Source organism: Panthera pardus, unplaced genomic scaffold, assembly GCF_024362965.1.
Source record: "Panthera pardus isolate Hobbes unplaced genomic scaffold, ASM2436296v1 HiC_scaffold_17, whole genome shotgun sequence".
NCBI classification, from domain to species: Eukaryota; Metazoa; Chordata; class Mammalia; order Carnivora; family Felidae; genus Panthera; species Panthera pardus.
Window position 1 is genome coordinate 72,387,822 of NW_026526732.1, and position 72,089 is coordinate 72,459,910.

Consider the following 72,089-nt stretch of genomic DNA (forward strand, 5'->3'; position numbering starts at 1 on the left):
GAAAGCCTTCCTCAAAAAGGTGACAGGAGAGAATATTTCAGACCACTGGAGGCATGGTCTTGACATTGGGATTCTCCTCGTAACAGATTATGACAGAAAATTTGAGAACTGAAGTTATTAAACATTTTTTTTTTAATTTTAGAAAGAGAGTGTGTGAGTGAGTGGGGGAGAGGGGCTGTGCAGCGGGGGGGGGGGGGGGGGGGGGGGAAGAGAAAGAGAAAGAGAGAGAGAGAGAGAGAGAGAGAGAGAGAGAATCCCAAGCAGGCTCCATGCTCAACTCAAAGCCTGACATGGGGATCAATCCCACAACCCTGGGATCATGACCTGAGCCAAAATCAAGAGTCGGATGCTCAACTGACTGAACCATCCAGGTGCCCCAGAACTGAAGTTGTTTTAATATTAGTATATGTGCTGCCGAAGCGAGCACAGAAGTTGTTTTAAAATGACATTTACTGATGATTCATTTCCTCCCTATATATTCTTTAATAATTTTGACACTACAAAGTTGTCACATGATTTCTTTTTCTAGACTATTGTGCTGAGTTGACACATGAGATCACATGTGACAAATAACAGCTCCTCAATGAGCTTCTAGAATGATATTTCTACCCTTACAGTCGTTCCTCTGACACTTGAGAACCATACACGACACAGAGATGAAGTCCGCCTTATTTTATGTAATACCTACTGTACGGAAAATAGGAGTTGTTCAGTCTTAACACTCAGCAACATTTTGAGGGAAATGATATATTTTTTTAGTTTTTTTAAAAAAATTTTTTAATGTTTATTTATGAGAGACAGAGAGAGAGAGAGAGACAGAGTGCAAGTGGGGGAGGGGCAGAGAGAGAGGGAGACACAGAATCCAAAGCAGGCTCCAGGCTCCGAGCTGTCAGCACAGAGCCTGACATGGGGCTTGAACCCACGAACTACGAGATCGTGACCTGAGCTGACGTCAGATGCTTAACCAACATAGCCACCGACACAGGTTTAGTTGTTTTTTTTGTTGTTGTTGTTTTTTAGCATTTATTTATTTTTGAGAGACAGAGAGAGACAGAGTGTGAGTGGAGAAGAGGCAGAGGGAGAGGGAGACACAGAATCCCAAGCAGTGTCCAGGCTCTGAGCTGTCAGCACAGAGCCCGACGCGGGGCTCAAACTGCTTAGCCATGAGATCATGACCTGAGCCAAAGTCGGACGCTCAACCGACTGAGCCACCCAGGTGCCCCGAGACAAATGATATTTTTAAAGAAAAAATAAATAGCACGTTTTCCAGATTTTTATGTATAGGGAAACGGTCTTCTTGAGTTGCAAAAGTAACCCCCAGTGGGCAAGAATTTGTAGCATGCAGTAGCAAGAAACACAGGTGGATCAGCCAATCTACCATCTCAGGGAGACATACCATCAGGTCACAGACTGAAATTCCTTTATCTACATAGTCATCTATTACATACATCCAGTATTCTTGCTTAGGAGCCTTCAGCTTGGTGATTAGCATACTACATGCTCTTTCCTGGGCCTTGGATAGAAAGTCAACGCTTTCGAAGCTCGAAGATTCATAACTTATTTTACTTTTTATTTTTTATTTTATTTTCTCTCTTGAAATGAGCAGAATAATTAAAATATTCTATGTAATTTGATACAACTGAGAAATCAGTGGACCATTACATTGGATAAATTATTAATGGTAATAAAATCCTTCATCGAATTTTTCTTAAAGTTTTTTCCAATGTGTTTCTACTTTTACTATCTTATTAGACATTCTCAAAGACTGTATAAAAAACAGTTAGGGGCGCCTGGGTGGCTCAGTCGGTAAAGCATCCAACTTCAGGCTCAGGTCATGATCTCACAGTTTGTGAGTTTGCCTTTCCCCCCCCCCCGCCACGAGTTCTGTGCTGACACCTTGGAGCCTGGAGCCTGCTTCCGATTCTGTGTCTCTGTCTCTCTCTGCCCCTGCCCCACTCCTACTCTCTCTTTTTCTCAAAAACAAATAAACATTAACAACAACAACAACAACACAACAAAAAACGTTAGACAAACTGGTGTTTTTCCCATATCACAAAACAGAAAAGTAAGGTCTAGAAATGGTAAGTTACGTCCTGGGTCATCAGTGCCAGAGTTGCAGTTACAATCAATATCCCCAGATGTTCTGCTCCCAAGTCTCACCTATATTCTGTGTAAATTGATAGTTCTTTAAACAGGAATTTGAAAACAATATGATACTTTCAACTCTTCAGTGCTGTTGAAACCATAAAGTCTGAGCTCTACCTGTTTCCCTAACATGTTTTGGATACAGCAGACAAGGCAAGGAAGCCACAGACTAATCATATACCCCATTGGCTTTTGCCAATTCTCATTTTTACTGGCAGCTGCATTTCAAGGGAAAGCTAGTGAACTGCAGGGAGTAGATAATGGGGCTGTCTCAAGGTATCAGTACATCCAGGCCACTGTGTAAAGCAGATAATCGGCAGCATCTGTTTAGAATGGGAGCCACAGCAAAGAAGTCACAGCTGAGCCCCAAGAAACCCTCAGAATGTGAGCGCTCTGTTTACAAATCAGCGGCCCACCCACTGGTTTAAGAATGAAAGATCCTGTAGCCATACTGTGGTCCTGTCTAGATATTTGATACAGATGTAGCTACAGTGTAGCAGTAGGAGAAATAAAAACAACTCTCAATTATTGAAAGCCTAAATTCCAGGCACCAGGCTGGGAGTTTTGTGTTTATTATTTCACTTAATCTTTATAACCCAAGACAGGTAGACATTTCCCTTGTTAAGTTCCTACCCGAATTTGCGAAAACCATGAAGAACACCAGGAAGAGAGTTTGCTCAGAAGGCAGGCCCAGTGACCATTTAAGAAGTACCTCTCTTATTAGCAACATTTTTTTCATTATTCACCATATTTTGATATTATAACACTGCTGCTTGCCCTATTTTTTTTTAATGAAACATTTAGACATAGAATGTTGGTAGCCTTTTCAATTACAGAGTTTTGATGACTATTTTGCAAGAGTTAAATCAAGGGGAACAAAAGCTGAATTAACCTGTTTCCTCACTCCCCTTATTTGCACTACGTGCTTGTTTATTGTCTGTTAGGATATACTCCTCACATGGTTGGAAATGAAAGGATGATCCATCTCCTCATTACTGATCCTCTGCTTGGTGATGAAAAACAAAACAAAACATATGAACAAAGGAAAAACGCCTTCCTGTCATTTCTCAGCCTCCTTGGCTGCTGCTCAGCTGGGATGTTAAAGAGTGGGGTTTAATGAAAGAAGGTGAGAAGGTGAAAAAAACTGCCCTAATGAGCATGTGTTTAGTTACATGGGAAGATCACTGAGAAGCGGCAGTGAGTTTCTTTGTGCCCGACATAAGGCAGTGGCCCCCAAGGTCAAGGAAGCCCATCATCCTTCCTTCCCCATCCATTCATTCCCTACCCTGGCAACCAGCTTCTCCACCTAGACCAGATTTCATTTTTGATGGTAGAGTAAAAAAGAACGTTATTTTTCTTCTCCAGCTTGTAGCTCTTGAGAAACATGCAGAAGTGGTGCAGGAGGTTCTTTAGGCTCCTTGCATCACTGCTAGAGCATCTCGTGAGCAAGCACTTCAGATCTCAAGCGTGGGATGACAGAGCCCCAGCCCGGTCTGCGGACTTGCTGACACTTACCCTTTAGAGCGGGCAGGGGGAAGCTAAGTTCCCATCTAGCAATGCGGAGCCACAGAAAAACAAAATGCTTTAATGCTTCAAAGGACAGCCAATAATAGCTGTCGAAACTCTAAAGCAATGCTCCGAATTAGAATGAAATCGTGCAGTCATAATATCATTCCAAAAATGTCTTTAATCAGTGAGCGTTCCAGCCCTGTGGTGTGAGCGTCACACTGAAAATACCAAAGAAAACATGAGGGTCAAACTTGGACAGAACTCTCAAAACTCTAAGAGAGAGTGATGTTTTTGCTTTGCCAGTTCCCAAACCAGGAAATCATTACTCATCAGTCCCAACAGACCACTCTGTGGGGAGTGGGAGAGAGGCACGACCAACCGGAAGTTAAAAAAAGAAACCTCAAAGTATGGCTTCTTTAGGATCAACAGCTATCTCAGGGAAGCAGGACATGCTTCTCTAATGTTCCACGTCCAGTGAAACTATTAACATTTTGGCAGAAATAAATTGAGAGCTTTCTTTGAAGTTGAAATATGCAGTCTTAACTGTGTTCTCATCCTCTACATTTCACTGAGTGAATAACCTAAATTACACAGAACGGCAGTAAATTGGCTCATCATAGCCCTGTTCTAATTTTAAAAGGATAAAGAACTAAAAAAATGAGACAGGCTCACATGTAGCAGTGCAGGGACCGGTGAACTCTGTTAAAGGGCTGCCAGAGTCTTTCCCCAGGAGGTCATGGGTTCAAATTCAACCTGGGTTTGTGGTGACCAGAACCATTCAATGTCTTGCGTTGAATGTATGCGTGTCCTCAACATAATATTCCTAATAGGGGTGCTGACAGTTTGCCTTTGCCACTCTTGCTGACTTTCTCAGGAGTATAGAGGCTGGCCAACCACATGTGGAAACTGAGTCATTTCCTCCCATTTAAAGGTGATCCTTGCAAAAGGTGAACTTTGAGGCATGAAAAACCATCTTCCTTTCATGCTGTTTCCTGTCTGCTCCTCTTCTAGCTCTGAGGAAAAAAGATAGCTGCTCTTTGACTGGCGGGGGTGGGGAGGGTGTCTAATATCCTGATGGGCCCAGGACAGATTGTAAATTTGAAAGGCATACAGGCATGCCCACAAACACTGCATTTTTCAAGCAACAAAATAACTCTCAGTTTCCACAAAGCATTCAGTTGTAGTGATAAAATGCCAGGTCACAAGTCAAATTTTGACTCCATTACTGAGCATTATCCTTGAGCTCTAAATGGAAAGTCAGTACAATTCACCAGCTGTCAGGCTGAAGCCTTCCCCCTCACCCTGAACAACAACAGAATAACAGGCAAAATAGTCATAGCTGTTGGAATCACTACTTGATTAGATTCTTAATGACTGGCTCTGTCCACAGGTCACTTCAGCCAGCCACTCAACAAATAGACTTCAAGCTATTTGGATCCCAGGTTTCTGCTTGGAATTTCATAGAATTCAGTGGAAAAAAAAATCCACCCTCAATCAAAAGAGAGTCAGGATGACTCAGAGACCCTTAAGGTAATTAGATTGTTCCTCTTTATGAAAAAGCAAAATTCTGTGTGAATGAATTGAGACATTTCCAGGGAGTACCTTTCATAGGTTGTAAATGGTTTCCATCTGCAGATTTGATGTTGAACGCCAAGGGGTAGGTTGATGAACAGGAGAATATCCCATAAGAGGTACTCCCGGGGATGTGTCAGAATTGTGTGTGTGAGGGATCGTAAAATCTGGGCTGCCCCAAGAGCACAGATCAGCAGTCTGCAGGGCAGAGTGGCAGCACCCTGTGCAAGCCTTCCATGAGTTCTCCAGTTCTGTAGATGTGCTCATCACAGCAAGAAGATCTACCTAGATCCTTTCTTTTAAGGGCTGGCAATCATTTGAACGCGGGCTGCCTGGAAGTGGCAACACTTTGAAGCTGGTGTCAAGTCACCAACTCACTTGGGAAATTAGAGGCTGGGAGTCACAAAATGGGGAAAACTGTGAATATTTCCTCCTGCCAAGGGTGTAGGTGAATATAAAAAACAACCGTGACCCCTAAAAGAAAAAGAAAAAGCAACAGATGCTGAAGCCTCCTTCCTTGCCTCTTACAGCTGTCTCCCCAGTGGAGGTAGGCTGAAGACATTTCCTCTGCTGTGGGTAAGGCCTCACCAGGCATCAAGGTTGATGCCCACAGATCATCTCACATCTACCCACATATCAGTTATTCCTACATCTGTTGATCTTTGTTGATAACCTATTCCATCTACCTACCTAGTAGAAATGGATAGTTTCAGCTGTGGACTTTTAAATGGCCATTTCCCTGATGGAGAAATGGGAAATACTCTTTCTAACCTAAAGCAGTCTGGGGGAATTTTCAAAGACTGAACTAGCACTCTGCAGGAAACCTGTCTAAGATTGGCCTGATGTCTCCAAAAGGCACTTACTTGCCTCCAGGGTTCTGAGCCACCAACCTTGGGCTTCCTCCCCACCAATTTCCCTTCTTCCTTGCCACATAGTCCAATTATGGGGCCCAGATGTTACGACTGCTATTGGGCTCTGGCCTGGGGCTAGAGGAAAGTGGAAGTTGCCACCAGAGGGCTTGCGGGATGAGGACTGGGGCAGAATTTGCTGGATCTCTGGCGAGTGTCACAAAATGAACGCTGAGGCAGCCACCGAGAGAAGGGCTGGGAATCGAACCAAGTGCCTTCGGTGGGGCTCTTGGGAAGCAGAGTGACGTGGCTCCCTCCATCAGGTGGAAACCGTGCAGTTCTCCCTCGACCCAACTCACGAGAGATAAAGATGTCTAAATAACCACCAGCGCCGCCGCCACAACTCTGCCTGGGCCCCGGAGGGAGGAGGAGCGCCTTTTCTGCTGAAGCAGCGACTAGGGCTTGTTTGTAGGTTCGCAATTCACCATGATAAATGTAAAGACCAATTAAGGTTTGATCCGTGCACACGGGAGGCAGACGGCGGCTGATAGTGGAACCAATTAACGAGCATGTACCCTAATTCCTGTCGCGGCCACCGGGCGCACCGCGGATCCCCAGGCGCCTGCGGCGGCTGCCCCCGAACCCCGCGCGCCCCCCCCGCCCGGCCCTGGAGGGGGGCGTCCTCCTAGTGCGGGAAGGTGCGAGGAGCGGGGTCCCCAAGGGGCTGGGGAGGGGGCGCGCCGGGCGGGGATGCGGAGAGCCAGCCGCCTACGGAGCCCAACTGTTTGTAGCCGGGGCGTGCGGGTGGGGCGCGCCGGAGTGGTCCTCGCGGGGCGGGGGCGGCGGGGGCTGGACAAGGCGACTAGCGCGAAGCCAGCCGGTGCCCCGAGGGCGGAGGACAGGTGGCCGCGCAGCCGCCGCCAGGTAGCAAACTGCTCCGGGGCTGCGCGGCGCGGTCCCAAGGCTTCGTTAGCCCCCGGGCCTGGCTCTCAGTGGCCCGCCGCGGGGGCGACCTGGGGAAGGCGGAACGGGCGGGTGGCCGCACCCCCGGCCGGGCGCGCCTCGGCCTCTCCCCTCCTGCCCCCCTCTCCCTTCTGGCTCGGCCCGCTGCCCCAGACGTGACCCCCGAGCAAGGTGTTGGCGCTGCGCGCAATCGGGGCGCGCGTGATTAATGGCCCCGAGGTCGGGGGCGGCGCAGGCACGAGCCCCTTCTTGGCTCGGCCGGAGTGTGAGGGTATCTGGGAGGAGAGCCAGGTCCTGGCCGTGGGAGCCCCCTGGACCGCGGCGGCGGCGGCGGCGCAGGAGAAGGAGGAGGAGGAGAAGTAGGTGACGCGGGCTGGAGAGGCTTGTCCCCTCTGGCCCTGGGGCCGGCGCCACCGCAGGTCCCCCGCGCCAGGAAAGTTTGGAGCCACGGGCGCCGCGCTGGGCGGCGCGCGGGTCCCTCCCCGCGCAGTTCCCTCGGTGGGGTCTGTGCCGCCGCCGCTGCCAGGGCAGGACAAAGGCTCATTAACACGTGATGGGACCGCGCTTCATAAATGGGACTGGAGCGAGAGGGAGCCAGAGCCAGAGCGCCAGCGGAGGCAGAGGCAGGGACCGCACGAGTGTGGCGAGGCGACGGGCGCCCGGGCTGGCGGAGACCTGCGGCCCCACGCCGAGCCAGGCGGGGCGAGCGGGAGGACCCATTGAAGAGCCCGAGGAAGGGGCGAGGCTAGCGGGCGGCGGGAGCGGAGGGGTCGCCAGTCCCGGTCGTTGTCGCGGGCGGGCGCTGGAGGCAGGGGACGCCGGCGCGCGGGCAGTGTGGACCGACTGACTTACTGACCGACCGACGGAGGCACACCCCGCTCCACCCCACCCCACCCCACCCAGCCTCGCCCGCATCCCCGCGCCGGCGCCGCCTCCCTCGGCCACCCCTTCCTTCTGCACTTCTTTTCCGCCTCCGCCTCTTCTTGGCTCCCGCGGCGCCAGTGCCTTCCCCTGGCCCGGGCGGGGCGCCTCGGCTCCCGGCAGAGCTCCGTGGAGTCGGGCGGAACGTTCCGTTCTAGCAGAGAAGCAGCCCCAGCGCTGGGCGAGAGGTGCCGAGGGAGCTTCTCCCCGAGGACCGGGGGATGCGAAGGGTAAGACCTGGCAGGGTTGCGTTTGGAAATACTTTTTTCCGCCTCCCGCCCCTTCGGGTACTGACCGGTGTGGTCCCCAAGTGTCCTTCGTGGAGTTCTCATTCCGTGTGAGCGAATCGTGCGTCGATGTTTACTTAGCTGTGTAGCCCCAGCTTGCAAACTGTGGTCTGTGCTACTTCTGGAGGTTTCTTCCATTTACTAGTTATTGAATGTGTGTGCACTAACGTGTTTGTAGAAAACGTGTAATTGTGCATGTTTGAGAAATAGGCGCTTGAGTTGGTGCTGAATGTCTGTAAACCATACCAGCAACTAAGTCCTCCCAGAGAAATCCATCGATCTCTGCACCAAACCTAAAAACTGTCTAAAATATTAAATGCCATATGAAGAAATGTATGTCAAATAATAAACTTTTGGTATAGAAAATATAGCTGCAGGAGCCACTCTGCTTTGAGGAAAACTAAATGTACATTTAATATCTAGATTTGAATGTTGATGGAACCATTTAACTCCGAACTAGCCATTAGATGAAAAAAGTTGCTGTGTTTTTTGAAGACATTTCTTGGTAAGGCTCACAATCATAAACGGCTCACCTCTCCAATGCAAATGTTTGCAGTGATAAACACCAGAAGCCGTCATTTGGTCATTTGAAAGTTTGAAAGCAACATGCATGTTTCTAATTTTAGTTTTAGATTAAACAAATGAGAAAAAAATTAGTAATCTATTAATCATTTTGCCTCCCACCTTTTTTATTTCCCTTTAAATTAAATGCGATTATTGTCTTCGTTGTTGCTTTCATGATATATTAAGCATCCTTGGACATTTAATAAGAGATTAGAACAGATTTACTGTTTTTAAAGGTGTTGAAAGATCTCTATGGGTCCCATAACTTCTCCTCATTTTTTATTACCAAGTTAATATCTTTTCAACAAAGGGGGAAATGCAATTTCTTAGCAGAAACTCAGTGGACGTTGAGTATCAGTGGGGTGACCACTGCCATCAATCTATTTTGCAGAATATTGAGAAGCTCAGAGCAACTAACCTTTAAGGTTCCCATAGGACTTTATCTGATTTAAAGTGTTGCTTTTCTAATCCCACCCTACTGACAGTTTGCAAGGGAAGATACACTGATTGATTTTTCTCTGTCCCTTTTTTTCCCCTTGGTAGTCCTTCTAGCTCCCCCCATCTCTAACCCAGTTACAAGCAATTTTATCAAAATAAAAGGCCATGCATAGTTTCTTAAGTGAGACCAATAATTTTCTGATTATATCCATACATGAACAGAATCCACGCACCTTCAGAATTTTAAATGTTGCCTGCTGCAAGCGGTTACTTATGGGCACAATAGCAGTGGCTGTAGTTGGGCAAGAGGCAAGAGGATGGACATGGTTTTCAAAAAACTAATCCATATGAGGTTATCAAGAGAACTTACTGTAAACAGACTCTTTTTGTTCCAAAGATGTCTCCCACTCCAGGCAAGGAGCAATCCTGGCTGAGGTAAGTATCAAGTGTCTGATGGGGAGAGGTCTCATTGTGTTCCTAAGTCTCTGTGGGGGTAAAGTGATACCACAGGGCGGAAATGCTCAGCACTGACCTTTCTAAAATAAAATTACTATGCTTGCATACTCCTTGTCAGGAAGGCAGATTAGATATTCATGCCCCCCCCAATTTAATAGGTAGCCTCCACATATACGCATACAAAAAGAATGTTGTGGCTAGTCCCTTCAATAAACCATAGGTGATATTATTTAATTTGGTGTGTAAAGTTTTACATTTTGGTGAAAATCCGATTTTACGTTGGAGTAGTGCTGGGCTTTGTTTGTTATCCACTGTTTTCTGTCTTTTTCTGTTACCCTTTTCCCAGTGGACTGTGTGCCTCCCTGTCGCCTGTGAGATCGTTCTTCTCTAATAAGCCTAGCTGCAGGATCAGTGTGTTCTTTTTGGCATTTCAAAATGTTAAAATAGTGAAATTGTTAAATGTTACCAAGATGAAACTGCTGGGAATGAAATTCTCTGGGAGAACCACTCTATCTGTGGCATATTATAGTCTATTCCAAAAGAAAACTCCTCGCATCGGTTTACCTATTTTTTCAAGAAAGAAGCAGCCCCATTGATTGTGTTGATAAGTGTTTAGTATGCAGTGTCAGCTTATTAATTACTAAGGCAAAGCCTGAAAAACTCTTTCAAAACAATCTTGTGACATTCTTCTTTGCTTTGACTCAGAATTAACATGAACCACCAGGAAATTTAGACAGGCTCCTGGGTTGCCTTGCATATTAGTGTTTGGAATTAGAATTGGAATACTTGGCTGTTTAAGACTAAAACTATTATGAAATGGAACTTATAATAGCAGTTTATAGTTCACCACGCTTACCAAATGTTTCTTCCCAGAAAACAGTTGGCCTAATAAGAAAAGGGATTATTTCCCATAATTAGCTCTCCAGGAATGCTGCAAAAAAAAAAAAAAAAAAAAAAAAGAGTAATACATTGAATTTGGAGATACCTAACAACACATGATGAGTAAAATGAGATTTGGTTAGAGCATCTTGAATTTGGTTAGGAAGATGGAGCCTGTCCTTGAGGTAGCTGCCTGTTCTTCTTGGGGTAATTACATTAGCTCAGTTGCCTAAAGGACACAGAGTAGAGCTTTCTTTCCTGCAAAGAAAGAAAGAAAGAAAGAGAAAGAAAAAGAAAGAAAAGGATGCTGTGTCTTCACCAGTGTGATCTGTCTCTTCTGTTTTTGTATTCATCATTTTCTAATTGAACTGACAAATTAGTTAGAGGGAATCCAGCCTTTGGGTTTAAATTATTTATAATTCTGCTTTTGCCTCTGAAAAGACCTGGTCCCAACATTGTTTGAAAAACCGCTGGGGCTGAGTTTATATATTGCACGTCTTTATTTTGAGGGACTGCAAGGTCTGCTCGTTTTTCTTTTCTTGACCAAAGAGTGATAGAGAAGTTAAAGAATAAGAGGAAATCAAAACCAATTGATGTACTTCATATTGGCAAAATTTTAACTTCATCCCCCTCCCCCATCTTTGACTCTTTCTCAATCCTGTCCTCATAACAATATTAACTTTCTGTTACATCTGCATAAATGCTGTTTCTGAGGGGTTGGGAGATAGGACACTTTGCCACTGAATTATTGTCTAGTGTTCTGATAATCATTTAATTCACTAATCTGTATCTTCTTAGATTACATTGGGTGAACTGTAGAGCATAGATCAACTCCAATTTCTTCCAAGATATTTTCTGGACTAAAAGAAGCAATAAATGTCATCCAGAATATATATAACATGAAATTATATACTACATAATTAAAAAAATTTTTTTAATGTTTATTTATTTTTGAGAGAGAGACAAAGTTTGAGTGGGGGAGGGGCAGAGAGAGAGAGGGAGACACAGAATCTGATGCAGGCTCCAGGCTCCGAGCTGTCAGCACAGAGCCTGACGCAGGGCTGGAACTCATGCACCCGGGAGATCATGACCTGAGCTGAAATCAGATGCTTAACTGACTGAGCCATCCAGGCACCCCTGTACTGCATAATTTTATATGATTGGGATGTATAATTACACTTGTATACATATATGTGAACAAACTTTTTCATAGATGTGTATCATGACCAACACAAAAGTTCAGACCCATTGCCTTTATATATTTGAATGTATAATTCAGATTTTAAATAAATACCACAAATTTGGGTGAAATGTCCAAAATTAAGGCAGCTGTGCAGATGGACACAGAAGACTCAGGCAAAAGGAGTATCCACCTTGAATCTAAACAAGGAAGGCTGTTCTGATTTTCCAGGATAGTGGAAATCTGCTCCAATCTCACGTGATCTAAGAATCTTGTAAAGGTGCCAGGATGGGCATAACTGCCTTTGATTATGGTTTTCTCATCAACACTGACTGATGTGTTTAATACAGTTTTCACCAGTCTTGCTAGTTGTTTATTATTTTTAGAAAATGAAGTTGGGAGAAAAAGTACAAGGTTATTACTCTGTCACAAAATGCACATCAATATCGTTATATTTGTAACATACAGCACGTTGTCGTGCTATCACAAAAACGTTAAAACTATAGGAAATATTAGAGGGGGCGGGAAGGGAAGGTTGTTTTTAGTGGTTTTCCAGGGCCTCTCTTGGTCCTACTCAAAGAGTTTGATGTTAGAAGAACTTCTATCTTAAACGGGCCTGAATGGATAATAGGTATGTTTATGACCTATCAGTGATAATAGATCACAGCCATTACATAAAGTAATCAGTGCGATTACCTCTAGTTCTTAACAGAAAATATTGAGTAAAAGGTTTCCTGGGTCATATATCTTCACTGAACAGGGTGCCTCGTGGAAAATAAAGCACATGTCATTATAATAGTTTTTCTAGTACATTTGCCATTGCAAATACATTCTTGAGCTAGTTTTCATTGATATTTTCCATATATTTGAGGCATTTTTCCATATGGCATACTGACGAACCACTTCAGCATATCCTTTAATTTAAAGTTTCATTTGGCCAGGTTAATGTCATAATTTAGTGAGCATGAGGTTCATAGTTGTGTTTGGATGGGTTTTCGAAGGAAGAATTGTTTACTAGCCAGACCTGAGCAAATGGGCCTGGCGGAGTCATAGCAGTCGTTCTGGAATACTACAAATTCTGTTTTAGCCCCCGCTGGAGAAATTTTCACACCTGCACTTAAGGAAAGCTTTCAAAGTTTTTCTTTGTTTGTTTGTTTTCTTTTCTTTTGTTTTTGAATATATGAGTTGAGACTGGTTAGTGGGAATCAGTGGCTCCTAGCCAACTCTTTTTTTAACCTATGGTGCTGTTGCATTATATCCTGTATTTTTGAATAAGCTTATTAAGGTAGGTTTTGCATTTTGTTAATGCAACAAGGGATTTAAGTTCCCATTTCTCCTAACCTAGATGGCAAATAGTTTTTCCCTACAAGCACAATATTTTATTATCTGACTCTTATCCTTCCACTGGAGTTTGGATTCTTAATTGCGTAGAGTTTGGATTCATTGAGTAGAAATTTGATATCTTTGGCTTGATTCTTTACCATCATTATCAACTCTGAAAAGCATTTAAAATTTGTTTTTGACTTCAGGAGATAAAGTGCGGTATAGTTTCCTAAATCTGACAATGTAATATCTATTTTTTTATTCCTACTAGCAAATTCCATGCTATTGCTTTTTAAGGAAAGGCAGAGGCATTTTTCAAAGATGTGCCAGGCAATCTGTTGTGGTAGTTGAATATACTGGCAAATGCTTTCACAAACTGTGTATGTCAGTAGTATATTTAAATATAATTAAAATAAAATATAATTAGGAAATAATGTTTTTCAAAGTTTATGTTTAAATGGGAGGGTTCCCTTCTTCCCTCATTATTTCTTCATCTGTTCTTTTAGACCATATATTCAGAGAAGAATGTTGGAATATGAGTTCTATAAATTGAGTTAAGTTACAAGGAGCTTTACATTTAAATTGGTGATAAATTCCAGTGTGCTTTTTAAAAAACAAATTTCTCCTTGCACATATGGACATTCATACTATAGGAAATTTTAGAGCACTGACTTCTGTTGGTCAAGAGGCTAAACAAGATGTTTGTAATATAGCAAGTAAACTGATATCATGTGTAGTGTGCCTTTGTCACTCATTTCCTTTTAACTCAGCTATATTTAAAAATCATCAACTTGATTTATCCTTTAGAAAAGAGACTTAATTTAATGCCACTATGATCTGTGTATGTTGGTTTATTCCAGTGTGGCTTGTTCAGTGGACCAGATTTTCAACTCATTTCGATGCACTGCTACCAGAATTTGTAAATGTTTTCTCTAGCATTTGTACAAGTTGTGGTGAGCAAGTGATATGCATGTGGAGAAGGAAAGCTGAAGAATTTAATACAGAACCAAAGTAAGCAAAAGATTGTCCCAAGAGTCCTGTGTCTTTGCATACATGGGGATTTGACTTCAGAAGATAGACAACTACTTTTGGAAATTATATCAAACTTCTTACAAACAACAGCCAGAAAAGGGAAAACCTTTGAATGATTTTAGTCCTCAGCTAAGGAAATGAAGGATGAGTAATCTATGATCCATTTTTATTGATGAAATAATTAAAGAGGAAACAGTCTGCCCAAAGTCAGATATTTAAGTACTTTGGGATACATTTCCATGTATTTATAACTTTTAGGTATTTTTGCAAGATATATGCCAGCTATAAGCAGTATGAATTGCATAATCTAATTCTGTAAGTTAATTTGCAGCCAGTCTGCATTACTTAGACCTCCTGCAAGATTTCAATTTTAGTTTGTTGTTTTCTGGGTTCATCTCCTGCCATACATTATTTTACAGTTTGGGGAAGAGAAGAACAGAAACAGAAACATTTCCAGCTTAAAAAAAATAAGCTGAAATGTTACCTACTTTTACTGGTTTCCCTTCTTTTATTCTCAGCCATCCTTCCCAGGGGCGTCGAAAGGAATGGCTACCAGTTCTAGAGAACTTTGCACACATAGACTTTGTAAATAGAATTAGGAGAAAATTGTGTGGAGTTCTTAATTTATGCCTTAGTGCTGGGTAAGTACATATTATATCTTGAAGCCACATTGCTTTGTTGGACAAAAATATAACAATAAGTTTGCTGAAGAGGTGCAGAGAAGCCCAGAATTGTAGACTGAAAAACCTTGAGAGGTTCCCCACTCATTATGTTTATTTTCAGGCGAGACCACATTATTCTATTTCAGTCACATAGAAATATCTTGGTTTTAAACGTCTTTTAGAGACTACTTTGTCATGAGCGGGCTCCCTTAGCAATCCATTTCAATGATCTAAAAGCCTATACTCCTAGAATATTCCTTGTTCCTGTCTAACCTCAATTCTTCTTAAAGGTTAATTTTTATTTCTCCCCCTCATTTAGTGTTTCTCATGGGCCTCCGTAATCTTTAACAGTAGCTTTTAAACTTTAGAGTGTGTTAGAATCTCCCAGAGGCCTTGTGCCCCAAATCCTAAGGTTTCTGACTCGGTAGGTCTCAAGTGACCTGAGAATTTGCAGTTTTTGTAAGTTCGGCTGGTGGGGAGACTACCCCTTACGAACCTCCGACCTGTAAAAGAACTGTGTGCACTCACAGACCACTGTGTGACTTCTCACACTGTTCTTTGAGATGTGTCCTAGATGTCCAGCCCATTCTTACCTATCTTACTTCCTAATTCTTTACCTTCACGTCACTTTTTCTGAATACCTGCAGTTCCTCAGCTCTGTGCATAATCGCAAAATTGCATCACACAAATCTCAGGAAGAGTTTGACCTTGAATGAGTACAATAAAATTACCTTATGGTTTCAGTGACATCAAAATCCTATACTTGCATCCAATTTGCACACTTACTTCTTAATCGGAACTACATTTTCAAAGCATATTCTCCATCTTTACTGAAACCTAGTTCAGTTCTGTTTGTATACAATTATTTGCATCTTTTATTGTATCTTTTTCTTGAGAGACAGAGAGAAAGCACGCAGAGAAGGGGCAGAGAGAGAGAGAGAATCCCAAGCAGGCTCCCTGCTGTCAGCACAGAACCTAATGTAGGGCTCGAACTGACAAACCGTGAGATTGTGACCAGAGTTGGGCGCTTAGCCAACTGAGCCACCCAGGCACCCTTATAATTATTTGCATCTTGAAAACATATTTTTATGTTTGTATCTTGCATGTTAGTACACACTTAATTTTTTTTTAACATTTCAGCTAAAGAAAGTGGCACATAAGTACCTAGTTTATAAAATCATGGTTGAAGGGAACCCTGGCTTTATACAATAAGAACTTATTTAAAATTATTCCAGTGAAAAAATGATAGGAAGGAAATTGAACTATTTAGAAAGCTACCATATCTTGATTTGTATGAGTACTTGAACAAATATTCACTTACCTTGTGAAATATTCCATTTTAGCCCCTGTAATGATAAATACTTTTCTGTTCTTTTTCATCACATAATTATGGCCTGTGTTGGTGATTTTGTATCTGCAAATTGGAGAGCCAAATGTTTTGTAAAATAGAAATGAGTTGGGTTTGTTATTAGAATTGATTTTGGGCTCCTGAGATATCCCCATCTTACATTTAGCATCTGTTGGCATAAACATATCATTTGTTTTTATAGAACTACTTTCCTTTTCTCATCTTTAATTACTTTCTTGAGGCAGAATTCCAAATATTCACAATTAATTTTTATCAATATATTAAATTTTCTCAATGCCCTTTTGCCCCAGAAAAGCAATTAAAAATTTAGTTTTTGTATGGAGTAGTAATAACCCATTTTAATCCTCCATAACATATTTTCTTATTTATGTTTTAATTAATTCAGTTGTAAGATACATGAAATGTTGTAGCAGGAAGAGAAGTTGCTCAACCAAAGCAAGAACTATGTCCACTGAATAGAATAACAAATTGATTCCTGAGGGTTTATAAAAGCCACTCCATCTAGTGGTTGAATTTTCACATAAACTTCTCTTGACAAGTTGTTTTCAAAACATACTTGCACATGGGGAAACCCATTTGGGAAAGATTAATGCATAATAACATGTATTTGGGATAGGGAAAAAGTTCATTATCATCATCATTTCATACATTGTCTTTAAAGGCCTATCAACAGCATGTAAGTAGGATTCATTCAAGGTTGTGCACATCACAGAAATCTCTCTGTATATCATGGCTGTGTGCCTCAACATTGAGGTTCATGACACACACCGGGGTAACCAAGGATGAGAATGAAAGGTAGATACCTGTTCTTTTGCCTCTAGCTTCCACTTGCCATCAACATAACTTCTGTTTAATAGTGGGATAAAAGATCCTGGGGTAAATAATTGTTGATGCCTTTTATATAACCTTTACATTTGGGGAGTTGTTTTTTTTTTTTTTTTCCAGGTAACTCTTTCGTGTATTAGACCAAAACTCAGTTTTAATTCCCTAACATAACCAGCTGACTTTATGCCAAGGAAAACTATCCACAGTTAAACACCATTCTGCTAAGATAGATCTGCCATGCTGCTGATGAGCACCAGTAAGCATTTAGGTATTGAGTACCTGCCCTGTGCCAGGCAGAGGGCATGCGAGGCATGTAAGACAGGTCCCTATTCTCAAGGCGTTCATGATTTGAAGGGTTCAGCAGTGCCCAGCCTCTGTCCTGGGAGAAAACCTCAAAGCAAATATAGGAAGGGGATTACACAACCCAATTATTGAGATGCACAACCCAATATTGTTTGATGATGAAATATCATATGCCTATTACATGTTTTCATATCCTACTGTATTCTGTCCTCTGTGGGAGGAGAAGGACAGATGGGTGGCTTTTATTTGATGGAGTGGAGTGGGGTGGAAAATCATTCCTCTTGCTTCCTTGACCCATATCTATTACATGGGTGTAATACATGGATATGTATTTAATGTCTACGTTGCTAGGCACAGAGTATGTGCCCAATAAAAATGTGTTATGTGAAGCATGCGAGGGCCTGTAACTTTGTATCCATCAGCCACACTGCTGTAGTAACACCGCTTTGTGATCTTTGGGCACCAGAGATCTGTCACAAGCACTCCCTTGTTGGAGCCTAAGGTTTACAAAATTTCTTTTTCCTTGATTCCAGCCACCATCCTAGGAACAGGCCACAGAGAGTCACCTGTCTGAGCCGACCAAAACTATTCTGCTCATGGTGGGAAATTGAGTGATTTCAGGGAGTTTGAATTTGTCCATATGGGAATGAATATTTCAAACTTTTGTTCACTAACAACCATCATGTCTCATTCAGACCTAGAGAAATTGTCCTCTCTCTTCCTCGCTGGTATTGTGGAAACTGTCATTATTGTCCACATTCCTTACAATTAATTGAAGGGGAAAAAAAACTGTCTAATTTTTTTAAAAATAGTGAAAAGACAAGTTACATTTTATTTATTATTTGCCAACAGTCACTGAAAATAAGGTGCTAATCCAGGGTTAGGATTTATTGCTTATAGTTAATTATCATACTTGTCCCTGGAGACCACAGGGCAAGAATGATTTGCAAGTGCTGTGGGCAATCTTTTGCTGTCAACAGATCTTCCTTGAGATTTTAGTTGTTTATTGTGTAAAGTGATCACGTACTGTCTAGTACCTCCTTTTCCCAAAATCAATTCTTCCCCCTTCCGTAGAAACAAAGAAAAGTGTCTTATTAAATGGTCCCTGGACTTCAAAGTTAAGTGCAGGGACTTGAAGTTACACAGACTTGGGTTGAGTTTAGCTCTGCCCTCTAGGTAGAGACCTTGGGCAAAGCATTTTACCACTCTAAGCCTCAGGTTTTTCATATGTAGAATGGGGATTATAATAGCACCTAATTCATGTAAATATATATATATATATATATATATATATATAGCACACAAATATTCTAATTTTTCTTATTAAAACATTTGGGAATTGGAATTTTCTCTATTGTGCATTTAATCACCCAGATCACCCAATCACTCTGAGATCTGAACCTGGAGAAACAGGACTTGATTTTTCATTGGACTTAATTTGTATGCTCATGGATTCAAAGAGAATGTATTCTTTTGTTGAAAGATGAAGGAAGAAGCTGAAAGGTATGCTGCACCATTGGACAAAAAGTAGCATGCTTTAAACTACTTCTGTCTTTGGTAATGAACTGTCAGATAATCTATCTGCTGGGTTCTACGTATTTTATGGGCTGGAATAATACATCACTTTTGACTTTTAATGGCCAAACTTCACATGCAAGATAAAGACAGTCTTAAGGAGTATTTGTATATGGACCATGGCTTCAATTGAATTGAAAATTTTGCATGTTCTCTTTTAAGGGAAAGCTGCATCAATTATGCTTGATCACTTCCTTTACAGATTTGTAGAAAAAGTAGCTCTCTCTAAAAAAAGATATAGGCACTTAGAGGAAACATCAAAATAGCAGAACAGGGGTGCCTGGGTGGCTCAGTTGGTTAAGCAACCAACTCTTGATTTTGGCTCAGGTCATCATCTCATGGCTCTTGAGATCAAGAACCCATGTTTGGCTCTGTGCTGATAGCAGGAAGCCTGCTTGGGACTCTCCTTCTCCCTCTCTCTCTCCGCCCCTCCCCCACTCATACTCGCTCTCTCTCTCTCTCTCTCTCTCTGTCTCAAAATAAATAAACTAAAATAGATAAATAAACTAACTTTAAAAATAGTAGAACAAAATTAAATGGCAAATGGATAAATAGAATTGGCTGTAAAGCCAACAAATCATTTCATTTATATCATTAATTTGCTTTTGTGATAGGCTTTTCTTATGGAATCATCACCTCATAGTGAATGTTTAATCTGATGTAGTTTTAAAGGTGTTAATTCTTAAGCCCTAAAATTCTTTAAATTTTAATAAACCTTAAATGTTAAATAATAAACCTTTAAATGTTAAATAATTTATAGCCTTATAAATGCCTTAATGTCTATTTAGTTCATATTAATTGATGTATTTTTATGAAATATATTTTTTTACTAACAAAGACCAGAGAAAATGGTGCATTTAATAACTTCTATTCCACATTAGAAAATATATGAAAAGCTAAAGCTTTGAGAACCAACCAAGCATTACCTACATAATGGAATTTTCTTTTATATATGGGAAAAGGAGCTGACATTAATACAAAGAAGAAGGATTATGTATTTTTGCCTGAATTATCAGGATAATTAAGTCAATCCTTTATTTCTCTTTGCTAGAAGATAATGCAAAAAGTGACCAAACTACTTGAATAATTCCCAAACTCTGGTGGTTATGTAAGAGTTAGAAAAGACTCAGTTGCCCATTCAACCATAGCAGAAGCATCATTCATAGAGTGACAATGTTGGCCCATGAGATTTGCCATGTATACTGAGGACATGTCTTAGACATAATGCAATTATAAGGGTCAACTAAAATCTTCCTACCAACTTTAGAGAAATATATTATCAAGTAATTTTTTCTTAATCAAATTAGTAGAAACCAGACTTGTTCCTAGAAATGAATGGAGAATAATAAATACATCCACTGGCACCTTCATTCTCTTGAACCTTCACAAGGCTCTTTTACAGGGCTAGATGAGCAGAACACAAAGCCAACAAAGAAATTAGGGAGAACGATAGGGTTAAGCAAGGGCCTGGGACTCATGCATTTGACATTTTGGACTCTTATCAGCCTAGAAACTATGAGATTGGCATTGTCTCCTTAAAGCATTTGTAAACGTAGGATATTAGAGAAGGAGCCTGGTGGCGGGGGGTGGGGGGGGGGGGGTGGGGGGTTGGGGGGTTGTTGCGGATACAGTCTATATCAGGAACACTGGTCCTTCTGATGTGTCTAGAGGGTTTTCTGCCCAACTAGACGTGACATCCTGCAGGGAGCAAATGTTGCCTTCTGCCTGTTTCCTCAGAGATGCCGCATAGGCCAGAACTGCAAAGATTTGGACTCCAGATAGAACAGCAATAAATATCTAAATTATTAAAATGTCTCTTTAAAACAAAGAAAGTCTTCAGCAGGGCAATGAAGACTAAAATAGCCTGCTATTAATTATATTGATATAGAAAAGACTCTATTTGAAGTCTTGTTTTGTTATTCAGTGCTCACCTTAATGAGGACACGGATATTTTATACCCTTAGGGGTTATAGAAACAAAGATGTGACTCTAGGTAGACTTTAGAAAACTTTATGCTGCTGGTGTACCCAGAAAATTTCTTTGATGATACCACAGCCTGCCAGTTAATGCAGAAGTTTGGGGGTGGTAGATGGGAAACAAGTGTGCGTGTAGTGAGGTGGACAAACACAACAGGTGATGTCATTCTAAAAACTTGAGTCGTTTCTTTTTTTAAATAATAGATTCAACACATGGAAATATTTTTCATTTTTATAAAAGCATAATTTATAGCTTAAATTACTAGAACAAGTTGATTATATTTTTAAAAACAGAATCCTAGGAAAATCCCCTTAAATGTCATTCAATCATTGTTTTACTATAACAGTAATAAAAACCAACTGCTTCTTTAATAGGTGCATCTATGCACCTTGCTAGAAATTTCCAATTATGATTTTCCCAGTCGCACACAAAAACACAATTAATGGCAGCTGCATCCCCCAAAGCCTAAACTATATTACTAGTGAACTCTCAAAGAAAATTCTCAATGCGAAAGATAATGAGGTGAAAATTACTGTAATAATCCAAATGTAGAAATAAAGGGAAGAATTACTGAAATGCAGAGGACCACTTTCCCATCGTGATCCCATTAACTGTTAAAATAGCCTGTGCACAGTGGTACTTTGACATTACTGAGATCCTTGAACTGCAGAAAATCCGTGTATACTTTAGAACTGTATTCCTTAATTAAGGTTGCCTGATACTGGACAGAAATTACTCTATATTTCGTAACCACACCATGCTCTGGCTCAAATGTAACAAGTTAGTTTGTTTTAATGAAAGTCCTTGGTTGCAATAACGTGGAAAATGTGAGCACATATGTGGTGATCTTAATACAGAGTAAGTCACAGGCACACATGTTCTGCATTGCTGAAGAAAGATCTGTGATCTTTTGTCATCACTGAAGAAGCTTTATAGCTCTTCCAGATACTAAAATTTTAATCCTCGAGGTCATGCCAGTAGGCAGATTTACCTAGATGGGCTGGCATAGGAAATAATGACTTAGTAGGAGGTAGTCTTAATTACTATTGACAAAATGCCTTAATTTGAGTTTGTAAGAAGCTAGAAGACTTGAATATGATACAGAAAACAAAATGACTTTATTCTGGTTACTGTTAGTGCTTAAAACAGTGCATAAAGTCCAAAAGCAAAAATTCTGGGGTCTGACAGACACGGGTTCCACTACAAACTCTTCGTCTTCCGGACAATTTGCTTAACATTAACAACTAATGATTTCCATTCCTTTATGTGAAATGGTGATTATAAATAAGCACCTGATAGACTTGTCATGACAATTTAATGGTAGAATATGCATAAAGTCTTTGGAATACCTGGGGTATAATAGAGTTCCAAATAAAGTTTCCTCCTCCCTCACCCCTGTGTGCATCTGCTATTTCCTTCATGCTTTAAGTGCTGAGACAAAAATGAAAACTGAATAAGCAGCCTGTGATCTAACAAAGCAATGTGTTATCTTGAGATAATAATTTATGGTAAGAGTCATAGTACTAAGTAATGATAACAATTAATATTTATTGAAGATTTACGTTTTGTGCCAGGCAGTATGTTAAGTGCTTTACCTGACTTTTTAAAATTTAATTTCTATGGGGCGCCTGGGTGGCTCAGTCTGTTAAGTGTCCGACTTCAGCTCAGGTCACGGTCTCGCGGTCCGTGAGTTCGAGCCCCGCGTCGGGCTCTGGGCTGATGGCTCGGAGCCTGGAGCCTGCTTCCAATTCTGTGTCTCCCTCTCTCTCTCTGCCCCTCCCCCGTTCATGCTCTGTCTCAAAAATAAATAAACGTTAAAAAAAATTTTTTTTTAAATAAAATAAAATTTAATTTCTAGGACAATTCTGTGATTTAGGCAATATCATCATCAAACTCATCCCCATTTTGTAGATGAAATGCTGAGGCTTAGAGAGATTAACTACTCGCCCAAGTACAAGTCTCACAGTAATCTTGGTCTTCTAACTCCTAATTCAGTGTTTTCTTCATTACTAGTGTTTTGACTGGTTGGAATTAGTGGGGAAAAGAAGGGAGATAGTAGCGACCCTGGCTTCGGTTAAAGGGATGATGGTTCATCAAGGCTAAAAGCAGCTCTAGACATACTGTCTAATATGGTAACCAGTAGCCACGTGTGGCTATTAAGAACTTCAAACATGGCTGGTACCACATGTTGAAGTGATAATATTTTGGATCCACTGGGTTAAATAAGGTATCAAAATTATTTTCACCTTTTACCATTTCCTTTTTTACCTAGATAGTGGAAACTTTGATATTGTATATGTGGCTCACATTACATGTTTATTAGACAGCACTGTTCTAGAACCAGAACATCTGGGTTCATTCTGGCTCTACCACCTACTGGCTGTGTGAATGGCGAGTTACTTACCCTCTCTGTGCCTTTCATCTGTGAAATGGGGATAAGAACGGCACCCACCTCATAGGGTCATTGTGAATGATAAGCAGTTTGAATACTTACCTGGCAGGGGAAATATCCTGATCACGATAAGCAATTTGATACACATAAGAAGGTCAGGATGCCACCTACACATAAGTTCTCCAGAAGTGCTTAAAAAGGGAAAATCAGCAAGATTTAGTAGTCTTCTTATTATAAAGGCCAAGAAAGAAGAGGAGTCCATGGTAAGTTCAAGGTATGAGCTTGGACAACTTAATACAGTTATTCATAATTCCATAAGAAATGTGAAAAGAGACATGACTGGAGGCCATTTGCTGCAGCAGTATCTGTAACAACAAGAAGTGATAACCTAAACCTTCATCAGAAGGAGGCTGGTCATGTTCATTTAGTGGATACATGAGGCACCTGCTAAATGGAGGGAGGGTTCGTGGACCAATGTGCAACTGTCTTCACGTATACTTGTAAATGGAAAAGCAAGCAGCGGAACAGTATGTATAGCATCTTAGTATCTGTTAAAAATAAAGCAAAGAGGAAATGAATTTATATATCTGCTTGAATATGCATGCACAGTATCTTTGGAAAGAGTAACAAGGACCTTCTTGCCACTGAGGAGGAAAACTGGATGGCTGGGACATGGGGACGAGAGAGCCTGGCTTTGCTGTATATCCTTCTGTGCTTTTGAATTTGGAATCGTATGAATGTAATATATACATATAAATGATCAAAATTTCAAATAAATTCGTTTTTAATTGGGCAGCGTGAAGGACGAGTAGTTACTTGACATAGGAGGACTTAGGGGTTGGAGTTACTGGACTGGCTCCCAGGAGGAGATGTTGGGCTCAAGTTTTGATTTTTAGGCCAAATATCCATTGAATTCATTACCTTTCTCTCCTCTAATTTTAAGAAAAGACAAAGAAGTAGTATTAAATCACTGCTTTAATGCACCAGTTAATAAAATTCAACTGCCACTATTAGGTTCACATGAACATTTCTAAGGGAGACCGGCCCTCTCTTTCTCATCTGCTATTGTGCATCAGGCTGGTGAAACACATAAGAAAAAAAGACACCACTCCTGTGCTTGGAAGCCATTTTCTAGTTATGGAAATAAATATGTAAGCTCATGATTAAGTGATATGGTGGGGCCTGTAATAGAGGGAAAGCCTGGGGGAACTAGTTCTGCCTGGTGGGGAGGGCTAGCCAAAGAGATGTCAGAAATGGAGGTAACTTAATGTAACGGAGAGCTTGGAAATGGGTATTTCGGACAGAGGGAGGCTGAGAGGAAAGAAGGAAGGTGTGCAGGTGTGATCCAAAGAGCAGCATGCCTTCCAGGGCCAGAAAGCGCTGTGTTTTAGTACGGGTGGGAGTTGAGAGGCAAAAGTCAGATTTGAGGATATGCCAGGACCATTCACAGCTCTCTCACAAATCGTGGCCATTTTCTGAATCCCTCAGATTGCAGGTGAAAATTTTCATTTGTAAATGGAGTTGTTTAGCAAAGGGAGGTTTGCAAAGAGCAGAGTTGATTCAAGAGACAGCCTGGACTCAGGTGTGGCAGAATGTGGGGAGGTGGGCCACATTTAGCCACTGTCCCTGGTTCAAATTACTGTATAAACGGAACAAACCCCCACCCCCCCATCGTGATACTGAAGGTATTCATTTAAATTTTTTTTTCTTTGCCTCCATATTCTGTTTCCACTCACACTAATCCTACATACTCTTGGCATAAGCATCCTTTCCTTGGGGAAGCCTCCTTCAACCCCCTAGACTGGCTGCTCCCACAGCATCTTGCATATCACCAGTCACAGCTGCCACCACACTTCATCATAATTACGGGGTCAGCTGTCTGTCCTCTGCCACACAGTATACTTCATGTGACAGGGACTCTTTCTCGATACTCTTAGCCCCTATGCCTACCTACCACAGTGCCTGGCACGTAGTGGGTGCTCCATAATTTGTCAAAGGGGTGAGTAAATGAATCATTAATTCAGATAGGTAGGATCTCTGTGTTTTAGCGGGAGGACTCAGATCCTTTTAATTTGTTCCAAGGTAGTAACTATCTCCCTCTCCAATACAGTGTGATATGTTTTTAAAAAAGAAAAATACAATTAGGAAGTAAAATGCTGGTTTTTATGATTACTTTAAAATTATTATAGGTATCACTCAGTCCTTCTAATATCTTTATAAGCAAAAGAGCCTAATAGCCACGTTTTAAATAAACATTTATAAATAGTGAAATCAATTCTCTGGATGTTTATTTTGAAACAAAAACAAATTGCTTAGCTTAGAATTGAAGAACCCTTAAAATTTGGCCTCCTTTTCTCAGTCGTCCTCATTTCTGGTGCCATCTACCTGGAAAGACTGGGACTCCATAAAGGCCTGTTTCCTGTCTCCCAGCATGCTTGTGTCACTGCACCACTCATGGGGGACACTGTCAGGAAGCACTCTCCCATCATCACCGCTTTCCAGGGTTAAAGATCTTGGTCTTCCCATGAGCCTCAGTGCAAGTTTGCCCTTCATGACATTTGTCTTGGTTGGTGTGGACATTTTTGAAATTCACCTCAGCCATAGCTTGGTCCACATGTCTCCTCTGGGAGAGGAAACTTGCCTAACGGAGACAGGCCAGAATCCAGATCTTTTCCCATGGAAGGATCCTTTGGTTCTAAACCTCTCTTCCTCCTCCTTCGCACTCAGCACACAGGCCGTGCAACACAGTTCCTGATTCCACACCATCTTGCTTTGGGGTTGTGCTGTATGTTCAGTCTTACCTGTACGACAAGATGGTGAGTCTTCAAGAGCAGACGTTGTGTGACGTGTCGCTCTCCCCCATCCCCACCAGCGTTAGGACACTGCGTGTATGTGACAGTAGAAACCGGGTGGTAACACTTCCTAATGCGACCATGAGGTGCATGCCATGCCCAAGGCACATTTCCTTTAGCTTGACAATCAGGAAGTCTATACAGGATCACACAGTGACTTAAATCCAGGCAGCTTAAATAATGAAAGAGATATTTTTTGGTGGATGCCACCAACATCACCAACTTCGGGTGGCTTTTCTCTGACTGACTGACTCATTTTGTTGATTAAATCTGACAAGAATTTCATTTAGGCTCAGAGACAGGAATGAAGTAACGTGATGGTACACATTTGGGATATTTACAGTAGGTTTTAAAAAAATTATTGTTATTCTCCCAGTCTTCTCACCATTCAGCTTATTTGTTTTCCCTCCTGTTAGGATTCCCTGCTGCGGGTCTCCTCCTCAGTCATTTTGAGTTTGGCCTAATCCAAGACAGAGGTTATGAAGTCTATCCTAGATGGCCTTGCTGATACCACCTTCCGCACCATCACAACAGACCTCCTCTACGTGGGCTCCAATGACATTCAGTACGAAGATATCAAAGGTGACATGGCATCCAAATTAGGGTACTTCCCACAGAAATTTCCTTTAACTTCCTTTAGGGGAAGTCCCTTCCAAGAAAAGATGACTGCAGGAGACAACTCCCAGTTAGTCCCGGCAGACCAGGTGAACATCACCGAATTTTACAACAAATCCCTTTCATCCTACAAGGAGAATGAGGAGAACATCCAGTGTGGGGAGAACTTCATGGACATGGAGTGCTTCATGATTCTGAACCCCAGCCAGCAGCTGGCCATCGCCGTCTTGTCCCTCACACTGGGCACCTTTACGGTTCTGGAGAACCTGCTGGTGCTGTGTGTCATCCTTCACTCCCGCAGCCTTCGCTGCCGGCCCTCTTACCACTTCATCGGCAGCCTGGCAGTGGCCGACCTCCTGGGCAGCGTCATTTTTGTCTACAGCTTTGTTGACTTCCACGTGTTCCACCGCAAAGATAGCCCCAATGTGTTTCTTTTCAAACTCGGTGGGGTCACCGCCTCCTTCACGGCCTCAGTAGGCAGCCTGTTCCTCACGGCCATTGACAGGTACATATCTATTCACAGGCCCCTGGCTTATAAGAGGATTGTCACCAGGCCCAAGGCCGTGGTGGCATTTTGCCTGATGTGGACCATAGCAATTGTGATTGCTGTGCTGCCTCTCCTGGGCTGGAACTGCAAGAAGCTGCAGTCTGTTTGCTCAGACATTTTCCCGCTCATTGATGAAACCTACCTGATGTTCTGGATCGGGGTCACCAGTGTGCTGCTGCTGTTTATCGTGTACGCATACATGTATATTCTCTGGAAGGCTCACAGCCACGCGGTCCGCATGATTCAGCGCGGCACCCAGAAGAGCATCATCATCCACACGTCAGAGGACGGCAAGGTGCAGGTGACACGGCCCGACCAAGCCCGCATGGACATCAGGCTGGCCAAGACCCTGGTTCTGATCCTTGTGGTTTTAATCATCTGCTGGGGCCCTCTGCTTGCGATTATGGTGTATGATGTCTTTGGGAAGATGAACAAGCTCATTAAGACGGTGTTTGCCTTCTGCAGTATGCTGTGCCTGTTGAATTCCACCGTGAACCCCATCATCTACGCTCTGAGGAGCAAGGACCTGAGACATGCTTTCCGGAGTATGTTCCCCTCGTGTGAAGGCACCGCACAGCCTCTTGATAACAGCATGGGGGACTCGGACTGCCTGCACAAGCACGCCAACAACACAGCCAGTGTTCACAGGGCCGCGGAGAGCTGCATCAAGAGCACGGTCAAGATTGCCAAGGTGACCATGTCTGTGTCCACAGACACGTCTGCCGAGGCTCTGTGAGCCTGACGCCTTCCTGGCAGCCCAGGAAAAGAAGTTCATTTTTTTTTAAAGCTTAAAATCTAGAAAAGTCTGTCGTCTCATCGGTTATATTTTTTTAAGTTTACCATGCTCAGTGAAAGGTGATTGTCACCAGGATCAGTTATCAGTTCTCTAGCATTTCAATAGCATAGGTACTGAAACTCAGTTCTTCAGGAGTTTATAGTGAAGAAAGCCTGCTGCTTATGTGACTGAAGCTTCTTCAGAGTCTCAGTGAAACGGGAGAGAAACCTGTGGCTACACAGTTTGAAGTCTAAGTAACCACAGGGAAACACCATCAAATGAGTAATGCCTTTGTAACCACAACTTTCATTATAATGTGAAATGTATTTGTCCATAAGTATCAGAGATGTCCATTTTTACAAGTTACAGAGTACTAAAGTAGAGCTATTTTGTAAAAATGTATTGTGTCATGTGAGATGTGTATCCGTGTTTACTGTGTGTTATTTATATTTGTCTAGTTCAGCAAAACTGAAAGGTAGACTTTCATGAGAACAGTGGAACACAAGCAGCAGATACGTGCCAGTGAGATCACTTTTTAAAAAATTATTGCCCGTGACTTTTAGACACCTTAACATTTTTTTCCAATCTATTCAAATTTGACATTGAAATAACCATAAAGGTTTATTTTTTGTTAATGAAACGGGAAGAATTTGAAGACTATCCAGAATATTGAGCAGAATTCGTTGACACTTAAGAATTTGTTAGCCCTGCATTTTCATACGTGGACACTTATTATCTTCTGGACTATAGCTGTTCTGTTGGGTGATGGATTACAATCAGAATGGAAGAGAGAAGGCATATTGACTTTTCTGGCTGACATCTCTGATTTTCTTTAGTCTTTAGCTATTACTAGACCTCTTAAGACAGCATGTGTCAATCTTAATGTATATTGTTATCACTGTGCAATTGCTGTTTACTTGAAGGGTACTGCATTCTTATATTCCAGGTTTAAGTAGATTTCATGCCTGGGTGGCCAAATGAGTCTTCATTTTTTCTTAATTGAAAAGAAGTATTGTCTGGATCAGTAAAATTATACCGTGTGTGAGTGTGAATATAAATGTGTGTGTGTGTGTATCTATCCCGTAACTGTTACAGTAATGTCGTAAAGTGAGAAAACTGTGACCAAGTATAAACCGTATCACTCGCTGCATTCTTGCACATGAAGTCAGTTTCTAAAATTGAGTTCTTCCAGAAACCTTGTTGATAAAAATACTCACCATAAACGTTCAGGAAATTCTCCTCCCTTCCCCCCACCTTGAGAGATTGGGTCAAGTGCTACTAAATTGACCTTTAGATATTTCAAAAGACCAGTGTCTGGCAAGGAATCATCAATGACAGACGCAAGTGAAGGTCTATATTTACCATGTCAGTGTTGGGAAATGAGTATCTTGGTTTCTGAGCACCTAATGTTGACCAAGTCCACAGATCATCAGAAGGGAAGTGGTTCTAAATAAAGCCCCCGTGGTAACATTTTTCCGCTGAGTGTGTAGTGATATGACCCTGTTTAACTAGCACTGTACTCCTCTTGCTGAAGTAGGACACCAGGTCTGGTCCATGTGGCGAAGGAGACCAGTCAGACAGTGGGCAAGACAGAGAAAGTGAGGAGCCGACACTCTTGTGACTGAAGCTTGGATGACATGTGACTCTTTCTATGCTTCATCCAGATGCCCTTGGTGACAACCTTGGACCCAGCTTTGACTGGATAGGTTTGGGCTAAGGAATAGACCTCTCCCCTGCTCCTCGTTAGCAAGATCTGCTGGAGTATAAAGATGAGCATGGCTTGCTGTCTTTTTATGCCCCAGTCTCATATTCTTTAATGGTGCCATGGGTGCTCAGAATTAGGCCCTTCCCTAGTTAGCATTAATATTGCTTCAGAGGCCACTTGACCCTGACAAATTACTTATAAACAGTCTCCTCCTTAAACAGATAAAGCGTGGCTCCTTGCAGGACCCAGAGGCCTGGGTAGCATGGATTGAAGTGGAGAGGTAGCATTCATCGGGTGATTTCTAGCTCTCTAGAGAGATGAGCAGCCTACTGGGGCTATCTTTTGTGCAGTGTATGGTCTACAGCTGAATGTGGGCTGTGGGCCAAGCTGGGATGCATTTAACCATCTGCCTATACAGCTCAAATGTGCCTGTTGGTTGCTTCACTTTACCTCTCTGTGATATGCGGGGGAGGGCTCAGGGTGCTGGAGGATGAATAAGGTCTCTTTAGAAAAAAGAGAAAAGATTATTTACAAACACTCACCAGGGTCTGGTTCCTCGTTTGTCCGCATTATCCTTAATATCAATCCATGTGTCTCAGAGCTCACCAGGCAGGACCAACTTTCCTCTCACAGCTACGAAGACCTGGTGAAGATGAAATTCTTGTTACTTGTGAAAAATTCCAGGATTCATTTTCGAAACTGTATTTGTGTATACGAGATGTAGATTTTATAGTGTGCTGTGCTTTCAAGATATAAATCATATATAATAAATTAAGGGACAATGGGGCTGACGGCACTAAACTTGGTGCTTATTGATATTCTAAGAAATATCTGTGAAATATCATCACATACGAGTTACACTACCTTCATTTTAAAACATTTCAGTTACTTTGAGTCACTTTGACACTTTTAATATCATTTCCTAACCCAAGAGACTCCAATGTCCTCCCTAATGAATATACTCATTAAAATTACCATTCATTAGTATCCCTTAATTAGGCCCATTAACTTAAATGTAATTTAAATTTCAATAAGTTTTATAAGGTCCAACCTCAGACTTACCTACATACCTCTGAGGATAACATACTTGTCCTGACCATGCATTTCACAATCACATATGTCTTAAAAAGGGCCAAATTCCCAACCTGTTCAATTTCTTCAGAGTAATGATGGATCTTTCAGCCCTAGACCAATAGTTTCATTTAGATGAGGAGGGCTGTTTCCAAGAACCTCTAATTTTCCATTACTTATGAAATTTATATAAAAGAAACGTGGATCTGGGAGGAGCTGCAGACATATGCCTACACTTGAGATGATTCCCACACCTTCCCGTCATGTTGAGTCAGGTCTAACTGGCATTAAGTGTCAAGGAATTTGGGCTGCCTGAACCCACACTGCAGGGAATAGGTCCAACCAGCAGATGAGAATTAGGCCCTGGATGAGTAGCACTCTAATTACCGTCCTGTTGATTCATTTTTGCCATTCCACATCTGTAAAAGAGACCACCAATATCATGCGCAGAATTAGATTTCTCACAATCTAACTGTATATTTGTATGATATTTTAAAATCTCCTAAATGCTGGGCAATGGCTATTAACAATTGTCTTGCATTGGCCTTCTGATGAAATGTTAACAATGCCTATTGTAATATAGACAAAACATTTTATCTACTGATTTGGGCTGAATGTATGTAAATAGGTTTTAAAAAAAGTCAGATGTTTAAGCAGTGGCCTACAAATCAGTAATTTTCAGATAGAAGAGTTTCTTTACATTGCTGTGGCATCCTAAAACCTATCTTCACGTAAACTTAGTGTACTAGCTTGCTGGGGATCAGAGTCCCCAAGAAAGGAAACTTTTTCTTGTGATAGTATGAACCAAGATACCAGGCTATCTGGATTCTTATTTCCAATGTTTCAACTGGGAAACATAACTCTTTATTGTCTGTAAATCTAACATTATTACTTTTCCTCTTAGAAGAATATCGTATCGTTAGATGTTCGTTGAGCTGGTAACACCCTTGCAACTGCGGCAATATCTTCGTTAGTAATCTGTATAATACTTTGTACACAAGTACTAGTAAGATTGTTATTCAATGTAGCTTCAGTCATTAAATTACTATAGCAAAGTAGTACTTTCGTAATATTTACAGTGTATTAAGCCCACACTATATTTTATTTCAGTGATATAATTAAATTGTTATTTATTCGAAGAGAAAACATCCCATCATGTCTGTTGTCCAAAGTTACTTGGAATCAAATAAAAATTCTAGATTATCATGAAGAACACAAACGCCTTTGAATTCTGCCTTATTTCACAGTCTAGCATTAAAACACTCAGGACTTAAGTTCTAAAAGATTGCTGAACAACTGATTTGTTCCCAAAAAGCACTCATGACTTTATCTGAGAAATGAGGACAGATTGGATTAATGTAGTCATTTTTAACATAGGAAAAACATGCATAAAACCATCATTTACATAATAAAGAGCAAAAGCCTGCCATACCTTTTAAAAGCATTATTTCATTAAAGGGTTTAGTGATTTTGCAGTAAATTAAAATAAATGTACTGTTCATAATATGTAAATGAAATTGGAACTTAGCAGATTTAGCAAATTATATAAATCTGAACAATTTATAAACACATAGTCTGAACCATGTGTAAGAGATAATTACTTTTTAACATAACTTATAAAAACATAATTTTATTTGTACAATAAGGAAAACTAGTTTGAAAATTTTATGATGAAGTAAAAAAAGCATTATAATGAAGTTTTTACATTATTATTATCCAAAAGTATGTTTCCAGTTGATTTTGAAAGAAAGTATTATTCAAATGATAAACTGGCAAATATTTAAAAATAGATTATATTTTGATGACAAAATAAAAATTTATTATTCTGCCTATTTTAGTAAACACTGTAAACTGCATAAGCTGAATGCTTCTAACAGAAAGCAAATGACATGTGTTCTTTGTTCTCAAATTTTACATTGGTACTTGAGGGGAACAAGATACTTATTTCAGTGTCTTCATGTAGCAAAATTAAACACTGATCCCCCATCATTAGTGTTACTATCTATAGTGAAATATACATTTAGAACGATATAGAAACAGGAAACCAATTGAGGTATGTAAGAAGCTCCACCGTGTCCCCCAGAGATGGTTCTCTAAAAAAAGATTCCACCCTTACCTCTAAAATATTCTAGAAGAGTTTCTTTTGGATTGAAGGTGATACAGGTGAAGTTTTGGGTTCCATACTGGAACATGGAGAGTGAACAATACACATTATCATTGTTCTTCAGCTCCCTGTCCCTGACTGCTGGTGAGGGAAATTTGGAGTGTACATATCTGATTAGTTTAGGAGGTGATGAAATGTGAAGAATGGGTAAGTCTCTGAACATTTAGAAGTACAGGTCATTGGGCTACTGTCTTAAGTTCTTCAGAAGTTTCTGGTAATATTAAGGAGCGACTATATAGGATTATAGGATACATAGTTCCCTGTAACATGGCCTAAGGGGGAAAAAAATGATAGGAAGGAATGGAATGGGGTGAGGAATTAATTAAAATAATACAAATGTAGTCTTGGGTTAATAGAAAAATGAGATTCTGGGATTCCCCAGTATTTTTTAAAAAATGTTTCTTTATGTTTGAGAGAGACAGAGAGAGAGAGAGAGCAAGCAGGGGAGGAACAGAGAGAGAGAGAGATGGAGACACAGAATCAGAAGCAGGCTCCAGGCTCTGAGCTGTCAGCACAAGAGTCCGATGTGGGGCTTGAACCCATGAACCATGAAATCATGACCTGAGCAGAAGTCAGATGCCTAATGGACTGAGCCACCCAGGTGCCCCTGGGACTCCCCAGTATTAACTGCAGTAGCTTGTTCATTGCTTTGAACATGGGTGCTCAAATATTTGTAGAGCAAATGAGTAACTTTTTTCTTAGTGCTAAGAAACAGATGGCTGATGCAGCGCTTAAGTTTATTTTAATAATAATAATGTGAGAATTCCTAACATCTTTAGGTAAGCCTGATCCTTTCAAAAATGTTCAAATGTTCCTTACCAGTATGCAATCTTTTTTGACCAATATCAGAATCATGACAAGTCTCTAAGACACCCAGCTTTGACTGACAGACCAGAAGAAATTATTAGACCCAGAATGTAGCTCTGGATCAGTCACTGTCTAGTTGTTTGGCCTCGGACAAGCTACCACATCTGATTTGGTTTTCTCATCAGTGGCCAGCTCTGAACATATCAGTAGTGTCAGATGATATCGGATGTTCTGAAGAGACTTGTAAAGTACTTGAATTAGTCCATGTTCATATAATTCATTTTGTCTCAGTTATTCAGTTAATGTCTACACCCATCCTTTAACTAATAATCAGAAATAAAGAAGCTACACTGTGCCAGCACTTTACATTGGCACTTTATATATATTTTATTTAATCCTGAAGCAACTCTATGAGGTATATATTCTTAGCCTTTATATTGTAGGTCAGATAAAAGCTGAATGAGGTAAACACCGCATAGTTAAGTTTAGAATCCACGTCTTCTTTTTAAAAAAAAAAAATTATTTATTTATTTTGAGGGGGGTGCAGAGGCAGAGAGAGAGGAGGAGAGAATGCCAAGCAGGATCTGTGCTATCAACGTAGGGCTCCATCCCATGAACTCTGAGATCATGACCTGAGCCGAAAACAAGAGTCAGACACCTAACCAACTGAGCCACCTAGGTGCCCCAGAATGCAGGCCTTCTTAGTTCCAAATCCCATAGTATTTTTTATTAAATCAGAGTGACTCCAGTCATCCATTTATTATTCATTTAAAACCGTACAGTCCACAAGTATTTATTGCAAACTTGCCATGCTCTAGGAAATGAAAACTTTAGAAACATCACCATTGGTTACCAGGATGCCTAGTAAAAATAACGCCCAAAGTTCTATTGTTTTGCAGTACATTTTCACACATGTAGCACCAGGAAGTCAAGTATCTTGCCAAGTTCATATCAGTAGTTTGTAGTAAGTTGAATCTCTGGAGCTCAATCCTGGGTCCTTTAGTTCTAAACTCTGGATCTTTCTGTCTCATCACTTTGCAAGGGAGCATGGGATGTGAGGAGGTATGTGGCTCTAACCAGGACTTGCATTTTCCTTCCTTCCTTCTCCAGATGGTAGGAATTACAGAACTTGATCAAATCTATTCTGGATGTTAAAATAAATTTGTATTCTTTATTACTTGCCTAGGAAGATTCATCCCTCACTTTGGGTAGCTGAAACAGAGGCTGAGGAGAAGTTTGATATTTTATCCTCAGAGCTGGGTGCTACAAATATAATCGTGATCCCACCTACAATAGCGATTTTTTTCCAGCTCTTTGGCCACTTCCTAGACCAAAGTTTTCACTTTAGTTCCTTTAATTAAAAAAAAAAAAAAACAACACCTTGCTTTATTTTTAACTTGTACATAGTATAAGGCAGCTAGGAAATAATTCTCTAGCGGTCAATGAAATGTGACACGTTAAAATTGTAAAATACAATTTAATAAGTATTTACTGAGAACCTACCTTGTACTTGGCACTAACAATAATGGTCAGCATTTATCTCATTTATTATGAGATGCATCATCTCATTTAAACCTCTCAACCAGGCTGTGAAGTATTATCATTCCCATTTGACAGATAGTAACCTGCACAAGGTCACACAAGTAGTAAGTGGTAGAGTTTGAATTTGCTCTTAGCTACTGCATTACTGAGTTGATAGCCACAAGCCATTACCATTTAGCAAACTGTGCTGTACATTTATTCTGTTCAATTCAAGCAACATTTATTGAATATCTACCATAGTAAATCATCGAATTACTTAACATCTAATGAAAGAAGGTGAACACTTAAACAGGTAATCTCAGTGCAATGCAATCTGTCTAAAATAGAGGAAGTTATCGGAAACCAGAAAGGGCACAAGTAACTGAATAAGGAATATTGAATATTAAAGCGGAATATTGAAGACCAAGTAGGAGCTTATTCAGGAAAAGAAGAAAGGGAAGATAAAGAATGTTATAGAGGAGATGGAGATAAAGAGTATTATAGGGAGAGAAATTATGGTGGGGAGGGGAGGCAGGTGAGAGACTGAACAGAGCATGATATGTCCAGAGAATTAAACATAGTCTCATGTGGCTGGGACATGGTACCCAGAGGAGAGTAATGAGGACGAGGGCCAGGAGCTAGATCACCAAGGGCCATAGATACTAAAGAGATTTATTTTTCTTGATGCACTCCACTGTGATTTATAGAGGCCTGAGCAGATTTATAATATTAGGCAAAAAAGGTCAAAGTTTAGGGAGCCTTTTCTCCAGTTCTGCTAATTCAAAGAGATTTTTACAAAGCATTGTATACATATGTAAGAGTATCTCTTCCCACTTGGCCCAGTAGAGCGCCAAGAGGTGGGGGTGGGGGTTCCATATCCTGTTTCCCTATTAGCTGGCCACATGTTTTCCTTCCTGATGACATTACTGTCACTGCTAGAAAGAGCATTATTCACTAGGAACTGAGGGACATCAATTAGCTCCTGAAACAGAGCAGTCATCAGTCACAAAGTGTTCCTGGTCATTATTCACCTGGGCGGGGGCAAACCCTCTGATCTCAGGATGACAGGGATGGTATTGAACACCAGCCCTTGAGGCCTCCAACCCTCTGCCCTCCTGCCCCCTTTGTAAATAAGATTATTGCTGCTGCTTCTGCCTGGTTTGCCCAAAGAGATACAGAAATCCTTCAGGGGACAAATAGATAAGGACTAAGAGGGAGAATCTTTTAAAACCTTCCAAAGCAACCCAACCCTACACCTGACCCAAGTGTAATTATTTCATTCATATTGAATAGCACAGACTACTCTTCAATTAAGAATTTGAGGTTATTAAGGGAAGGAAACAGCTAAAAACATTTTTTAAGTTACGCTGTGGAGAGGGGAGTAAAGCTTTAAAATATTCTGTCATGAATCCTTTCCCAATTTAATTGCCTATTTCACAGTTTTTGTAAAGATTTTACTATACATATATTCACAAAGTCTACACAAAGAAAATTTGTGTATTTGAAGGGGGTGGGGTTGGGGGTTGCCATACTTTTTCCTTTCCTTTTTTCTTTCTTTCTTTCTTTCTTTCTTTCTTTCTTTCTTTCTTTCTTTCGATAGATTTTATTACTTGCATTTACAAACCTAACAACAATTTTTCTGGTTTGTGCCTCATTCAGATTTCTGATTAGCTTAGATAGGAATGGAGGCCATTTAGCCATTCAATTCAGCCTCTGATTGCTTGTCTTGTTAAATCTCAATCTTTCTAACCTAGGTGACTATGAGCAAATTGTCTTACTCAGTCATCCAATGTAAGTATTTTCAAGTATCTCTTCCTATTGATTGAGGAATTAGAGAAAAGCCTTACAGAATGCCCTTAGTTTCCTAACAGAAGGAAAACCCCTACGAATTTTAGCATTATTCACTGAAATGAGATCAATCCAAATATCTCTTTGAATGACCCAGGAAGAGAGGAGCTAGACAGACAACAAGATAACGTGGCTGTGACAGCAGATATGGATTAACATAGATCTTGGTACAAGTTGCCCCTTCCAGTGGCACCTCAAGAAGATGGGGGCACATTTGCTTCCCGAGAGCCCCAGTCGCAAGCCTGCTTGGTTGAGGTCCCTGGCTCTCACAGACATTGCAATGCCCAAGTGGAAGAGGAAGAGCAGAATTCACATGTGGGAGGAGGACTGTTGGACAGTGTTTTCTTTAGCAACAATTCTGATAAGTCCCAAAGCATGAGAGCTCTTTGTTCTAATCACATTATGTCCAAGCAAAGGGAAATAGGAAAAGAAATATTGATTCTGAGAAACTGATTATGAAATTAAATTCTTTAACAAGGTGGCCTCAGGAGATGCTTGCAGTAGAACAGAAAATTCTTGAGGCTTGGTGAGCATGTTAACAGACTGCCCCTGGTAGTTTGAATCTAGAAACAAATAACGCCGTGGTTAAAATGCGGTGCCCACCCATGGAATCAGCTTCTACGGCTCTCCTCTTCTAAGAGGCATACAGCTATCCTTCTTAACGATGAAGAGCCAGGTCTGTTTCTAAGGAGATCAGGCAGGTAACCAAGATTTTATTTCTCATCTTAGGTGGAAGGATAAGAATACCAAAGTGAGGGAACAGTCATGAAGCAAGGGCCTTGGTGAGGCTCAATGCCACTATTCTTATTGCTATCATCCCTGACAGTAAATACCACAGTCAGTCTAAAAAGAAAGTTTTTGCCTTTGTGTCCAGGGCTAGAATATTCGGAGTGAACCAAATGGATGTCAGGCAGTAGGCCAAGAGAAACTAAAAGTTTAGGATAAATCAGCTTTCCTAAACACTTGAAAGTTTGGGGGCTTACTTGTCATGGCACTATATATTTGTGCTGGAAATCTGAAGCCATCTGCACAAATGACAGCAAAGACAGAGACAGTGCAGTCATCTCGAAAATGGGAACTAGAAACACTAGCTTTTGTCTAGGGATGGAAGAGCAGGGATGAGGTATGAACCGCAGAAAAGAGTACGAAATTTGCAAATGAAAATGAGCTCAGTCCAACTGGCTGGGTCTGAACAAAAATTCTGTAGGCGACTGATTCAAGTGTTTGCAAAGATATTAGATTTAGAAACTTAAAGTAAAGACAAATACACCCAAATGTACAAAAACACAATAACCAATAGATTTAACATTACATAAAGCAGAAGCTTCTAAACCTGGCTGTATGAACTGGTCTATTTGCTTTTCTCCTATATACAGAAAATGAGTGTTCAAGAAATGTAGGGACCTAATCAGGTGTGGCCGAATAAAAACCTATGTCCAATTTACAATCAGCACTTCTGGGCTTGAGGATAAGTCTGTTCGTCTACCAGGTAATCAATGAAAAGCATCTTGGCAGACTTAGCTAGGCAGGTGTTTTAAGACAACTTGATATATTCAGATTCAAGTTCATAAAAAAGACAAATGGGGAGGGAATTATTTCCTCACAAAAATACTTTGCACCTGTGAAAGAGCTTGTAGCAGGGTACGCTTTGAGTTGTCAACTCCTCTGGTGGATTTAAAATGCAACTAAATGTTTATAAATCCAATTTATAAGAACTTTTCAGATACAGCTCTATTGTTCAAAGTGAGATGTTCCTACAGTTTACCACGTCTCCGCCCATCCTACCTTCTAATTCCACACAAGTGTTTCTTGCATCCTTTTGTATTCGCTAACCCACAACTGTTTGCCGTGAAGAGACTGACGAACTGAACGTATTTGGTTCTTCAGGGCACAGGACCCCGCCACAAATTTGACATTGTGTTAGGGATATAGGCGAGCCCCAGCTCTTCACAGTAATAGTGAGTGGAATAAAGTGAGTAATGAAATCCATAAATAATCCCCAGATGTCCAAATCCTCGATAGCCAAATATGAAACATTCTGTAAATATTGTTCCACTGATGCTGACAAGTGGGAGAGGAGGCCTATTAAAGTCTCATGCCCTCTCTCGCTGACCTCGTCTGCTGACAAAAATAGCAGGCAGGCAAGTGGTCAGAGGGCGGGCAGCACCAGGCCTGGGAGCAGAGACACTGGGCAGGCTGCCTAATTAGCTCCTAAATAACAAGGAGAAGACCATAAACAAGGCGGAAGCAAGCCAGAGGGGATTTTGCTTCCATTTAGCAATGAATTTGTCCATGTCCACTGGATGCCAAGTGGACTAAGCGCTTGGCCACTGGACTAAGCGCTTGGGCCTAGCATGGTAGCCCGGACCCTCACCTAAGGCTATCGGGGACGGCCCTGGCCACTGACCGTCTCCTGCCGCAGTGGCTCCTTACACCTACAGGGGCTCGGCGAGGCTGCCGTGCTGCGGTGGAAAGGGCGCAAGCCCGGGCTCAAGGCCTGACGCAAGAGCAGCCTCTGCGCTTGGCTGTACTTCTTTCCTGCCCCGGAGATGAGGCCCCTGCAGTCCTCGTGGCTGCTTGGGGGGCCACCTGGCCCAAACTGCAATGAAATGGTATCGCTGCTGTAGCTCTACCTTAAGGCCGCGAAGTGCGGTCTTGACGGAAGGTTTTCTTGGGGAGGGTTTAGAAAATGAGCGAGCAGTGCCAGTGATGTCAGATGGGCTGTGTCTTTCCACCAGCATCCGATAGGCCCCATCCTTTTGTTCTGTTCCACCTCCCCCCTAAGCTACCTCCAAGGGCGCTGACAGCCTGAAGGGGAGTGCGGTGTGTGCAGCCAACACTGAGGAGAAAAGTGGCAAACCTCTGCCACATAGCTGCCCTGCTGGGACGATTCTTTTTAAAATATGGTTCTATCTTCTGTGATCAAATTCAGTGTCACCTCACTGTCACCCAGGAGCCTCCTGGGTGACTCAGTAGCAATCAGTCCGTGCATAGAATTCATAGATGGAGTCAAACTCTTTGCTATAGATGTTCTATTTTTCCAGGGTTCATATATATGCAAAAAACTGAAGGCATTGAAATAAAAAACAAACAGATGCTTCTCAGGAGATTTAGCGGCATACTTGAAACTTCTCCATGTCACTGATACTAGTGTTTATGTCAGTACCAATTTTACTTCTACTTTTGGAAACATAGATTGAAAAACTTGTGCCTTTGACTTCCCCAAACAGAACCGCACCATGATTCTCAGCTCTCAAATGTCACATTGTGATGCTTTGGTACAATTGCTTTTTGCTACATTGTTCTTAACTGTTTAGCTGGGCTAAAGCGCTGCACAGACCAGATTGTTTTACTCCATTTCTTATCAATAGTTGTCATGAACCAGAATTTGATTATTTGTTGATTTATATGTTATTCATTCAACAAACACTTGTGCCAATCTATCCCTATCCTAGGAAAATAAAAGCCCTTAGGAGGTTCTATGGTTCTGCGATAATTGATAGTGCACATGCAGTCCTCTGCAGCCATGGATCTAGGATTCCTCGATTTAGAATATCTATTACATTTTTGTCAACATTCACTTCTCCCTCCAAAAATGACTATTTTTACCAAGCCCCATGAGATAGGAAGTCACCTGTTAGGTGTTAGGATAGACAAGTGTAAGTGCCACAAGACTTCCTGCTAAGAAACGGTATTGATTCTGTGCATTTCACACTGCACGGGACTGGTTTGCAAGGCAGGGAAAGGTGGAGGCTGTTAACCTCACAGATGGGGGCAATGAGCGGTTGCTAGGGGAGGAGAAGCTGTGGTTTCTCCATTAGAAATGAGTTCAGATGAACAAGATCCTTTATTGCAAGATTGCAAACGTCCTCATGACATATTGAACTTCTCAGTCATTCATACCTTAGTATACATGTTTTAAATAATAGCTTCGATTATATGTATTTTTAAATAAGCATTTTTACTTCACTTACTATATGTACTGTAGTAGATGACCTCATAATGAGAGCATCTTTCTGCAATACTCAGGACAGTTCTTCCCCAGCTTAAAAAAAATGTCACCTCATGCATAGAAAGTATTTGTGTATCAATTACGTGAGAGTCGATTGCTGCAGTTGCTCATGGCTAGAAACCACTGCCCTGAAACCCTACCCAGCCACCCTAAGGACTGTGCAATGTACCTGTAACCTATTTCTGGCACATTGGCTGTAAATGTCTGACTTAAGGAAGCTGATTTAATTGGGTAATGATATAGGATAGGGAATTTTGGAGCTTGAAATATTTGGAGGGAGTTGAAAGGCTTTGAACAACCAAAGGGTAGCAAGAAGTCTTCAATTCTTTTAATCTGTCTGAATAGGAAACGAGAGGGGTTTTCTTTATCAATTGTTAGGATGTCACTAGTAAGGTTTAAAAGCCATATGGTTCTGGTGCTTAGTGGGGAGAGCCTTACAACCTATGACACTATATAAAGCCTAAGCTTTAAATAACATATGTCTACTGTATACATTCTGATATATTGTCAACTTCCTCTTCAGATCAGACATCGACTCTTCTGGTAATTCTCCTGGGAACATCTTGATCTCGTATGTGAGAAAGCCAGGAGGCTGCTTGCACCGCCTCAGTCTATTGCCTTTTAGGCTTCCAGAGTTCCTGCAATGGAATAAGTGCTTAGTCTGCACTGGTAATTTCAATTTCTAAATAAACATTGTAGTAAGTCATTGTTTCTGAATAAAAATGGTTGAAAGACAGTTTTGATGCGCTGCAATGTGAGAAGTCCCATATTCTTTTAAAGTTAGTAATAATGCCGTTGCTCACATATATGGCATTTTCCTCTACTTGGAAAGTGTTTTCCAATAATTTATTAGTTTCACTCAATTGAATGCATTTGCCCTTTGATCTTCATGGTTCTTATTGTAGGCACATTCTTCTATTTCCCAATAATAACTGGCCTTGTGTGGCAGAATCTTTCATTTCTGTTTTAATTTCTATAATTCTTTGACCCAAGAAGTCAGAAGTCACTTACAAACAAATTGCTTTTTAAAAGCCCATCAGGCAATAGCCATTACCTGCCATTTGCAGATGTAGATACTGCCATTTACAAATGTAGATTCTAGAATCACCTGAGAATTCCTTTGCTTTAAGGTCATGTACAGATACATAGTAGGTTTGGGAATTAAAGTGTTCTAGCCACTGTAACACCCTCTTTAAATGATGTAGCGAGGGTAAGGTGGGGACAGTAAGCAGAGACTAGTGAGGAAACAAACAGTCCAGTGGAATTATTCCAAATTAAACCAATGCTTCGAAAATTCCCTCAAGCTCACTGCATGCATATCTGAACTTGCAGAATAACTGAGGTTAAGTGCAAAGTTTAGAATACAAAGGATCCTCCACCTGTGGGAGGTTTGCCTGCAAAAAGCTGGTGTCCTCTTGTCCATAAATCCAGAGACTCTGAGTCAGTTAAGTTTACAGAAGTTTAGCTGATTAAGAGTAGAGGTTCTGGAATCTGAGTGCGTGGGTTCACAATCCAGCTCTACCACTTTGTGACCTTGGGCAAGTCACTTGACCTCTCTCCCTCTCCAGTTTTCCCCATTTGCACCATTTGAGTGTTCAGAAGAAACTACATAAAGGGCAATGAGTCAACCATTTGAAGCTTGGAAAATAATCTTTCTCATCTTTCCTTATTGTCCTCAACATCTGTTCCCCAAATAACCAGTTTCCCATCCCAAAAAATCTGTTGAGATAGGTGCCTTCTACCTCAACAAGTGTCCCTGTGTCATGGGGTGTTTCTTGGCTCTGTGGCAAACAACCCCTACCCTTGTTGCCCCTAGCATGGTCTAACCTTGGTCAAATACCAAGGGGGGGCCTTTGACCTAGGAAATCCTCTACTTCTCATGGCAAAGTGTCATCAGGAGCACTTTTATCACAGATTGGTTCTAAAACAAACTCCAAGCATGCTAGTGAAATTTACATTAAAATATTAGGGATCTCCTACTGGTTTCCAATATTCTGGCTAGCCACACAAAAGATATTCCATCTGTCAACCACTTTCTTGTCCTTCATCTAAAGAAAAGGTCAATGTCTCCGCTTGGGAATTTACTTTAGTACCGCATTCAAATGCTGCCAAACAGGCAGCCCCACCCCCCACCCCTACCCCTTGGTGTTAAAATGACCTGCACCTTAATCTACTTCTCACCTCCGCCCACCCATCAAAATGCTTTGCAGTCTCCAGTGTAGAACACTAAGAGAGGCCTTCTTATATTTGATATCAAGCATTTTCTTCCATTATAGAGTGGAAAAGCACTATACTCTTATTGAGGGAATACATCTTCCTTTCTCTTTCTCCACCCTTACCCCAGCTCAATGCTAAGTCACCAAATATTGTTTTCAGTTGGCCCTATTATTAAGGGAGAGGGATGTATTCTTGGTATCCACATGCATTCCTCTTTGTCCTTTATGGATAGTGACTATGTTTAGTGAAAAGCATCACTATTAATGGTATTCTGCAGGCATGGCATGGACTGACCTGGTTACCTAGTGACCACAGATAAGAAGATGTCTCTAGGAACACTTCCTCCAAATGCTAAACAAATACCTTACAAACCAATTTTAGGGATGAAAATTATGCCTAGACTAGGTTCAGCCTCAAAGACGCTATGCTTATCTGAAACGGTTGCTTAAACTTCAAGTGAAGCCAGCAGTTTGACTTTCGTTTGGGGTGGACAGTCCCAGGGACGGACCAAGAACACACCACCAGTCTCTCTGTCAGCGGTCCGGGACACGGAATTGCCCATTTGATCTGGCCTGACCTGGACCTGCGGTAGCCCTGGGCAGGCTAACCATCTGTCATCCCTTCTAAGAAGTCTTCATTAAATGTATCTTCAATATATACATAAGATAAAAGTTGAGTATTACTCAGAAGGATGGACAAAAAGAAGGCCACGGTATAGGCCTTGTTTCCATTTGTATGCCCCATCACAAATTAAAAGCCCCACAATTACCTCAATCTTCTTTGCTTAGAAGGTATTTTATGACCAACCACTTAGGTACTTTAAGTAGCAGGTGAGTGGCCGGATGGTGGGCATGATCCACAGAATGTATTCTTGGCAAAGTCAGCCTGTGTGTACGGCTGGCCCTTACTCCCGGTCTTTGGGTAGGAACCTCTCCTTGTCCCTCTGGATGATCATGGAGCCCCCTGCTGGAAGCAACAGGCCCATGTTCTACCCCCCTGAGGGTAGTGAAGAGGGAAAATCAAACAGACTATAATTAGCTATTGATTTCTTCCTTAAGATTTTACCAAGATTCAATTTAAAAAACAAGGTCCTTTGAATCTAAATTAGTCCTCAGAAAAGCCCATGAAAAGCTGAAGGCACAATAGGAGTACCTGGAGCCAAGTAATTTTCAATGGCTCCATTCCAGGTGCTGTTAGGTTGTTTTTAACTGCAGTAAAGAGCTCCCTCCATTAAACTTGAAATAAAAGCCAAGTGCAAGGATTCTCAAACTTTAGCTTGCATCGGAATCAGCTGTAGTATTTGTTAGAACACAGATTTCTGGGACTTACGCAGAGTTTTCAATCAGTAGATATGGAATAGAATCTGAAAAATGGCAATTATAACAAGCTCCCAGGTGATGCTAAGTAAGACCATCATTTTCTCAGCCTCCTTTCAATATTTTAATATTCCTCTGCCTCTTTTCAATATTTGTCTTTGCATTTAGAATGTAAGTGTCTTGGGGTGCCTGGGTGGCTCCGTCGGTTGAACGTCCGACTTTGGCTCAGGGCATGATCTTGCGGTCAGCAGGTTCGAGCCTCATGTCAGGCTCTGTGCCTCAAGGTCAGAGCCTGGAGCCTGCTTCAGATTCTGTGTCTCCCTCTCTCCCTGCCCCTCCCCTACTCATGCTCTCTCTCACTCGCTCTCTCTCCCAAAAATAAACATTAAAACATTTTTTAGAATTTAAGTGTCTCGAGGGAAAGAACAGTCTACAATAACCTTAGTTTCTTCCACATTATCTCAAGTACTTGTTAATTGAATAAATGCCATTTTATTTATTACTTAATTTTTTGCTTCCATCTCTCTCAAAACCTTCTCTGTCTTAATGAGAATGGGAGTTATACTAACAAAGGCTAATGTTCATTAAAACAGCCTAGAACCTGTGCTAAGTGTTGACATATATAATATCACTTAATTATGACAACAATCTTCTGAAGAGTTTATATTATTCTTCCCTACTTTACAATGGAAGAAACTGAAATATAGAGATATTAAGTAATTTGAGACAGGTTACATTACTAGTAAATTCTATGCCCAAGACTGAAACCAGGGGGTCTGACTCCAGGTTCCTAACTACTTATTACTGTGCTTTCCTCATACCTCTTTGTAAATATCACCATAAGCTCTTTATGATCTGCCCCTACTCACCTCTCTACCCTTTCCTTCACCTTCACATCCAGTAGCCTAGACATACCATGTTGTTTCATCATGCACCTTCTACTTTTAGTGCCTCTCCCTCTTTATGGGTCTGGAAAACACCCACTCATCTTTTGATACTCAATTCAGGCATCTCCAGCTCTACAAAACTTTTCCTGACTGCCCAGACCCAGAAGATAGACTTGACCACTGCCTCCTTTACACCCTCTTTGTGCCCTATTCAGCGACAACATTTTATTGCTTTTTCTGCATTGTTGTGGTCTGCCCTAGAATGTGATCTCTGCAAGGTCAGAGACTGCATCTAAACTGGCTTTGGTATCTTCAGAACTTAATATAGATCTTTATAATGGACATTAATAAACATTACATAAAATTCCCCTATTCTCATAATATTTATCATTAATGTGTGAAATAAAAACATCTATTTTTTATACATAACCTCTCATCATACCTTACTTATCCTTTTTTAACAGTAAAAAATTTTAATCTCTATATTCATTTTCAGAAGTTCTATTCAATTCTTAAAAAATCTACATCGTCTCAAATGTGTTATGCTCAAAACCTGGGTAACTAGTTTTCATTTGTTTTTATGTCTTGACTCTCCTTCATGGTGATTCATTTCCTCGTGTGGTTTGTAATTTTTTAATTTGTGAACTCATCTTCTGCAGAGCCTATTTTTCCCTGGAGATCCTGATTGCTCTGAATGTGGGAGAAAAAAATAAAACACTTTTGAGTCCTTTCAGATGTGTTTTCACTGAGGATTTCAAGTCATTTGATAGTCCAAAATCAGCTTCTAATGCTAATTTCACGGTTTAAGTTTCTGTACCACCCTAGTAGAATAAATTCAGACTAAACCTACATTTGGCACAACCCACATGTGGCTTTAAATTTCTCATAAGCAACTCTTTCCCTTTCCCCTGAGGCCTTGGATAAATAGTAAGCTTTATTTCTGTTTTTCTGAGCTGGTAGGAAAAGTTTTTCTAGATCTCTTTACAAATAGAGCAGCTCTTTAAGACTTTAAGCTCTGTGCACAGAGTTGTTTTTCAGCCTCCAACCTGACACAAGTCCAAAGCTATGTCTCTGGTACCCAACTTCTGGACTCTAGGTACATATCTGCCCAACTCCCTTGGGCAAGTGGCATCAGCTTCTACTTACTGTTCTGGTTTTGGATTCTTTCTTAACTTCTGCCACTTTGGATTTCCTTTTCATTTTTTGAGCTATGTACTAAATAATTGGTAGAGAAATCTTTTTTCCAGCACTTGAATTTGCATCCTTGTCTTCTCAGTCTTCCATGTTGTTGAAAGTCCCCCTTAAGGTTTTCAAATTTTTTCATATGCTTTTTTCATGTGATCTACCCAAAAACTGTCAAGAAAGATGAACGAGGTTGTAGGCCCTCTTACTCTGGGTAACTCTGTAGATTGAAACAGTCTAAGAGACTTAACTAAGTGCTCATAGATATTAAGTTGCCTCACCAGTTTGAAAAACTCAGGTCTTCTAGTTTTAGCCTAATGGTAAGGTCCAAGGATTTAATCAATGCCTAGTAAAGACAAAGGTGGCCTTTTAGCAGGTAGTCCTAAGAAGACCACCAACTTGCTTTTCTGTGGGCTCTGGACTGAGGTTGATTCTCTGGGATCTTACCTTGCTCCACTCTTCTCTCTCACATCTACATCATTTCTCCTGAGTATTTTGGTAGATATCTACCATTCTCAAATACACTAAACTCATTCTTTCTCACCAGGAATCTTCTAAGCTGTCTCCCAAACTTTGTAAGTTTACCCGAAGCACTTTTTGTCCATAGGATTCATTCTCCCTTCCCTAATCACAGTGAAGATGTTCATCGCCACCCTACATCTTTCTGCTTCAGCACCATCCTATTAGCTCACACACCATTCTCCCACCTGCAAATGGAAGAAATTAGAAAGACAGATCAAATATAAGCCGTAAGAGAATGATTTAAAGACCTGTGGATCTACTTAAGAATTAAATGCCTGTAATAAAAATTATGTACCTTATCTGTCTTTCTTGATCCAAATTATTATACTCTAGGCTCTCCATGGGATGAAAACTATCTCCAAATGCAGTGTTCTCTGAGATGTTTGGGTCCCCATGTAAAAATAACAAAGCCTACGTATGGAAGACAATCGTGGTCCACTCGGAACTGGCCCCTTCAAACACACCCAGCCCAAGAGCCATAGGTGTCCTAAAAAAGCAAGAGTAAGGGTCAGAATCCTAAAAAAAACAAGAGTAAGGGTCAGATAAGAGAATTCACTTGGGTCACCCACTTTGTTCTACTTTAAATCTTTTCCCTCATTGAATCTTCTTGGTTCCTGAAATGTTTGGCTTTGTGTCTTAGCTTTTTGTTTGTTTAGACTTGTCTCAATTTAGTGAGTTGCCTCCAACTGTTTTCCTTGGCCTGACTACAATCCTTTTGGAAACACGTTCTGGAATGTTTTTGTCACAGATCTCAGGTGACAATAAGAAACACTCTGTTAGCTGGATTTCAAAGCGTCCCATTCCCATCTTCCATACAGGAAGAGAGATCAAACCCTTTTAGTCTTTGAATTAGTGCAAATGTATACATAAGTCCTACATCAAACATTTTATTACACACTCTAAATAAATTAGGAGCAAATGTCAGATCCTCACACTAGATGGAGGAAAATTCTGCCTCCCTGCCACCAAAAACCCTGCGAAAGCCAAAAAAGTCTCACTAGCTCCAAATTTCATTATAAGCAGAGAAAAAAGAAAATATTTACAAATGGAAATCAGAAGGGTAGGCACTCCTGAGTATTGGCTTCAAAACATCTTGTTAATTAGTCAGTCTTTGTGGTCTCCTTACTTTAGGTCAGTGTATGCAAGGGAAATCTATGTAGAAGCACTTGTTTTTCTTGGATTACTTATTGCTAGTAAAAGACATTTATGCCAAAATGGAATGTTTAAGGTTATCTTCTTGTTGAAGATGACACTTGTCACAGTGTGATTGCCAGCAACGGGAAGAGTTAAAGCAAATAGTTTAATATTACCATGTCTGAGATGTATTCCATTAGTGTCACAGCATGTTGGATTAAAGACATTTTTCTAGCATGTTACATCTCTACTGTCCCCTCATATTTATGGGCTGCTGCACCAAGAAGAATGAAAGGGTCACCCAGCGGTGATCTGAAGATGTGTTAGGATAGGAAGCTATTCTTTTAACGCATTATCATTATTATTATTTTTGTTCACGAAAAGCACTCAAAAAGCTTGGATTAAAAGGTTGGCAATTCAACTGTAGACAATGCACAGTGTTCCGGGGGCAAAGGTGACTTAGATGATTCTACCCTGCCATCATAATCTCCCCGATTTTGGCACACAGATCCTTTAGATGGAAGGTATTAAGGAAACCAGGTTGGCACATAAAGGCTGTTTATCTTCTCCTGTGGTTCCAGTACAGAGCTACTGCCTTCTGATAATTTGACTTATTTGTGGGCTCTCTGACTCTGGTCAGTAAGTGCAGTCTGAGAACTTGATACTTGTGTAGAGAGAACTAGAAGTTTGCGGAACATGACAATCTTGTCCACCGGGAGTCCACTTACGTGCATCTACTGGGGGCAGTGAAGGATGTTGTTGATGAATGTTAGCACGGCTGCTCCTGAAATCAAATGTTTTCTTCGGGGTATAATATTGCTTTATTCAGGGACTCTGCAGGGTTTCTGTGGCATTGGGCTTTGTTTGAAAATTCAAAGAATTCTCCAATGGCAAGCTTGGCCGTTGTAAAAAATAATCAATTAAAAGCCCAAGCGCTTTAGACACTATGAAAGCAAATCACAAATGTCCCTGGTTTGCATCTGAAAAAAAAAAAGAAGAAAGATTGAATGTTATTTTAGTATCAAGGACATCTGTCACCTAATGGGGTGAATTCTGTCTACAAAGAAACTATAAGCAATGGAAAATGCCAAGGTCTATCACTGTGTTTGCAGGTTAAACTAGATAATATGTTCTAAATATTTTATTGTGTAATTGGTTTGATGTTATTGCTTTGCAGGGGCTGCAGAGGTGTGGAGAAAAAGGCGACTGCCTTTCTTCACGTGCTGTAGTCCTATCCGTTATGCTAGTATTTCCACCACTTGGTCCCACTGATTTCCCAGAGATGTTTTCCCCCAGCCTAATGTGTTTTGTTCTTACTTATGCATTGGATATATCACCCTCATAGAGCTGTCTCTTTCCCCACTGCATGAGCTTTATCGGTATCCGGACATAGCATTATCCACACAGCACAGTTATATTTCTGGGGTCTGCTCTGGATGCGAACGGTCAGAAACATTCTTTCTGGCAAATCTGTTCAGGAAATAAACATGGAATATATCACCTTTGCCTTGGGCAAAGAGAGGGAAGAGGACCCTGAGCTGTACATTTCAGATGGAGGCTTGCTCCTGCCATAAGAGGTGAGAAAGCTATGGATCCCGGGGAGGATTACAGCCCTTGCCTGGAACAGAATGCGTGGCTCTGGAGCTCCAGAAAACAGGGCCTCACTACACACTTTGCACAGCCCAGCTCTGTTTTCTCACACGGAAAGTCAAGAACAATAATAATAGCTGACACCTATATTGAGTGCTTACCACTGGGCATCCTAAGTGCTTTAAGTATGTTAAGTCATCTAATCCTCTCAATAGCCTATTTATGTATGAAGCAGTTGAGGCACAGAGAAGTTTAGCCCTATGTCCAAGGCTACAGAGCTGGCAACAGCCGAATGGGAATTTGAGTCCAACCAGTGTGTTCCATGCTTGTTACTCTTCAAATCTTACTGAATCTGCATTGAATGTCATTGTCAATGCAAAACACATAAGTATGGAAAAGAAGGGTCATGGGTTGAGCTCAAATTTTGAAAACACACACCAAGTACTAGATACTATGACAAACAGTAGTGCCTAAGAAACAAAGATAAAGCCCGGATCTTCAAGAGCAGCTGTCTAAAGGAACAAGTCAGGTAAAATAGAATAATATCACCGTGATTGTCACTGTCGTGGTGATGTGAGTGTGCGTGTCTAAAAGAGAAGGACACGATCTTGTTCTTGTCAGATTTGTTTTCTAGCGGAGTCTCAGCTTTTCCTTCGCAATGGGCCCTTAAGTACGGATGACAGTTGACATTTCAATCAGTTTTATACTCATGGAGAGACCTTTCCTGTCCCCCTTCGCTTCATTTTGCATACTTGTTTGCATATATCTTCATAAGTGATGAACACATGTTTCTTCATTAGACCAGTTTTTTGTTTTTTTTTAATTCTTACTGTTTCTCTTATCCTCCAATCCCTTTCTTTGAAAGTGCTTATTTCTTTCTTTTCCCCTCAGCCCACCTCGAGGTGGTTGTTGCTCTCTAGACAGCATTTCACCCACTATCAGGACACCCTTTCTCAGGCTGTGCTGAATATTGGAGCTCAGACTGCAGGTCCAGAGGTTCTTAGATACCAGGTGTAGCGCCTCTGCTATTGAATTACTGAGTTGGGTCACCCCCAGTCACCTGATTAGGATGAATCACCTCATGATGGAGGGTGAAAGAGGATGAGGAAAAGTTCAGAGGAGGAATCGCAGGAGGAAAACAACCTGAGGTCTAAGAGGAGAAGAATGTGTTGGAGTAAGAGTCACCGAATGATCTCGGAGACTCAGAGGAGATTCTCTCCATGGAGGTGAAATGGAGGAGGGAAAGGCCCTGCTGGTGAGAGAAGCCTGTTGTGTCCTCTTCCTTGATAACAATAAACACCAAAGGACCAGTCCAACCCCTTTGGCTTTAAATCGGGGTTCCAGGACCTGTAAATAGTAGGAGGAAAGAAATACTACTGTGGAAATAGGACTGACTGCATAACTGTGGTGCCTGGAGCAAAATGAAAATGCAGGTCCCGTCATTAAAATGTTAAGAACTTTAAGCTCATGACAACAAAGTATTAAAGCAGGCACAGGGCCCTTCTAAGTGTGGGACCCTATACAACTCCACAGGTCACAAGCCCTTGAAGACAGCTTGCTGGGAAGCCCCAGTGAAAGGAGAAAGTGCCTCCTTCTGCTGGAGAACCGTTTATCTCACAATTGATAATTGGGTTTTGCCTGTGGGCCCAATAAAGGAGAAGACACATGACAATGATAGGCACGCTGTTGGAGGACTTGAGGAAAAACATACGTTTTATAAGCAACTGTCAGACACACAAAAAAATCTGTGATAAAGTTGTATGAGCAGTTAATAATCTCCCCAGCAGCAGAAAGCTATCATCTCTGTCTGTGTGGGTATTTGGAGATAACTCCAAATTGAAAGATATCGCCCTTGAGGCTACAGCGTTAGATTCAAAGGTAGTAAAAAAAAAAAAAAAAAAAAAGGAAGGGAAAAGAGGAAAAAGAAAGTCCAACTTGGAGAGACTAGATGATAAAGAAGAGAGAGTTGCCAGAGAAATGAGCAAGAAAGGCTGTGTGCACGCTTGTGTCACGTGCACGTGGGCTGTGAGGGAGAGGGAGGGAAAGACACCCGTGAAAAATGCGGATGGATAAGCAAATGGGAAATTGTATAGGTTAAGGACTCAAAACAAATACTGAACTACAAACGATTTTCTTAGGAAGAAAAATGGTCGATCAGTTGAGTGCATGGGAGCCGGGGGGATGGGCTGGAAGAACTCTGATTAATCAGCTTGGAAATCCTTAAATTAGTAACTAATGAAAAACAAACTTGCTTTTTTCTCTCCTCATTAATTTGTATTATGTGAAGGAAATTACATTGACAATAAACAGTAAAGAACTGAACATTTTGTTAAAACAGAAGATACAACTGTATTATTAAATAAATACACAGCACTCCCTCTCCAATTAGCTACTCTTTATAGGGTGCAATGCGATTCCCAAGTGGAGGGTGCTACAAAATTGTGTGTTATGATAGTTTTGATTACTGGTAAAATGACCACAAATTAAGGAGGGATACACGCTACATGGGAATACGTGTTTGAGAAAGCTACCGTGTAAGGAAAAAATTGATACAGATGAGTGTTTTCTGGTTCAAAGGGTCTGAAAACCTCCTCCGGGAGAATGACAGATGCACATACCAGCTTTGCATGTTGCACCTGCGTGGACTGCGTTCTGGGATGAGTTGGGGCCAGAAAGGGTCAGAGAGAACCCGTTTACAGCTGTTTTTCACACTGGAGTTTTTCTACCTCTTGCCCAGCACCTGAACGAAACTGACAGGGATTCTGATAAATGCACCACAAGGACAGGAAATCTTGTCCGTGTCACTGGGCTGCGGTCACATGGGGAGGCTCGAAAGGGAAACTCCCACAGACTCTTGGAAACTGGGCTTTGGCAGACCTTGGAAAGAATCTGCACTTGGAAAGAAGACCCTGGGTCTTTCTGGAATGGGCTCTAAGAGTAGATCTCCAAATAAAAAAACAGCAAGAGGAGCAAGATGAGTGGGGTACGGAAAAGAGATGCAGGCAGGTGGGAAGGGCCTGGGGGTCAAAAGGCTTTTTGCCTTATGATTTAGGGTTGTTCTCTCTCTCTCTCTCTCTCTCCCCCCTCCCCCGTGTGTATGTATGTGTGTGTACTATGTGAGCTGTGGGATTTAGGCAGTAATTTGCCCTCCTTTGAAACTTGGCCTAAGGACAACATGAGAGGAGACTTGGCCTATTTTTTTAATGGGAAAAAACGAGAACAAAGAAATGAAAGCATAAAGTTGAATGTGGAAGAGAGGCAACTCAGGGTATTTGTAGAGCAAGGAATCCAGCAGTTGTCAGCAACCAAGATAAGGAATTGATAATTAGGACTTCTAAAAGCCTGAATAACTTTATACCAATAGTTTCAGTGTGGCAAGGCCACATAAAGTTTTTGGCTCACATGTTTGCTCCCCTAACCCTTTTTCTTTGCGTTGGGTAAAGAACGCTGGCCCAAGCCCATGCTTTTTCTGCATTAGGAAACATAGTCACAGTGATCTAGAATTATTTCATTGGGATTAACACTGACTTGGCTCTAAGCACAGCAGTCAGACTCTGCTGGGGCTTTACTCACAGGTGGCCATTCCCAGGGCTTGACACCTCACCGTGGGCCAGCCTTTGGGTTTTGTCTGGGTACCAACAAACAGAAATAGATCCCTGGTGCAATCTGATGCTCAAATTGACTACGTAAAGGAGGAAACTATGAAAAATGGTGTTGGGAAGGGGAAGCAGAGAGAAAAGGATAAAGCTGCTAGAAAGGCAGTTCATGATGTAGCTGGGCAGTACAACTTGGTAACCCTTTAGGGCCCTTTTACTCTGAGATTTCATAATGCCGCAGCTTCCTGGGGAATAGGGAGAAAAATAGAAAAGAATGTGAGAAAAGCAAAGAAAAATCAGAAATTTAAAAATAGCTATTATTTAATTTGCACATTCTATAAACCAGGTACTAGGCTAAGAGCTTTACATAATTTTTATTCTTGAATTTTTATCACCACCCCATAAGTGTGGATCTCCAATAATAAAGTACCTGTGAGACAGGTTCTAATCTTCTCTCCTTTTTACAGATTAGGTAATCTGGTCCTAAAGGAAAGACAGTCCCTAGCCTCAGGATGCATAGCTGAACAAAAACACCTGAATCTGTCCAACCCTGGCATCTTTATTACCCCCATGATGCGATGCTGTCTCCTCTGAATATGGCCTGGAAAAGGAATTGAGGAGTCGCCTAAATTAAAAGGATCAGAGAGAAAAGGATGAGGAGGTAAATGTTCTCAGTCTCTGAGAGTTTTAGAAGAGTTTGCAGATATGAGATAGAGATGTTATTCATTAGTAAGAAAGGGTCCCCTAATTGTTCAAAACAAACTCTCAGGGAAGATATTTTCCAGCTCAATATCTGTTCCTCCACAGACTGGAAATAACCAGCTTTGTTGAATGACACCTTTACTGAAAGTTAAAAGGAATATAATTGGGTAGAATTCTCTCCACACAACTTGGGAGGTGGCCGTTGATGGAAATGGGTACCGTCCATCTTTAAACACTATTCATTCTTGAGTCATCCCCATGTGAATCATATAGCTCCTTCTTTAGAAAACCAAATTCAATGCTTAGTCCACCTTCCTGGCAGCATGAAACATGCATGAAGGATGTTAATCACTTATTATTCCCTTCTCTTTATGCTTTGAAATGGAGAAGAGCATGTTAAGTACTTGGCAAAGTGCCTAAAGCAGAGAGGCCTTAAGCAATGTTAGTTTTCTTACTCTGCTTTCCCTCAGTCATTCTTTGATCCCAGGGTCTCCAAAGATTTTTGATAGCACTCCCATCAGTTAAAGAGAGAGAGAGAGAGAGAGAGAGAGAGAGAGAGAAATCTGAGAATGAGCCATTGTGGTGGATACTGTGGTGCTGCATTTAGATGTCTTCTTCAGAGCCCATACATATAATCCCCTGCTGCTGGAAATATGGGTTGCTGATTGTCACAATGGCATCCTTCACTGAATTGCCCTCAGCTGAAGCCACTCTCTTCCCAGGGGATGGCCCATGGCTAATAACTGGCCAATGAGGAGGGAAGGAAGGCCCAGCCCCCTTACCTTAAATCAGAAAAACTCTGAAGGGCCTTCCCAGCTCCAGAGCTCACAGTAGGATCTACCGAGGCCTCAGCTGCAAACACATTGCGGGTCACTTTTCTCCCTGTGCCCCATCCTACCTCCTCCACTCCTGGAAGGTGTATCTTCCGAGAGCTCCCCCAGTCGACCTTATAAATGTAATTCTTTACTTCAGAATCTGTTTCTAGTGATTCCAATGTGAGACAACTGTCGGGTATATTTTTATAATGAATATTGCATTCAAATGTTGAATATATGAATATTGTATTCAAATATTTCACTATTGAACATGCACAAAATATATTTAAAATAAAAGTGGAAAACATAAGTTAAAGTTTTGGTATTTTCTTCCCATATCTCAATGAATTCTCTCGTGCAACTTCTCTCCTTACCTTTACACACACACACACACACACACACACACACACACACAGAAGACTGTTCTTACTCAATAAAAAAAAATGAAAGATTCTATCTTAAGTGTCATGGGAAATATAAACATGAACTTACCATGTAGTTGGGAAGGAAGGAAACACTTCTACAAATAACCACTCAACAGGACTGCATAGGGAGAAATTAAGGCATGTGTGTAATAACATGTAAGAGTCACCAAGTTCCCTAGCATACCCATAGGAGCTGAGGCCATTCCAGTTAGGGGGATTATGGAATGATTCCTGGAGGAAGTAGGATAAAAGGAGGTGCCAGTACTTCTAAAGAATAGAAGGATGAAGGGCAGGCATTCCAAGAAGGAAGGATCAATGAGGAGTATACAAGGTAGTTTTGGAAAATGAAGCACAGAGAAACTTCAGGTGTGTAGGGTTTATGTGGGAAAGAAGTACAAGACAAAGCTGGAAAGGTGGGTGGGGCAACCTTACACTGGTGGAGACACTCTGAATATAAGGCTAAGGAGTATGGGCTCTGCTTTGTTGGCAATGAAGAGCCAGAAAAGGTTTTTGAAGAGTTGAGTGGAAGCCTTTCAAGAAGGTTAGTTTTGTAGCAACATGCAAAGAAAGTGAGCAGCAATTGTACCCAGAGTACAGAAAATTTAGCACTAAAAGGGAAATAGATTATCGACACACCAAGAAAGAACTAGGAGACATGAGTGAGAATAGAATGGAAAATATTCATTGAAAAGATGTCAGAGAGGAAAATCTACATCATCTGAAGAATAAGGAAAAACCCCAGAGGACTGGGTCTTGGGCTGTAGTGACTTACAGCTTACGATGCTATTACTAAATATGAGGACATCAGGATGGACTAACTTCAGAAAATGATACCTTTGTCCTGCCATTTCGACTTTAGAGTAATCATGTGACATCTAGGTGGAACTATTTAATAGTTATGCATGTTAAGGCTGAAGTCAAGGGGAAGGATAGAACTAGGCATATAAATTTCAAAGCCATCTGCATAAGAATCCTATTTGAGTTCTTGAGAAGGAAATCAGTCTCTTGGAGAGAGAGTCACATAGAGCCAGAGTGTCAGGGAATGGAAGAAGGAGGCAGATGAATGTGAGGTGGGGAAGGGGAGTGTTAGAAAGTGAGGAGGAAGAGATTCTCAAAGCAAGGGCAAGAACATTGTGAAGTTACTGAAGCTGAGTCCAGGAAGAAAGAACAGAAACCATCAAGTGGGGTGACTAAGAGGTTATGACAGTCTTTAAGAGAGCAGTTTTACTTGAAGGGAGGAAGAAGAGAAGTGTTATAAATCATATACAGCTTTCTTTTTAAGTTTGTGAATATAGTAAGAGAGAAAGTGAGGGTGGCAGTATCACAAATAAAGGCAGTTTCAAGATAAGGATTACACGTACAAGGGAGAGAGAAAATGATGGTGTACGAGAGAGAAAAGGTGGTGGGTCGATCAAGCAGAGGCAAGGTCAGCCAGAGCATGGGAAGGAAGGGTGCCTTGTAAACAAGCCTATCAATCCTTTGGGTCAACAGAAAATGAAGAGCATGCATGTAGAGATAGGCACTGCAGGTCTGCTCCGAGTTTCCCAATTTTTGTTGGATTTGCACAAATTCCACCCTCTGGGGGTGAGAGCTACCACTCTAGACACACACACAGACAGTATTACCCTCAGACATTCACGCACATACCTACACACATACATACTCATACACGCCACACAAAGAAAAGCTCCCGCTGAAACTTTGGTAATTTTAAAAGGGGAGTGCTTTGGCTTTGTAGAATACGAGAAATTAGATTTCTGTCTCCCTGGATTTCCTTCATTTAAAGACATTGCTTTCATAAATAAATAAGTAAATAAATTAAATAAATAAATAAATAAATAAATGACATTGCTGTCAACCTCCCAGTGGTATAAATGCCACCCTCCTTCACTTGTGTCCTTTATTACTGCTAAAGTCCTAAGATCCTGGCCTAGGATAAAGGGAGGCTTGTCTTTCTCCTGCACTCCAGAGAGTGCAAAGTTAATCTGTGCTGATGTGAAGGAGAAAATCTAGTTCTTGGGATCTGACTGGGCTACGTCCCCTCTCTACTAAACACTATCTGAGTAGCCACATCAAGATATACCAGAATTTTCATTAGAAGGGGATTGGTGTTACCTCTGTGAGGCTGTATAAGCAGTCTTCTTTATTCCACTCACAAATATGGTTGGGATAGGCTAGAGTAGACTCTGGAAGAGTTAAGTCTAGAGAGTCTAGACAAAGCAAATGAGACAGCCTGTGGATATATGATAGAGGGTATTCACAGAAAAAGGAGCCATCTGGTGGAAAAGTCAAGGCAGAAGATCTACGTTCAAATCCCAGCCCTTTGACTTGGTAGTTGTGTGGCCTTGAACTGATAACTTTTCTGCTTCCTGTTTTGGTTTTCTCACTGGTACCCAAAGGTTAATAACGTCTATCCTGAAGACTTGCTCTGAGGATTGGAAGGGAGAACACCTGGTGCACGGTGGATGCTCAGTAACCGTGGGGGTGGGGCAGGGAATGGCTGAAAACAGGATGAAGAAACTGCAAAAGAAAAGCTTTCTTCCTTTCTGTTGGTTGGAACAGGAAATCCAGAGGAAAGAAAGATCTGTTTTCCATAAAATCTAGGGTGGGAAAGCATAAATTTGATGTAGGAGATAATTGAAAAAAGCCAATGAAGTGCCATGAGGAGCAGAAAAATATGTCCAAAGATTGTCATAGCAGCAAGTACTAAAATATGATTGGAGGTTCTGAGAACTCTGGCTAGATTGCTTTTAAATAATTCGTAGACTGTTGAATTATTTGTAAATGGCTGAGACAACAAAGCATTTCGGTGCTTGCGTTCATGTACATTTGGCAAACTCTCCACAACTGTTTGAAGGAGGGCAGGATATAAGCAGGAAAGGCTAAGAGGAAGATTACAGTTTTCCAGATGTGTGGTCCCCAAGACACAGAAAGACAATGTTGCCATGAGCATGGAGAGATAGGGAACAGGATCATGTTGATTCGAACTGAAGGATCTATCTTGGTTATGAACCTCAAAGAACTTGGGAGACAATGAGTCACCACATCCCATTTCATATGCACAGAAAATTTGGAACAAAATCAATTCAGCAGTGGAAACTGGCCAGTTACCTGGAGAATCATGAAGTGAGGAATGCTTCTTATTCAAAAGGCAGCTGAGGTTATTCTCCAAAAGCCAGGCGCAGGCAAGGAGAGGCAATTAAATTTTTCTATGCCCTCTGGAGACACCTGTGAACTCTTTGGCTAACTTCTTCCTGTAATTTGCTGAAACCACTGCTAATATATTTCATTTAAAACCGACCAAAGACATCATCATAGCTCCAGCAGTGGGCATTACTTAAAACTCATACAGGCACACACACGCATGTCAAGTTGCACACATATCTGCCACCCATATACACCATATGTATGCTAGGAATATGCTTTAGAAAGATGTGACAGGGTTTGGAACACACAGGAGACAGAACCAAAGAACGTTCTTCCTTTTTCTCACACATTCTTCCTCATTTAAGCGGATTTCCTATCCCTACCCAAATGGGGCTCAAGGAAGTGGCTTGGTGAAGTGTGGAAGTGTCTAGAGGATCTTCTTCCTTGAATTATTGTTGCCAACATCCACCATGATTGCTTTGCTCCTAAGTGACAGTGCTGATCCTGCCCTGGGACACACATTCACACAGGCTGGATCTAATACTACCTTGCTTGGCCAAACAACTGTTGACTTTTATCCTCGACAATGTTAAAAAGAGCCATGGCCAATCTCACAACATCTTTCTCTCATTGTCACTTGGGTACCATGGATCTGGGACTGAAATACCTCAAACAACATCTATAGCAAAGATGTCCTGTCTCAGAAAGAGTAGTGATTATTAACAACAACAATAATTTCACTCAGAGTTATAGCCCAAGTCCTTAGAGTGGCCTGATATGACCTATAAGATCCAGCCCCTTTCCCTGCTGCTACAATCCCTCACATAATGTACCCAACCACACTGGCCTCCTTGTTGTTCTTTGAAGATGCCAAGCCTTTTTGGCATAGCAGGAAACTCTCTTTCCCCAGACATCCACTAGCTAAACCCCTTGCCTCCTACAAGCCTTTGGTCAAATTTCACCTTCTCAGTGAGAACCACCCTGACCATTTTATTTGCTGCAAACTTCCTGGTCCCTCTGGGACCCTGATCTCACTGACCCTACTCTGCATGTGCCTTTTCGCATAGTTTCCATCATCTTTTAACATACTATACACATGACTTACTTATTGTGTTTATTGTTTGCCTCTTTGGATGAAGTATAAGTAAACTCCATTAGGGCAGGAATCTTTGTTTTATTTGCTGATATACCCAAGTGCCTAGATATTCTCTGGAAAATAGTGCTGAATAAATATTTGTTAAGTAAATTAAAGTACCTAACTTTATGCTGGATATAGTTCAAAGAGCATCGAATTTACTTAAATCCTATAACTTGTATGTTTATTATTCTGAGTTTACAGATGAAGAAAATGAGGCACAAAGAGGTTAATAACTGGCCCAAGGCTATCCTACTACTAAATGATGGAGCCAGAATTCAAAGCCATTCAATGTGATTCCAGAGCCCATATTTTTGCCTCTCAAGAAGTCCACATTAAGAGCCCATGCCTAAAAGGAAAAAGGTTCTCACTAAAAGAAAAGATTATATTTTCCTATTTGCTCTATGGCAGAATGATCTTAAACACTCACAGAGATTCTGTTACAGCAATGGGATTTTAATAATGCTTTCAGAGTCTTGTAGCTAGGATGAAGATTGAATATGCTAATAACTGTAAATAGCAATTCCATTTACTAAGCATATTAGTGAGTCTCTAGATTCAACAGGTATTAAAATATGCTAATACAGTTACTGAAGAAATTGTTGACCCCAACGGGTTCAATTTGGAGCAGCAAACTAATTATCTCAACCAAAAGTTACCTGCAATTGCCTGGTTGCTTTTTGATATGTTGATGACTTAAAATGTGAACCATCCATTTATTAATTTCTGCTTGTTAAACTTGAAAAATCTGTGCCATATTATTTTTAATTGCATCAATTAAAATGAGAGTCACATACATACTATGGATGTCATTATGTGTATATAATTAATAAGATGCTGAGAAAAAAGTCCACTAAGTTATTAACATTATAAAGCTCATCAGTGAATAAGGGAGGATTGTGGATTTTTAAACCTCATACTGTAAAATCATAAATATCTTCATATACATGATCACCTAACAATTCAGATCATTTTTAAGGAGAAAACCCAAATCAGCTTTTCCTTATTTTTTCAAATTATACTAGAAGATATTTCATTTTTATTATATAGTTTTTACTCTGAGTTTCTTGTTATTGCCCCCAATAACAACATAGCACCAATATCATGATGTAGGAATCCAATGAATTAAACAGGTGTATATTTTTGTGTCTGGCTTCTTAAGCTCAACATTATGTTTGCGAGATTCATCCATGTTGTTATGTTTAGTGACAGTCCATTCATTCACTTGGATGTGTAACATTCCATTTTATGAATAAAGCACTATCTATTTATCCATCTTATGGTTAATGGACACTTGGGTTATTTTCAGCTTGGAGCATTATAAATATATATCCACAGATAATTTTCATACATGTTATTTAGCATATATTTGTCTCCATTTTCATTGTATATATATACTCAGGAGAGGAAGCGCTGGGTCACAGTTTATGCATACGGTTAGCTCCAGTCGGTGATGCCTATGCCCCAGAAAAAGTCCCTGAGACAAAGTCATAAGTGCCACTAGTTTACTGAGGCAGTAATCCCAGGAAGCACTGGTAGTAGAAAAGGAAACATAAGAAATGAAATAAAGCCCTTAAAGAGTATATAATCGAAAAAGTCACCACTGTGAGCGCCTAGAGCTTAATAGAACATATGTGAGTTATCCCAACTGAAGGGGGAGGAGACGAGGGTATTTATCTACCAAATCCGCACTGTCATTGGTTGAGAGGTGCACGGGGAGCATTAATTTTCTGGCATTTTTAGTTTGCCCTGTCTGAAAGCTGAGTGTGCTCCTATCCAACATAAAGCTTTCAGACAGAGAGTCAGAAGTCAGGGTAATAGGTAATAATAGTCTTGCACACTAGAGCTAATGCTAAGATGTGGGCCAATAGTTTCTGTTATGATAGCTAAGCTCAAAAGAGAAAGGAAAAACTCCATGTAGTAAAAATGAAGAGGCAAATCAAAACCAAAAGAGTACTCAGGAATAAGCTACTGCCCAAATGAGCTTCATATCAGATATGGGCTCTAAAGTCTAGAGCTGGGACAAAAGACATGAACTTGGCCTGTGTGAGTCTGGAAATGAATTTCTCATGTTGAGCTTTTGGCTGGAGGATCTGTCTTGTTCATAGGATGGGATCTAAAAAAATATGTTCACTAGATCAAAATAAAAAGAAGCCTGCCTGTTTGTCCAGTGCTTTAGCTGAGGAGAAGGTCAAGTTGTCCATGAGAAATTAAAATCCCAGGCCTGTGCCACATATAGGTGTGGGGTCTGGATTATTACTGCATGGTACAGGAATAGTAACCTAGCAAATTCAGATCAGAAACTGGCTCAGGATCAGTGAAACTCCTTGGACTGCTGGCAGAAGTGTTTGAAATAACTCTAGAATTATGGAGCAGATTCCTGCTGCAGGCAACTGAGCCTCAATCCCACTACGAAACTCTGGGAGGTAGTGTAGTATGATCCTCAGAGTTAACTCAACTGAGGGGTAAGGGACAGGGCTGTTTCTCTATTAACTCCAACAGTAATTTATTGAGGCCATTATTCAGGGGATCCTAACTCCCCAGCTCTTTTGGCAGGGAGTCTCATGTGCCAGCCAAACCACTTCTGGCACCCAAAGGAAGTCCCCAGATAAGAGTTATGGGTGTTTGCTGTTGGAAACTGTCAGGCTAATATCCATGGCTGTGGTGAATGCTGAGAAGATACAGGCAAGGCACCAACAGTGTCTTCAACACAACATGACATAACAGGACACGACAAGACACGACACTACACTACAAAAAGTAGTATACACCCTCACCAGCTGGGTAGAGTTCCATTGCTTCATATTTTGTCAACAATCAGTATTCCTCCTCCCTTTTTTCATTTTACATATTCTAGGGAGTGGTTGTTGATATATTGTCGAGCCTTTATTTTGTATTTTCCTGATGATGGTTAATGAGGTAGAGGACCTTTTCCTAGGAGAATTGACAATTGGCTATGCACTATTATGATGCACAATCAAGTCATTTATTTGCTCATTTTCCTATGGGTTGATCTTGTTTATTTGAAAAAATTTTTTGTATTTTCTGGATGAGGTTTTTGTTTTCAGCTGTATTTACAGCAAATATCTTTACCTACTTTGTGACTTCTTTCACTCTCTTTGTGGTGGCCTTTGATGAACTAGAATTCTTAATTTTAATTTATCGCAATTATTAAATTGTTTCCTTTATACTTGGCACACTTTTTTATCCTGCTTAAGAAATATTTGCCTACTCAAATGTCATAAAAATATTTCCCTTTCACATTTAACTCTGTCATCCACCTGGAAGTGATTTTTATATATGATATGAGGAAGGGGTCAAACCTTACTTCTTTCAGAGTAGGCATCCAATTGTCCCAGCACCATTTATTGAAAAGATCATGCTTTCTGTCATTGCACTCCCCTATAGGTTAAGAAATTCTGGTTGGCAATTCTTTTATTTTAACACGTTACTCATATATCTTTCTAGGTCTCCTGGATTTCACCTTTCTTCGTGGAAAGTCAATACTAAGTCTTATACATTGCAGTCTTCAAGGCATTGTGTCTTTTTGTTTTTTTCTCTAGATGTTTTTAATATTATCTTTGTCTTTCGTTTTCAACAATCTTACTATAATGTGTTTAAATGTAGTTTTCTTCATATTTACTTCAAAAATTTTTTAGTTTTGTTGTTGTTGTTGTTGTTTTAGGGAGACAGAGAGCATGAGTGGGGGAGAGGGACAGATGGAGAGAGAGAGAGAGAGAGAGAGAGAGAGAGAGAGAGAGAATCTTAAACAGGTTCCACACTCAGCATGTGCAGACTCAATTCTATGACCCTGGGATCATGACCTGAGCTGAAATCAGGAGTCAGACACTCAACTGACTGAGCTACCCAGGTGCACCTATATTTACTTTGTTTGACATTGCAAACATAGGTGATGTTATCTACATCCAGAGAAGTTTTTTTGGTTGGTTGTTTAGCTTCTGGTGGCATTAGAACTGGAGACAATCACCTTAATTCAATCAGGGACAGAGCTGACCGAGACTAAGCTAGGTTTTACATAAGGCTTGGTCTATTTCCAGTTTGGCCATACTTGTAGGTCATTCTCCTTCAGAGACTATTGAAAGCCTGGGTGTTTTCCACGGTTCCCCTAGCTAGCCTTGAACTTCAATTTTTATCTTCTTAGCCCTGTGAATCTGCTGAAAGCTCTACTCCTATTCTCTGTTCTTCAGCAGCTACTTTCTATTTATCTTTTCATCCTCTCCCCCATTGTCACCTATGAATCAGCAAATTTCTGAAGAGGAAAACAATGTAGAATGTTGAATCCACTTTGTTTTTCTTTTTTCCATGATCTTGAACCCTAAGTTCTGGCTGCCTTGGTAACTTCTTTGGTGACTTTCAAATAGTTGACTTTTCGTGTGTTTTGGGTGTTGGTTTTTTGTTTTGTTTTGTTTTTGTTTTTTTGTATTTTATCCAGATTTTCTACTTGCTCTTGGTGAAAGAATTGATCTCCTGGCAGCTAGTTCCTTATGGCCAGAAGCAGAATTTTCAGTGGTATTTTATACAGCAAGCTTTGTTAACAGGTATTTTTAACCAGCACTGTCCTGCAGTTTCAATATAATAGCTGATGTTCATAATAAAAACTGTGACATTCTGATCCTAATGTGTTTTTTTTGAATCATCAAAGATTAAAATAATTCCAGTGTTTAAGATGTTTAATGAGTTTAATTCATTTCACAGGTAATCTATGAGTACTGTATAGGAGTTTGCCTTTAAAATATTCCTGTCAAAGTCTTCTCTCCTTTGCTTTATGCAGCATAGCCCCGAAGCATCAATTCTGCCATGTAAGCATTTGATTAAGTCTAAATTTGATTAAGTCTAAAACTGCTTAAGAAACGTCTTGGTCCGTCTGTCTGTACTCCAGAACTCCCATGCAGAAGAGGGGCATTTTCCATCTGGCTAAGCACAAATTCGTGGCAGAAATTTAATTTTTATGCAAAAATATCATCTCGGCTAACAAGATGCTTGGAATCTAAAGTGTATGACTCACCTACTCTTGAATTGTTTGCTTTAAAGCTCATGTCCAAAACCCAGCTGAGACAACTGATATTCAGGAAGAATTGTCTAGGGATATCATGCCAATCATTTATTTCCAGCTACATGGTAGAATTTCATTGTGTGTGTGTGTGTGTGTGTGTGCGCGCGCGCGCGTGCGTGTGTGTGTGTATACAATAAATTTGCGTCCCCTAACCAAACCAGCTGAATTAAAACATCTTGAAATTTTTCAGAAGCACTTGCCATGATTCTCACGGGCAATTAGGCATTTTTAGATGACTAGAAAACTACATATCTAAATTGTATTATTTGAGCTCCTAGGAGAAATATCTTTACAGGACTACGATTTAATATTCTGTTGCCACCTATTCTTGAGGGTGAATGTAGGGATACAGGTGTGACCAACAGCTTTACATCATCTGTGAAACTACTTGGGGCAATATTGTCCATCGTGTGGTTCAATATTCCTTATACAAAGCAGAATTTGAATTCACCAGGACTCACTCATGTGGTCTCCACTACGACCTGCACATCGGTGACTCTCAAATGTGCATCTTGGTCCCAGGTCTGTCTCCAGTTATACCTGGGTGTGCCACTGGCAGCTCAAACCCATCATGTGCAAATTGAACTCATTGTTAATACTCCCACTCTCTTGGATCTGAGGCTCCTTGTGATTCAGTGAATAGCATCTCCAGTTACCTCAGATGGGAACCTGGGAAGCATCCTCTGCTACCTCTCACATCCACCTTTCTCTACCCACTTCTGTCTCCTGGGTTCAGGCTCAAATTTCTCACCTAGATTCTTGCGAAGGACTTCTAGCTGTATATTTATGGCTCTACTCTCTTTAATCCATTCCCACAATTTTTAAATATGTACATATATATTTTAAATGTTTATTTATTTTTGAAGGAGAGAGAGACAGAATGTGAGTAGGGGAGGGGCAGAGAGAGAGAGGAAGACATAAAATTTGAAACAGGCTCCTGCCTCTGAGCTGTCAGCACAAAGCCTGATGCGGGGCTCAAACTCATGAGCCGTGAGATCATGACCTGAGCCGAAGTCAGACGCTGAACTGACTGAGCCACCCAGGTGCCCTATTTCCACAATTTTTAAGATTAGCTTTCTAAAGAAAAAACCTGATTACTCACTCCCTTTTGAACTGCCAATGGCTCCTTCAGTGTCTTTAGTGTAATATCTAAACTTTTAGATTATATAAAAAGCTCTCTATAATCTGCTTCCCAACTTCCTCCTCATTCTCATCTCATACCTTGCCACTGCCATGTTCTAGAATAAGCAAAGTCTCATATCCAGACCTTCTCACTTAGGCTTTTCTGTTCAGAATGTTCCCTCTGTTCTTTGCCTGAAAAATCCAATTGGTGTTTATAATTCAACTCAGGAATCACCTCTTCCTGAAAACCTTCCTCACTCCTCCAGGATGGTCTATGATCTCGTATTCCAGGTTCCCCAAACACCATTGCTTGCCTCGTCACACTGTATTGATATTGTTTGTTTACATAGCTATCTTGTCCTTAATCTACAAATTCCTTCAAAGCAGGGAACTTGGTTTTATTATATTTATTACCACTGCCCCCACTAAATAATGGGCATGGTGCAGGCTTACCAAAAACTGTTTGAATGAATGCAATTTTTAATGTGCTTTTTGGGCTTTTGTCAGTTAAAGAGAATTCCCTTTCAAAAAATTATTATGATCCCTTTTATACTTCATTTCCAGAAAGTTTAGAATTAAGATTCATCTCAAATGCAGTACTTGGTCTTAGACCGAGGTTTCTAACCACACATCCCATTCTTTTTCTCTTCTTCTTTTTTTTTTTTTTTTTTTTTTTTTTAATTTTTTTAACATTTATTATTGAGAGACAGAGAGACGCAGAGTGTGAGCAGGGGAGGGGTAGAGAGAGGGGGAGACACAGGATCTGAAGTAGGCTGCAGGCTCTGAGCTGTCAGCACAGAGCCCCACACGGGGCTCGAACTCACGATCTGTGAGATCATGACCTGAGGCGAAGTCAGTCGCCTAACCAACTGAGCCACCCAGGCGCCCCCACACACATCCCATTCTTATCCGCCGTTTTTATCACATAACCCCTGAGCCAGTATAACACACCCAGAGCTTGCTGTTTTATTTATTACCCTGTGGTGTTCAAAGCCCAGCACATAATGAGCTATGCAATCCAACAGACCTTGGGTTTCGGTTCTGGCCTACTATTTATTAGCTGTAAGTGTTAGATAATTTATTAAACAATGCTAAGCCTCAGTTTCCTCATTTGCAAGATGGGGACAACAATAGTACCCACTTTACTGGTAGACGGTGTTGTGGTGCTGTGATTAAATAAGACAACGCTTAGTACGTACCTCGATACCATAATCAAAGTTTAGTAAACATCGACAAATATCACTATTGTTATCAACACTATTAGCACATTAGCAGGAAAGAAGCTACTATAGGCATAGTTAACCTTCACTGCTCTATCCTGAAGGTAGTAAAATGTCTGTCACATTGGCCATTGCTCACTAAGCCGTTATTACCATTAATCCTTAAGGGCTCCAGATAAGTGAGTTTTTGTTGTAGTCTTAAATCGCCATAGTGATTTTTAGTTTTCTTTTCCTCATCTCATGTTGTCAGTTATCCTGCATTATTATCAAAAGGTTCCCAAAATTTACATATTCTGGTTTTCTGGTGTCGTGATCATAAGCATCATCATGCCACCACTGTCACCACCATCAGCACACCGACCCATACAGACCCTGGGCTTCCCTCTCCTGGAGACTGTTCCTTTTATTATCCCCAACCTAACAGATTCTGTAGCCTTCTCTGTTTAAGTCCTGCATGGAGACGTGGGGGCTATAGGTCATGAGGCTGGGTGTTCCAGGCAGAACAGTGCAATAGATGGAAGGTGATCTCAAGTGGGAAATGGCTAAACTGTATTGAGAAGCTGACCGTGACTGGAAGTGGCACAAGGAAAGCCAGGAGGGTCAGTGAGGCTGAGCTTATGATGTTGGGTACAGAAGTCAGAACTGAGCACAGGGTAGAACAATAGGAAAAATGAATCAAGGAAAGAAGGAGACCAGGAGTCTACTTGGCCTCAGCCTTTCTAAATACTTCAACTTCCAAAGCCCATTGGAGAATTGATTGGCTTGAAAAGACACCTCAGCACCTTTCCAGGAGGTAGAATTTCTTTAACCAAGGCCAAAAATTTTTATGCCACAGATAAAGGATTTAATCTGCAGAATTATGTGACTATTGGAGTGAATGAGACGGTCAAGACATAAGTAACTGGATACCTGTCTCTGTTTGAATAGAAAAAGAATCTCTACAGTAGGAAGACCCTGAAGACCTAAGTTCTTACAGGAAGCAATATGATTAGGAGAGATGCCAGTGAGAGAGGAAAGGGAAAAAAAGAGGCAGAAACTGAATGTTAAACTTTATTTTATGAATTGAACTGTGCCTGGAGTCACAACATAGATTCTTAAGTTAGCTACAAGGAATGTCCCTTGCAGATCACAAAAACACCAGAGTCAGGATAGTACTGGCTTGGAGCAGCCATAGCAGGATTTATGCAACCGAAGCAGAGGAAGCCCCAGGAGATGGTGATGGGGAAGCTGGAGGTGAAGGATGGTAGAAATTAAGTAGAGGCACAGAGGGAAATTGAGTCAAAATGCCTCATGGTTCAAAAACTGTGAAGGAAAAAGAGTAACCTAATTTTTTTCACCTTCTACCCTCAGGTACAGTCTCTTGCTTGAATGAGTTCCCAATCTAAATCCAATAATTCTCAAGACTAAAGAAAACTATTTTAATGTAAAAAGGAAAAGAGCTTAAACTTTTTTACTTTTTATATTTCTGTGATAATAGAATATTATCATAGAAATTGACTGTTATCATTTATATCTAATAGGCTTAAATCTGTAAACCAGATTTTATTTTTACTTGACTTCAAACACAGTGACTTTATCTTTCCACAGTATCTTCTAACACATCACCAATTACTGATGTGCAGTTGATTTTTAAAAAATAATAAATAATAACCAGGAATATGAGCTAAGCTTGTTTTTGCCATAACATTAATATTACTACAGTACATTTTAACATATTAATCATGAGGCAGCATCTGATTATTTAGTATTTGCCAGAAGCAACCCAAAACATTTATGATTCTATCTTTCAAATCTCTTTTTCACCCTATTGAGGTTTTTTTTTCCCTAAAGATTTTGAATGAATTCAGAATTATATACATAAATGTTTTTTAAATGATGTATAATTTTGACTAGGACATGATTTCCACATATTCTTAACCATATATTTTATTTTGCTGGAGGAAAATATACTGAATTTCCATTTACTTGTCCTATTATATAGAGGTTAGGCTAGATGATTACTAACGTTGCCAACTCCTTTAAAAGTGTATGAATTTATATAATATTTTAAAAATTCATAGATAAGTGCAATTCTTCTCTGAAGAAAATATAACTTTTACTCAACAAATTACGATGACTTCTTATATGTAGCCATTTATAATGTTCATAATTCTAGAGGGAAAATCATGAGTATCACCAAAAAATTATTCAAATGGATACTAAATGTATTATGTCCTTTGAAAAAGATTACTACAAATGATGAATAGGTCATAAACAAAAATCATTGAGCATTATATAGAAGAAACACATAAACCAAATTAATGATAATATTTCCAATGACTCTTTATCAGACTTTGAACATAATTCAGTTTTATTACATGCCTTGCAGGGTTCTTAATACTATGAGTATTGCAGGAAGTATACAATATGCTCTCCTTCCTCATAGTATTTACTATATTAAAGAAACATGGCTAACACATAAGAAATAAAGGAAAATGTAACACAAAATATTGTGCTATTGGGTCTAGTGCTCTACACAAGATTTAATGGTTTCCAGAGAAATGTTAAAAGAAAATAAGACATAAGAATCATAATTTTCTGACAAGAAAACTAGTAAATGCTCAGAACTCTTACAGCAGACCTTAAATCCTGTGTTTCAGAGGAACACCTGCCAAGCTGCTTAGTCAATAGTGCATCCTACCTCCATCCTCTTTTCCATGTTTGAATGACAAACATAAATAAGAGAATAGCAATAACATTCAAAATTAAGAAATTTACTTAAAAATTGCTACTCTGGATCTAACGTTGATTAACAAATTTCTATCCCTTAGGTTAGGTTCACTTCCATGTAACAGAGACTCCAAATAACAGTGGTTTTAACAAGATAGAAGTTTGTTTCACTCTAAACTGAAAGTTCAAAGATTTGAGGGACGCTAAAATTTTCAGGGACCCAAGCTGTCTCACTTTTGTTGTCTATCATTGCCACGGGGACCCTGTGATTCAGTTTTGGAAAGTTTGAGAAATAAATCCGTCATCTTGGTGGGACTGACAAAGAATTTACAATTATCTTTAATCTACCACAAATGTAAAGAAGGCAAAATACTGGAATGAGTTGAGTCTGGTAGATATTGTTCATAACAACCAAAAGACTGTTTAAAGTTGTACTTGGAGCAAGAAGACAAAGTAAAACACTGTTTCACTGATCTGGATGAATGACATGAAATAGCATGAATGACAGAAAGAAAGTAAAATGTCTCAACTTCTATTTTGCTTGTCTTTTCTGTTAAGCAGAAATGTCAATCAGATGGTAAAGGGCAAAATTAACATTGATATGAGAGAACTTCCGGCAAACATAAGCAAACAGACACAAAGAGAAGAATTTAGCTGCTTGGAGTGATTTTTTCCCCTGCCTTGAATGACTCAACTTTCAGTATTTGTAAACAAACAACATTTATTGAACACATAATATGTGTCTGGCAGATTCATAGGCACTAGGGATTTATTGAGAGAGAGAGAGAGAGAGAGAGAGGGAGGGAGAGAGAGAGAGAGAATTCCCTGATTTCAGGGATCTTACAGATAAATAGATGCTGAGATAGAATGCCAATGTGCTGTGCTATCAGTGGTATTTGATGTCTGAGGGATCACAAATAATAGGAACCAATCTTAGCTGGGGTATTGGAGATAAAATTGGTTTCAACAGAAACAGAAATGATAGAGCCTATTGAAGATAAAATTTAAAGGAATGAACAAATTTCAAAAGCATATGTACAGGGTACAAAAGAAATCACTAAATAACTACATGTGTGTGAAAAGATAAAAGGTTTTAGTTTATTTCAAGTACAATGTGATTCCAAATATGACAAGTTTGGGGAAAAAAGTAATGAAATCCTAAATTACATTTACATGTAAATAGTCTCAAATATGGAAACGACAATCCTAATCTGCTTGGATATAATTGAAACAGACCTGTAGCACTGTGCTCTATGTTGAGGGTTTACTCTAAGTTGATTGTCAATAACCTAGAGAAATACCTAGAGTGCCTAAAAACATAGGACAAAAACTCTGGGGAAAGGGACACATAAGGAGAGAATAATCTTTTAGCCTGGAGGCAAGAATGCTTTTGATCAGCTATTACAATTGTCTTCAAATCTGCAAAGGGTTTTCATGTGAGTCTGACTCATAATACAAAGAACTTTCTAATAATTTAGACCTACTCAATGAGCAAATGCATTTATTTGTTTAGAGATTCCACAGGTTTTGTTAAGACTCATGATTTAAAGTGTTCTGTAGGCTTTTCAGCAAAGAATGGATTTCATGAGAAGAGAAATGAAAGATTTAAAAAAAAAAAACCTAAGTGGATATTGTACAAATGAAATATACAGTATCTGAAATTATATTAAAAAAAAGACACTTGGGGGGGCCTGGGTGGCTCAGTTGGTTGAGCATCAGACTCTTGATTTTGGCTCAGGTCATGATCTCATGGTTCATGGGTTTGAGCATTGCATTGGGCTCTGTTCTGACAGCATGGAGCCTGCTTGGGATTCTCTGTCTCTCTCCCTCTCTCTCTGTCAAAAATAAATAAATAAACATTTTAAAAATACACTTGATAGGAATAAACAGTGTACTTTACACACTGCCCAAGATAAGATCAGTGAAACTAAAAACATAATAGAAACTTTCCAACATAAAGTGCACAGAGGAAAAAAAAAATGACCTATGAGACATTATCAAGTAGTAAATATACTTGGAATCGGAATCACAAAATTGGAATTGGAATGTAATTGGAATCACAAAAAAGAGGGAAGGGGAGTATGGGGGGAGTAAAAATATTTGAAACAATAATGGCTAAGAAATTTCCAAATGTCTTGATAACAGTAAAATCCATGATT

The 72,089-nt window shown here is 40.6% G+C and overlaps 1 protein-coding gene across 1 annotated transcript; it reads left to right on the plus strand.

The window, feature by feature from the left end:
* Window positions 1-8,075: 8,075 nt before the first annotated feature.
* Window positions 8,076-29,479, plus strand: CNR1 (cannabinoid receptor 1). Its single transcript, XM_019442829.2, has 2 exons — window positions 8,076-8,188; window positions 26,489-29,479. Exon 2 carries the CDS (start codon window positions 26,552-26,554, stop codon window positions 27,968-27,970), a length of 1,419 nt encoding a protein of 472 aa, XP_019298374.1. The 5' UTR covers window positions 8,076-8,188; window positions 26,489-26,551; the 3' UTR covers window positions 27,971-29,479.
* Window positions 29,480-72,089: the final 42,610 nt, after the last annotated feature.

Excerpts from the sequence above, each read along its gene's own strand:
- CNR1 (XM_019442829.2), top strand. The coding sequence starts at position 26,552 with ATGAAGTCTATCCTAGATGGCCTTGCTGATACCACCTTCCGCACCATC.